Source organism: Trematomus bernacchii, unplaced genomic scaffold (genome assembly GCF_902827165.1).
Source record: "Trematomus bernacchii unplaced genomic scaffold, fTreBer1.1, whole genome shotgun sequence".
NCBI lineage: Eukaryota > Metazoa > Chordata > Actinopteri > Perciformes > Nototheniidae > Trematomus > Trematomus bernacchii.
Genome location: NW_022987615.1, coordinates 676,714 through 743,144, shown reverse-complemented (window position 1 = coordinate 743,144; position 66,431 = coordinate 676,714). Strand labels below are relative to the sequence as shown.

Here is a 66,431-nt window from a genome sequence, read left to right as displayed (position 1 = left end):
AAGGATATTGTTGGTTTACTGTCCTATAGTATACATGTGCCAAGAGCAAGGACTGTCTTAGGTAAGACAGCTTTTATGTGCGCAGCTCCACTTGCTTGGAACAATCTTCAGCAAGAATTGAAACTGAGCAATCTCATTCCTCTGCATGTTTTTAAAGCTAGGCTAAATGAAATGCTCGTTGATACTATGGGTACTTGTAAATGTCTATAACTATGTAAATGTATCCTGTAAATATAATGTATGATGTCCTTTATTGTTTTATGTTTCATGTGGAACCTATATGCTGCAGGTCTCCCTTGAAAAAGAGATCTATGATCTCAATGGGACCAATCTGGTTAAATAAAGGTTTGAAATGAAATGAAATGACATTGGAATGATTTCAAACCTGTTTTTATTTATCTTAATAATTATAAAGGTGTGCCTTGGAAATATTTGTTTACATAAATTGTGATAAAACCGTTTGAGACACACTGAGATAACTTAGACTAAACACTCAGAGTCCTTTACCTCACTGAGCCTCTCAGGGCAAATGGAAAATGTAACCGGGGTGAAAAGGGCGTTATCTTTACTTAATTATGAATGTGAACAGTTGCATCAACAGCTTTTACAATGTGCTGCTGACTGCTGGAAAGTGGTTTTACTTTAATGTATTTGTTTCGTCCATTGTGCTAATGCAGGTGGGGCCGACCAGTTATACAAGAGGTAGATAATAACTGTACTTTTTTTGAGCCACATGCCATGATGCACCAACATAATTGTATTATTTAGACTGACATTAAGAAAGAGAGAGAGAGAGAGAGAGAGAGAGAGAGAGGATATCAGACAAAGTGATATCAGACAAAGTGATATGAGTGATAGTGAAACGTTTTAACTTTCATTTAGCAAATAATAGCGTGAAACTTTACATGCAAGTTCCAAAGTAACTTCCTGAAATGTAATTGTCTGCGGTGATTCTACGGAGTCCCCAAAGGCCCAAAATTGTGCACACAAAACATATTTTCGGCTGCCCGGGCATAAGGAAGTTGCTCTACTTATGAAATCTCTGTTAGTTTAAACTCCCACTTCACTACTTTACATTCAAAACAAATAGCTTATAAAATGTGGCACGCCATTATTGATAAAGCTACATATTAGTCTATAAAATAGTTACATCATACTTATCTTAACCAGCAACACCAATAAAATACTGCTTCACATAAATGCATCGCAAATAATCATCAGTTTGTATTCAATGCATATAGAGGCAACTGAACCACACATCAACATGTCATCCATGCATTTCTTCACTTGTCAGTTGTTGTTCAAGCTCTCAAACAAACAAGCGGGCAGTACATCACATCGGCTCTTTTTGCTGCTACTTTGACAACATGGTTGCAACCGGTTTTGTTTTCGTGCTGTTGATGCCAATTTTCATTTTTTTATATAGTGAGTTGATGATTTCATAAACTAAGAGTGAGGTACATTTTCGCCTCGCAAATTTCCCATCCAAATGAAGCAACATTTCTAAATCATTTTCAGACAAATTTGACTACACATGTTAGTGTTGTTAGATCTTATTGTCTTATATTTTTGTACAGCACTTTGAATTGCTTTGTGTTGAAAGGTGCTATATAAATGCCTAGTGATGACTCACAATCTACTAGGATTAATAAATGTCCAAAGTGTCTATTACATTAGTAGGAAATCCAACCTAGAGCAATTGAGCATTGGAATAGAACATGTTGTTTCATAAGGCCCAATGAGAACAAACACGAGGCAGAATCTAAACAGGAAAGTGTAAAAACATGTTGAATCATTAAACATCTGATAGAACAAGAACATGACACAACTAGTTTTTGTTTTTCTAAAAACAAAACAATGAGGTAGATACTAGCTATCATTTTTTTTAAGGTTTTCCAGCTCCTGCTGGGAGCTAGAGCCTGAAAAGCGCCGGTTTTTCCTGTTCACACCGCAGCGGCGGCGCGTCATAGCTCCGGAACGCGGTTCACTTCCAGCTCCAAAAAATGGTCGGTCCAGAGGCAAGAGCTTCGGAGCTATGACGCGGCGTCGCTTACGTCTCTTACGTCGAGGCGTGCAGGAAACCTTACTTTGACCATCCGTTCGCTGTTATTGATCATTGTGGAGATACATGGGCTGTACAGGTTGTCATGTCCGACTATCACAAGTAGAATCATAATGAAAAATACGCCGGTAAAATGTGCCTGTAGAAAACGGCTTAGCAAGTAGTCAGTTTAGCTTCGGTTGCTATGCTAACATCACCCATGTTATACCAGAGAAACTTTCATAACAGCGTTGTGATGCCAAACAGCGTCAATTCAGACTGACACACATTCACTTAAGGGGAACTGGGGATATGTATCAGCTGCTTGTGTGACAGTCAGACAGTGAATACTTTAGAGCCGTGTGAGCTAACCCGGAGCTAACGGGAGAATAAACTCCCGTGGAAGTGCAGCCAGCACTGCAGCGGTCGGTAAATGCCGCTGAAACACATTAATAAACAATGAACCACGGCACTCTGGAGAAAAGTATAATGTTGGAGAAGTCGTTATTTAATTTAATCTGGCTTCGTATGATTAAAAGCAACACGATCATCGACCCGATGCAGTCCCCGGCCCGTTGTTGTTGTGGGAGAAAATCAGCGACGTAAACTGTGACGTCATGACGCAGCAGCGGCAGCTCTGGGCAGTGTGAACAGAGCGGGAGCTGAAAAGGGAAACCGGAGCTGAACCAGAAAAGCTCTCGCTAGGAGCTAGAAAGGGAAAAGCGCTGGTGTGAAAGCCGCAAAAGTGACCCCCCACGAGAAGTGGGTCTTTAAATATTTGTGCTCATTGTCCATCTGTACAAGGTTTAGAAAAGTCAGACTCACCTCTCTGAGTTTCTTCATCAGTAGTCCTGAGAGAAGAGAGAAAACAATGTCAGCGGTGTGGTGGGACCTGACTAATACCTGACATGCAATAAAGTGGTCTGACTAATAACTTAAATATTGGTGGATGCTGACTAATACCTGGAAACAAACAGGAGCCAATATTTGGAGGGCTGCAACTATAAGATGTGATTGGAATAGAACATGTTGTTTCATAAGGCCCAATGAGAACAAACACGAGGCAGAATCTAAACAGGAAAGTGTAAAAACATGTTGAATCATTAAACATCTGATAGAACAAGAACAAGACACAACTAGTTTTTGTTTTTCTAAAAACAAAACAATGAGGTAGATACTAGCTATAATTTTTTTTAAGGAGGGGCAGCTTGGACGTATTGTTGTACATAGCCGTGGGAACATGTTTCAAATGGGGGGTGCTGTGGGGATGACACCAGGGCCGGTTCATAAGCCTGTGACATAAGATTTTAAACTACATAATTACTCTGTAGCTATGTCAGATTGACAATAAAGAACCTTGAACCTTGAACCTTGAACCTTGAACCCTTGGTTCTGACCAATTTGCTGCCCTAGGCAAGATTTGTGCTGGTTCATTTATATCTTATTTTACCAGTTAACATTTATTTATTTATCCATATTTTTTAATCTCTCCAGTTTTAAAGGATATTGTTGGTTTACTGTCCTATAGTATACATTGGAATGATTTCAAACCTGTTTTTATTTATCCTAATAATTATAAAGGTGTGCCTTGGAAATATTTGTTTACATAAATTGTGATAAAACCGTTTGAGACACAATGAGATAACTTAGACTATGAACTATCTAAACACTACCTCACTGAGCCTCTCAGGGCACATGGAAAATGTAACCGGGGTGAAAAGGGTGTTATCTTTACTTAATTATAAATGTGAACATCAAGGCCGAAAATAAGTTTTTTTTGTATTATATTTGTATTATATTTCCATTTAATCTTGTGGACGTGCAGATTCCCTGTCCTCCATCAGGGGGTGCTGCAGCACCCTCAGCACCCCTACTTACCACGGCCCTGTATGAAAAGGTTCAACTACGCACACACTCATCATCTCGGCTCGCGCAGCACGCTCACAGGCATAGATTGTGCAATAAAGTATTGCGCACCTTGGAGGTGCAGTGCAGGCATATTGTTATTCAAGAGATGCGTTGTTCTTTTGGAAAACATGTTTTTCTTTTCAATAATACTCATTACATTGACACATTGTTGGAGCAGAACACCTATTGTGGTGGCTGATAGCCACCCCCTCTGCTACGCGCCGTTCGTTGGATGAGGCTGAAATCTCTATTAAATAAAGAAAGGAATTGAAAACACCGGAATCAAAAGTTATAACAATTATCTGAGTTTACTGGTAGGAAACCAAACACATATACAAGTTTATACAGAGTACTCCGGACTTCAGGTTTGTGATGCGATGCGGACACAGATGTCGGGACCAGCCACTCACCAAACCAAAAAGCATTTTTACATACAAAACCAACAGTATTCATATCCTTATTTTGGGGCGGAGATGTGTCGACTCTTCCGTCCCCTTTTACTCCCAAGCGAATCAGAGAGTCCGTGAGGAGGAGCTGTGTGAGCTGCTCACATCCCCCAGGTGTCCTTACTGGCTGGATTCACTTCTGGTCGGGTTCAATAGTTCTCACCAGAACGTGAAATTCCAAAGTTCCACAAGGTCAAAAGTCAATCCTTATCTTTGCCCCGATCTTCACTCCATTCCTTTCCCATGGGAGTTTTTCACATAAACTATTCCTTTTCAGACATTTAAACCTTTGTGCGCATATTTAATGATGTCTTTAACGACCTTAAAAACAACATCTATGTGGAGGGGTGAAAAGGAGCGGTGTAATGATGTCTTTAACGACTTTAAAAACAACATCTGTGTTTAGGGGTGAAAAGGAGAGGTGTGTGTGTGACACAGGATCTCTGGGTCAGTGAGTTTGAAAGTAAGAATATCATTTCTATATATGTGATTACCCAAAACCGTTGTGATTACCTAAAACAGTTGTGATTACTTAAAACAGTTCAAACAATACATGTTCACTAAAATACAATTCAACATAATACATGTTTACTTCAATACAGTGTAGAATCATATCTTTTTACTTCAACATGCATTATTTGTGATTAAAATAATGGTTGTTGGTAATGTATTAGCGACCCCCACAGATGTATGATTTCACTGCGTCCGTGGGAGCTCAGACCTCTCCTTATGGGAGCTCAGCTCCCATTGGCTCCCACATAACTCGAACCCTGTATACACCTGAACATCAGCAGGATAGGACTCTTTAAAGTAGAGACACTACTGTACATACTGATATACACCTGAACATCAGCAGGAGAGGACTCTTTAAAGTAGAGACACTACATACTGATATACACCTGAACATCAGCAGGAGAGGACTCTTTAAAGTAGAGACACTACATACTGATATACAGTACACCTGAATATCAGCAGGAGAGGACTCTTTAAAGTAGAGACACTACATACTGATATACACCTGAACATCAGCAGGAGAGGACTGTTTAAAGTAGAGACACTACTGTACATACTAATATACACCTGAACATCAGCAGGAGAGGACTCTTTAAAGTAGAGACACTACATACTGATATACACCTGAACATCAGCAGGAGAGGACTGTTTAAAGTAGAGACACTACTGTACATACTAATATACACCTGAACATCAGCAGGAGAGGATTCTTTAAAGTAGAGACACTACATACTGATATACACCTGAACATCAGCAGAATAGGGCCCCTTTAAATCAATCTGTGTCCATAGAAGCAATATGTGCTATAAAGAAATAACAATAATTTCTCCTTAATGTTAAGATGGTGAAGATAAAAGTTAATCATCTCGCCGTTAAGAACTCGTTTAAATATCACCCGTAGGCTACTCAAGATTGTTGAGCATTAATAAATCGTCCTTTCCAAGAAAAACAAACAACCCATAACCATTCATTCTTGTTCCGGGAAATTCAAAATGTCCTCATACAGTTTTAGAAACCTTTGAATTATTATGGGATGTTGGTAATGTTTTAACCATCTTCCAGTTTCTACAGTTAAATGAACAAAACACGTGTGAGGTGAAGATCAAATCACACCATGATTGATTTATATATTTTACAATGATAATGTGAATTAGGACTCAAAAATGCAAAATTCCAAGCATGAATCATATCGCTTTTGCAACTTAAAGGTGGGGTATGTAATTTACTTCAGATACACTTGTTGTTATATTCCATGGAATGCTCTTAACATCCCGATAGCAATGAATATATGAAGTGCTTTGACAATAAATACATTAAAACATTTCATCTGTGGAAGCCGTAGTACTGTAAAAAGCACGACCAATCATCTGAGCCGGCCCGGCTAAAATAACTGGATGGCCTACCTGCCTGTCAGCCTTCCATCTGTGCACAAACTTATCTCGTGCCCTCATTGGTCATGTGCGCGTTCGTGTGTGTTGGAGGAGGGGCTCTGTAAGGAAGGGGCAGATTTTTTCCGGTTGTGTATTTTCAAATTCTAAGTAAAGAATAATCGCAATTCAGATTTCAATTCAAATTGTGCAGCCTTAAACCAGGAGTTAAGACCATATCTTTTTTTAGAAAGGTGATACAAAACATCCACAAAGAAATTAAATAAGATCAGTGAGGGATGCAAAACTACCAAAAAGACTTAAAATAACAACAACAACAACAAATTCCATGAGTAAAAAAAATATAATACCGTTGGCTGGTTTTGAGGGGTTTTGGACACTTTAGCTGATGGCTAAACCAGCTAAACCAGCTAAACCAGCCATCCTCAGGTAGGCCATCCAGTTATTTTAGCCGGGCCGGCTAAAATGATTGAACTTTTCTGAACTTTCGAAGCGAGCAACGGAGGCAAAGCGACGCGACGGAAGCACAATGCAGTTCGGCAAAGCTTGAAGTCACCCCATTCAAACGGTGTTTCTCAATGTCGAGGAAAGCTGCTCCAGAGCCACTATTTCAAGGATGCTACGTCATCGAGTCCCGCCGAAGGACTGTTCCAATGTCCAGGATACTTGGAATTCTACCGAGCCCGGCGTACTTCGTTGCGGGAAATTTCGAGGCTGCACATGTGTAGCCTCCGCGGTCTTAAAATCCCCACAATGCTTTGCGCACGGACCAATTCCCAAATCTTTGGCGGAAATCGCTCTCCATTTAAGGCGGGGCCTCGCATATGACGCACACCTGTTAGCCTGTTCCACAATTCTTCGTTTTCCGAGGCTAGGAAGGATTCTTGCCTCGCTTCTGAAGCAACTGACTCGGAGGTACATGTCCTACCAAGCAAGCCTCCTCGACATTGAGAAACACCCAGCGTGAATGGGAAGCGTCTCCGTTGAAGCACGCAACGGAACCGCGTGGACGCACCGTTAGCGCCAGTCAAAACCATGTTTTATACCGCTTTGTTTCAACCACTGCCGTCTCGCCGTTCCCCTGTGTCCCGCCCTCTCTGTCTGTCTGTCTGTTTCAGTTTCAAGAGCAAGACTGCTGGTAGACCAGCATAAATACCAGCTTCACCAGCATAGACCAGCTTAACTACCAGCATAGACCAGCATGGATGTCATGTTTAGCTGGCCAGGCTGGTAAACCAACTAAACCAGCCAAACACCAGCTAAACACCAGCTAAAACCAGCAGCCATCTTAAGCTGGTCTATGCTGGTTTTTTCAGCAGGGAAATTACCAGAAAAGAGCCTGAAAACAACTACACAATGTGACCCCCCACGAGAAGTGGGTCTTCATATTTGTGCTCATTGTCCATCTGTACAAGGTTTAGAAAAGTCAGACTCACCTCTCTGAGTTTCTTCATCAGTGTCCTGAGAGAAGAGAGAAAACAATGTCAGCGGTGTGGTGGGACCTGACTAATACCTGACATGCAATAAAGTGGTCTGACTAATAACTTAAATATTGGTGGATGCTGACTAATACCTGGAAACAAACAGGAGCCAATATTTGGAGGGCTGCAACTAAGATGTGAAGGAGAATTAATGGTCTTGGCTAATACTTGGCTGAGACTGGAACGCCTGTTTAAATCTGGCATGCTGTGCAGGGATATGACTTATTACTGGAACATACTGACATGTCTTGGTATTATCACGACAACATTGTGTGAAAGACGCTGACTTAAACCAGACATGCAGTAAAGAGTTCTGACTAATACCTGGATGTAAAAATAAGCTTCTCTGGGAAATGTTCGGAAGGCTACGACTAATATCTGGATGAAACTTGACAGGTTGGGATTTCTAGTAATGTGCCACAGGCAGGGAGTTATTGTCATACAAAATACAAGGGGGGGCTGACAAATACCCGGAATTGAACAGGAGATCATATTTGGGCTATAGGGGCTGCAACTAAAGTGTGAAAGAGACTGATCTTGGCTAATACCTGGCAGAGACTTAAAGTCGATTGGCATTGTGTTGAAGGTGCTGACTAATACCTGGCAGGGACTTGAAGACACTTTGTGCTCCTTCTTGTTTCTCTTCCCAGTTTTCAGCCAAAGTCAAAACTTATAGTCTATCTGTTTAGAGCAGAAGAATATCTGCTTTTTGTATTTGTCTGTACTTCTTCCTATAGCCTACGTTACATTTGTGAAAGATGTGAAAGTTTCTGTCACCTGCTGCTCTTGTTCTTTGAGTTTCTCAGGATGAAAACACAGAAACAGCCGCCCCCTCCCCCTGCTGGTTCGATTAGCACATTACAGCCAATAGGTATTTATTTAAATGACAAGACAATTAAATAAAAAAGAATACACACATTTATTTAAATATTGCTTTCCATTTAATTAATTATTATTATATGTATTTTTTCCACTTCTAATAATTGTATTCATTTAACTTATTTATAAACATTATAATTATCTTGATTATTATGATTTTAATTAATTTTTATTCTCACATATACCTGCACATTCCTCATCTCTCAGGTATTTATTTTTAACAAAAATATATAAATATGTTTGTTTTATTTTTTTTGTCTTTTTCTGTTTCATGTGTTTTCTGTTGAAAAGATAGACACTGAAGTCAATTAATTAATAATTATATATCTTTTATTTGTTTATTTGATTTCATTTGCACAAAACTAAGACTACAAAAACGAAACAAATATAGAAATATTTCAAAGGTCAAGAAGCTGCAGGATTATACATCAGACCTCCACATCACCATAAAATGAAAAATAAATAAAAATAAAAGAGATTTAGCTAATATAATTAAGAATACAACAAAAAACAACAAAAATATAACACAAAACAACAATAACGCAACACAAAACATGTCAACATGAGCAAGACAACTAACCAAGCATTAGACAAAAACACATAAACAACTAAATGGGCAAAAAATGACAATAAATACTTAAAAAATTGTGTTTTCTTGAATTCAAAGAGGAGATAATGAAATGTTTGGAGTGATGAGAGATTCTCCAAGTGCAAAATTCAAATGTTTCTTGCAGATTTGTAATTTTTCACATTATAAATCAGTTTTAAGGCACTTTAGAGGAAACATTCACAGATTAAACTAAAATCAGCCGAGTTCATAAAACCTCAGAGACCTTTAAGACATTTTCACTTTCCACCTTAAAACCTTCGGAAATGAACAGTTTAAACATAAAAACTAAATAAAGCTTAAAGGTCCCATGTCATGGTCATTTCTACTGATCATAATTCCATTGTTGAGGTCTACTAAAGATTTACATTGTTCAATGTTCCAAACTCACATTGGTTTCTCATACAGCATCTCTGTATAGTATGTGTATTCACTCTCTGTCCTACACGGCTTGTTGGAGCTCCTGCCCCCCCTCCCTGTGAGCCCACTGTGCTCTGATTGGTCAGCTCGCCCACTCTGTTCTGATGAGTCCACCACCGTTACAGCGGAACATCAGTGATTATGTGTTACAATGGCGTTTGTTAGCAACCAGGAAATGACACCAGTAATGACAAACAGATGAGAATGCTGCGTGGGGTCTGGGTGCCGTGTTGGCGGGACGTTGCGGGGCTCGCTGCTCCGCCCTGTGAGGCTCGAGGAGCAGACAGTGTGAGCTGGATTACTGGTGTCGTTTCCTGGTTGCTGCGTGGGGTCTGCGAGACACCGAGGAACTCGAGCTGAGATCCACGGAGCTGCGGCTGAGAAAAGATAAGGCTGAGTGTGTGTGTGTGTGTGTGTGTGTGTGTGTGTGTGAGGAGCTCCACTGATTGGTCCATTTTGACCTGGGTATCGTTACGTCACTATACTCAGGAAGAAACAAATGGAAAAAGATAAATCCCCAACGAGGCGTTCTGGGGCAGCATAGACAGGTCTTTTCTGTGTTAGAGTTTTACTCGCTACAGGGTGTACTTTGAGGGTTTGTGACTCTGCAGACCGTTTACATGCAGAAAAACCTTCATAACGGGTAATAACCGGAAAAGCATGACATGGGACCTTTGATGACTTTAAGGCACTCAGGTGGAGGTAAACGTATTTATAACAAGGAGTGTTACACAGTGTTGAAGATACAATAAACATCTGAAAATCCTTTTTAAAACTGTAAACTTTTACAATAAAAGCCACTTTAGCGTTACAGACTTTACAAATAAATACTCACAAAATAGTTTTTTCTTAAAATTAGCTTAAATGAAAAACGTCCAAAGTTTGAAATGTAAACAGGGTTAATCTTATCATTTGTATTTCTGTTCATCAAAATGTGTTGGTTTATGTTTTAATTCAAGCTATAAAGGATCTGAGTACGGCAAGTCTGAAAGGCACACAAATGAAGACAATAGGTCTAAAAATTGACCAAATAGATCAACATTTTTGACATTTTAAAATAATTTTGACAAAAAAAGAAATCCATAATTTTAGTTTTTTTGGTCACAATTATAAGATTCGTTTAGTAAAAAACAAACACTGTCTAAATGTTTCCCGCCAAAACGATCACTAACATTTTGGAATAAGAAATACAATGTTTTACTTTGAAATGATAATATAGGATCATAGTTTTAGGATCAAAAATACTCACGGTAAATCACGATGCTTGCCACAATTTGTGTATAAATACAAATATTCTCATATTTAATTATTATATATTTAAAGGTGTCCCATGTGTTGCTGAGAGCAGCTTCACTTATATTATTAATAATGTTTATTATTATGAATATATTCTGTATAACAGCTAACCTCTGGCCAGCCGAAAACTCACTGCTCTTCTTTTTTAACTGGACAACATTTAAAAAAAATTATATTAACTATATAATAACTATATTTCATCAATTTCTGTAAGAAGCAACGTTATGGTGTTTACATTCTGGGATGTAATAATACTGTGGTGTCAGATTGTTCAGGAGTGAATTAAAAGTAAAGGCTGCTTGTGTTTAAGTACCTGAAACAGAGTACAGTAATACTGCAGTACCATAGTATTAATGCTGTCTGTCTCTCTCCTGTCTGTCTCTCTCCTGTCTGTCTCTTTGCTGTCTGTCTCTCTCCTGTCTGTCTGTCTCTCTCGTCTGTCTCTCTGTCTCTCTCCTGTCTGTCTCTCTGTCTCTCTCTCTGCTGTCTGTCTCTCTGTCTCTCTCCTGTCTGTCTCTCTCCTGTCTGTCTCTCTCCTGTCTGTCTCTCTCCTGTCTGTCTCTCTCCTGTCTGTCTGTCTCTCTGCTGTCTGTCTCTCTCCTGTCTCTCTCTCTGCTGTCTGTCTGTCTCTCTGCTGTCTGTCTCTCTCCTGTCTCTCTCTCTGCTGTCTGTCTGTCTCTCTGCTGTCTGTCTCTCTCCTGTCTGTCTCTTCCCTGTCTGTCTCTCTGTCTCTCTCCTGTCTGTCTCTCTGCTGTCTGTCTGTCTCTCTGCTGTCTGTCTCACTCCTGTCTGTCTCTCTCCTGTCTGTCTCTCTGCTGTCTGTCTCACTCCTGTCTGTCTCTCTGCTGTCTGTCTCTCTCCTGTCTGTCTGTCTCTCTCCTGTCTGTCTGTCTCTCTGCTGTCTGTCTCTCTCCTGTCTGTCTCTCTCCTGTCTGTCTCTCTGTCTCTCTCCTGTCTGTCTCTCTGCTGTCTGTCTCTCTCCTGTCTGTCTCTCTGTCTCTCTCCTGTCTGTCTTTCTGCTGTCTGTCTCTCTCCTGTCTGTCTCTCTCCTGTCTGTCTGTCTCTCTGCTGTCTGTCTCTCTCCTGTCTGTCTCTCTGCTGTCTGTCTGTCTCTCTGCTGTCTGTCTCTCTGCTGTCTGTCTCTCTCCTGTCTGTCTCTCTCCTGTCTGTCTCTCTCTCCTGTCTGTCTCTCTCCTGTCTGTCTCTCTCCTGTCTGTCTCTCTCCTGTCTGTCTCTCTGCTGTCTGTCTCTCTGCTGTCTGTCTCACTGCAGTACCATAATAACAAAACTGCAGTATTAATACGGTCCTGCAGTATAACATTAATGCTGCAGTACCGTCAGCAGCAGGAGGGGGGCGCTGTCTCTCAGGATCCTTTCTGTTTCCCTGAACACCTGCAGGACAGAAGAAGAGAAAAGAAATACATTAAATTAAATATAATTGTCTTGTATCACAAAACGACCACAAACACGGAGTTTATAATACAGTGTGGGAGATTAAAATACAAGATTTTAAACATTAAAAAAACAGTTTGAGTTCAAAAAAAGTTCAGGGGTTAATCAATAGATTCCCATTAATGAACATTATGAAAACAGATTCAGACAAAATACCACATTTTATTACATGGCTTAGTTGAATACTCGATTCTGATTGGTCAATTCAGAACACGTGACACGTTGTTAATCCAGTAGTACAGACCGCTGTCAAGCACTTATTGACCGTTGTTAAGGACGCTCACATCTGCACAAAGAAGTTCGGTCGATTTAGCTGTATACAGTTTGGAACTGACAAGACAAGAGCGACAAGGAAACAGCGGAGAAGTAACGGGGCAGAAACCCTCCTTTTTACGCAGCGGTCCAGACATAGACATCAAACGGCAAAACATATTCAGTGTGCAGTTCCTTTGGCATTAGGGCAGGGATATCTAGATACTTTCCAAGGTTTGACATCATGAATTGTGCTACTTTTAAAGCAAGCAACGATGTTTTCAAATCTGTAATCAAACAGCTCCGCCTTCCTGCCGTTGCTACGTATTTCAAACGGTAACAACGGACTATTTTTCTTAGCGGATGCATGTCAATTTAAATGTCAATTCAAATCAAATGAAACCTTCATGCAGATCAAGATCCCTCCGCTACGCGTCGGGCTCCTGATCTGCCTGTCGGGTGTTCTTTTCCCCATAATGACCGCCTCGCTGCACATTATCTTTTGAAGCCTCGTCAGAAGCGTCAGCCAATCGAATCATATGCCAGTACAAGCTCTAGCCAATCAAACCGCTGCTTGTGTGTCCGGGGCGGGAGATTCATGTGATTGGTTGTTGGTCGAGTTTCAGACACACCCGCCGGCAAGCTTCAACGCACGCCGCTGTGTTGACGGGCCGTTACTTAAAGGTCTCCTATTATGCTATGCTAACCCTGTTCTAAACCACATCAAGGATTATTTCTGAAACAGTATGGAGCTCAAATGCTTTTTCTCTCTCAGGTTTATCACAAGGTGAGTTCCTTTTTTTATTTCCTGCTTCCTGCTTTTTAAACACATGTGCTCTCCAGTACAGGTTAGCTCTGAGTGTTAGCGAGGCTTGCTAATGTAAACAAAGACGAGATTACGTCCAAAACACGTCAGGCATTGTTTCTGATAGCAACTTTCTGTGGGTCCGCCGCCGATTTGACGTCATATCGGCAGCAAATCTGTATCCGCTCGTTGTACCCCCGTTTTTAAAAGATGTGGGTACGGAGGAAAAGAGAGAGGGTTTTATTTTGTGACGCTGCGTGAGTTCCCCGACACACCGGGGACACATATTTATGTATCAAAGACATCAAAAAGTGCATTTTGCATGATAGGTGCCCTTTAACACAAATATAATAAATAAACATTTTATTGCAATTAACACGTTATACCTCCTCTTTTTAATTAATATGTTTCGTATGGTTCAGTTTTGTGTAGTAGTTCTGTTATTTATACATTATCATTAAATATAAAGTATAGCATTATGCCATGGACTATGAAATAAACAATTGTCTGAAGGAAACATTACAATATCTTGAATAAAGAACCATCATTCTGATAAATATGTGTGTGTGTGTGTGTGTGTGTGTCTGTGTGTTTGTGTGTGTATGTCTCTGTGTGTCTCTGTTGAGCCAGTATGTCTCTGTGTGTGTGTGTGTGTGTGTGTGTGTGTGTTTACATTTTACAACAAATCATTAATAATTATTTATATATAATTATTAACAGTATTCTTTTTTAACGTAACAATATTTTTGACGTGGCTTTTACTTAAAGGGACAGTTCTGATTTTTTGTATTGGGTTGTGTGAGGTCTTTTAGTCACCTTAAAAACCTGCAGTATAAAACAAAAATACATTATATTTTATAGTAATAGGGGTTTTCCTTATCCTATACATACGTTTTGTATATTATGAAATTTGTGTAATTCAATTTAACATTTAATTACATTTTTCCACCAACTGCAGGTTAAGAAACTTTTGTTTGAACTAAATAACAAGACAATTATGAAGGTATTAAAGGTCCCCTATTATACTGTTTTTCATCAATATATCACAGGTCTCAGATATATACAGAGCCTGTCTCTGATTGGCTGAAACACCAAACAGATCATTGCAGCATCCCATAATCCCCTCTGTTTCAGCCCTGTTTCAAAAGTGCTGATTATCTGTCTGTTACATGTTGATGTAGAAGAGACATGAAGAAGAGGGGACACATGTTGATGTAGAAGAGACATGAAGAAGAGGGGACACATGTTGATGTAGAAGAGACATGAAGAAGAGGGGACACATGTTGATGAAGAAGAGACATGAAGAAGAGGGGACACATGTTGATGTAGAAGAGACACGAAGAAGAGGGGACACATGTTGATGTAGAAGAGACATGAAGAAGAGGGGACACATGTTGATGTAGAAGAGACATGAAGAAGAGGGGACACATGTTGATGTAGAAGAGACATGAAGAAGAGGGGACACATGTTGATGTAGAAGAGACATGAAGAAGAGGGGACACATGTTGATGAAGAAGAGACATGAAGAAGAGGGGACACATGTTGATGTAGAAGAGACACGAAGAAGAGGGGACACATGTTGATGTAGAAGAGACATGAAGAAGAGGGGACACATGTTGATGTAGAAGAGACATGAAGAAGAGGGGACACATGTTGATGTAGAAGAGACATGAAGAAGAGGGGACACATGTTGATGTAGAAGAGACATGAAGAAGAGGGGACACATGTTGATGTAGAAGAGACATGAAGAAGAGGGGACACATGTTGATGTAGAAGAGACATGGAGAAGAGGGGACACATGTTGATGTAGAAGAGACATGAAGAAGAGGGGACACATGTTGATGTAGAAGAGACATGGAGAAGAGGGGACACATGTTGATGTAGAAGAGACATGAAGAAGAGGGGACACATGTTGATGAAGAAGAGACATGAAGAAGTGGATTTTGAATAATAGGTGACCTTTTAAACTACAAATTAAGACAAACTGCAGAGTCTTTGAGTTCATATCCGTGTTTATATAAAACTTTACCAAAAGAAGTATTTACAGGTTCAGGTACAACGAGTGCAAAAACGATCAAAACTGAGGGAAACCCGTCCGTCCCGTCAGAACGATCCCACACACAGGAGGAGGAAGACAACAATAATAACAAATAATTAATCCTGTGATTTCTGAAGAACTCGTCTGTAGTGATTTTTACTTTGAGTCATGAATTCAAAATTGTAAAAGCAAAATATCTCTCTTTGCAATTTTTTTTATCCTGTTATCCGGAGATTTTTTACACACACACACACACACACACACACACACACACACACACACACACACACACACACACACACACACACACACACACACACACACACACACACACACACACACACACACACACACACACACACACACACACACACACACACACACACACACACACACACACACACACACACACACACACACACACACACACACACACACACACACACACACACACACACACACACACACACACACACACACACACACACACACACACAGATAACAGAATAAAAAAAATTAAATAAAGTAAAAATATTTCTGCTCGACGGCTCTCAGTTAATTTTAATTTCCCAAAATCAAATATAAAAATGAATTAAACCAACAGGATAATAACGTGTAACGGAGCTTCCTGTTTCTCCTCCACCAACAAACACCCAAAACAAACAGCCTTTCATTCCCACATTAAATAAAAACAACCGATATATTAATATATACTTTTTTTCCCAAAACAAAAAACTGAAAATAAAAAAATTAACTCTCTTGTTCTCTTCTTGATTCCGATAAAGACATTAAAAAAACAGAAGATATTTGTTTACTTTGGGAGGAAAACAAACATTATTTTGTTATTGTTTTATGTATTTTATCTCCATGTCGATCTGCAGGAGTAAAACAACAACGAAGCGCCGATAAATCACTGATGAATCACCATTGAATCACCGATGAATCACCGATGAATCACCATTGAATCACCGATGAATCACCGATGAATCACCATTGAATCACCGATGAATCACCGATGAATCACCGATGAATCACCGATGAATCACCATTGAATCACCGATGAATCACCGATGAATCACCGATAAATCACCGATGAATCACCGATGAATCACCGATGAATCACCGATAAATCACCGATAAATCACCATTGAATCACCGATAAATCACCGATGAATCACCGATGAATCACCATTGAATCACCGATAAATCACCGATGAATCACCGATGAATCACCGATGAATCACCGATGAATCACCGATGAATCACCGATGAATCACCGATAAATCACCGATAAATCACCATTGAATCACCGATGAATCACCGATAAATCACCGATGAATCACCATTGAATCACCGATGAATCACCGATGAATCACCGATGAATCACCATTGAATCACCGATGAATCACCGATAAATCACCGATAAATCACCGATAAATCACCGATAAATCACCATTGAATCACCGATGAATCACCGATGAATCACCGATGAATCACCATTGAATCACCGATAAATCACCGATGAATCACCGATGAATCACCATTGAATCACCGATGAATCACCGATAAATCACCGATGAATCACCGATGAATCACCGATGAATCACCGATGAATCACCATTGAATCACCGATAAATCACCGATAAATCACCGATGAATCACCGATGAATCACCGATGAATCACCGATGAATCACCGATGAATCACCGATAAATCACCGATAAATCACCGATAAATCACCATTGAATCACCGATGAATCACCGATGAATCACCGATGAATCACCGATAAATCACCGATAAATCACCATTGAATCACCGATAAATCACCGATGAATCACAGATGAATCACCATTGAATCACCGATAAATCACCGATGAATCACCGATGAATCACCGATGAATCACCGATGAATCACCGATAAATCACCGATGAATCACCGATAAATCACCGATAAATCACCATTGAATCACCGATGAATCACCGATGAATCACCGATGAATCACCGATGAATCACCGATAAATCACCGATGAATCACCATTGAATCACCGATGAATCACCGATGAATCACCATTGAATCACCGATGAATCACCGATAAATCACCGATAAATCACCGATAAATCACCATTGAATCACCGATGAATCACCGATGAATCACCGATGAATCACCGATGAATCACCATTGAATCACCGATAAATCACCGATGAATCACCGATGAATCACCATTGAATCACCGATGAATCACCGATAAATCACCGATAAATCACCGATGAATCACCGATGAATCACCGATGAATCACTGATAAATCACCGATAAATCACCATTGAATCACCGATAAATCACCGATGAATCACAGATGAATCACCATTGAATCACCGATAAATCTGATTCATCGCCGATGAATCACCGATGAATCACCGATGAATCACCGATGAATCACCGATAAATCACCGATAAATCACCGATGAAAATAAGGATGCAAAAATGATCAATACCTCCTATATCCCAAGTCAAAATAATCGTTATAAGTTGCTTCTACCACATCGTGCGGCCCTAAACCGATAAAACAGACTCTTGTGTCTCGTGTCCTGCAGAGATCTGGAAACAAAACACCCAAAACCTGTTCCTCACCAAAGTGAAACGTAAACAACAGGAAGCAGCTCGACGGACACATTCAGGACGCCTCCTTCAACAGGACGCCCAACGTGAGAGTAATCATTATTACGATTCATTCGTTTGTATAAAAAGAGGATCAGCTCCGTCACACAGCGGCTGATCCGAGGAGACACTTCGAGTCCCTTCAAGTAGAAATGAAGAGAAACACGGAGAGTTTTTAGATCCAGCTGTTTGAGAGAGAACTGTACCGCTAACAATCGTATGGCTTTCTGTACAGATGAATACAAAAAGGCACCGAAAACTAACGTCTCAGAGCGACGCCGACAGCAAGAGGAGCTCGACCTCTGACCTGTCTTCACTGAGCAGAGCGACTTTCATTCAAAACATTTTCAGGGTGTTTTTTGGCACGCTTTTCTCTCCGAATAGTAGATTTTTAGGAGATGAAATCAGGTCTGAACTCCAGCATTAATAGAAATGTCTCTGTGAAATCCTTCTTCTTCCAAACAGAGCATCAGAGGAGTGTAACATAGAAATGACGTATCTTTTTGAAGGCAATATAAGGCAGCCAGACTTTCATTTTAAAACATTTTTAGGGTTTTTTTGGCACTCTTTTCTCTCCGAATAGTAGATTTTTAGGAGATGAAATCAGGTCTGAAGCTGTGAAACGAGAACAGGAACTCAGAATTGTCTCGTGAAATCCTTATGGGGTGTTTGTACTCTCCAAACAGAGCATCAGGAGAGTGTAACAGAGAGGAAATAAGGTCTGAAGATGCTTTAATATACAAATCCTGTGAGAAATGTTGACACAAAAAGTCCAAATCTTTTTATTTCCAACGCTAAGTAGGGTAGGAAGTGTGTAAAGATGCTTCCACTCTCTTGTGTCAGATATTTTGAGGGTTTAATTTATGAAAGTGGTGATCTTTGATTGGCTTTTACACCTTATATCTCAGTTTTTGACTTTTTTCACTATTTGCAAAAAATAAATTCGTACGTTTTTGCATATTTTGAGAAACCAACATTTGATGTTGACGAAATAAATACATTTGTACACTCTCTTGTGTCAGAGTTTTATTTATTTATTTATCACTATTGTTTTTTATTTATGAGTTTTGGAAGTGTTTGGAAGAAATGTCAATATTTAATTCTACTTTTATTCGTTGATTATTTCGTGGTTTTACCAAATATCTCTGATTTTGACGAGACTTTTTCCACATATTTTAAGAAACCTTAATACCATGCGTTGTCCTTGTCATGAGACGGTTAAAAAAAAGTAGAAGAAAAAATATATAAATAACTTAAAGAATAAAAATAAAATGGACTAAATCAAATGTTGACCTCGTGTTGGATTGTGGGATATCTTATTTAACACATTTTTTTTGAATACAAAAATACTAATAAATACAATAATAATTTTTATACAAATCTGAGATCAATTAGCAAAAATAAATCCTTAATTGCAAATGAAAAACGATGATAATATTGTATTGTATATTTGCGGCTGCTCAGTGAAGACAGAGGATCAGAGCAGTAATATGTCCGGCGCCCCGTAAGGCTTCTCCTTTCATTCAGTTAGTAAAGTAAAGAGTTTTAAGGCAGAGAGGAAACAGACAGACAGACAGGTGGTCTTCATCCTCCTCCTCATCATCATGCTCCATCTGTTGTGCTTTAGTCTGTGATGGAGACGGCGAGGGGAGGAGACTCGACGCCTCGCTCTTTATTTCTGAGGTTGGAGGGGGAGGAGGGAGGAGAGAGGAGGGAGGAGGGAGGAGGGAGGAGAGAGGAGAGAGACGTTAGTGTTTTTAGGGAGGGAGAGCAGAAGGAGTTTTTAAGGAGTTTCCCTCCTCTTCCTCCTCCTCCTCTTCATCAAGAGTAAGAAGGAGCTTCAGCAGAGGAAGCAGGAAAGCAAAGTCTCTCCTCTGCACCACAAAGCAAGAGGAAAAAGGAGGCGAGGAGGCGAGGAAGCGAGGAGGATGTCTTTGTTTAGAGTCTGTGATGAAAAGCCACAGACAGGAGGATAAGAGGAGGAGGAGTAGGAGGAGGATGAAGAGTTTGTTCTCCACAAATGTCAGTTTTTTTTTAAGAGGCTGAGCTCAGGAGGAGGTGAGGAGGAAGAAAGGAAAGGAGGTCAGGGAAAAGTCATGAAATCTAGGAGAGGTAAAGAGGACGTCAGCATGAGATGAATCCAATATTTCCTCCATATAAAAAGCTTCTAACTGACCTCAGATCATCTCTATGGTAAGAGCTGTTTGGAGCTTCCTATACTTCCCCCTTCTCGTCTCCTTAAGCAAAGGAGATACTGGAGCATCCTTTGCTAAAGGAAAGGAGATAATGCCGTCCCACAATTCCTTGCAGCAGCCACATTTAAAACTGCAAATTAGTTGCACCTTGTTTTATTTATCGTACAACTATATTCAAATTGTTCTTCGGTGCACTCCACACCACAGTTTGTGATATGTGTCCCCTTGACGTGAAGCACCTTGAGGTGTGGATGTATTTTAAAGAGCGTTATACACATTATTATCATACAATAACGTCAGTTTTAGTACACTTTGGAGGTATGGGAAACATAACAGTAAATTAATGTAATTTACTGCATGTGTAATTATTCTCCTTTTTAGTCGTTATATCCACATTAAGGTTAGCTTGCTACGTCGTGCCCGGATGTCCTAAAGTCCAGAGGAGGTCAGGAGGAAGTCAGGAGGAGGTGGGAGGTCAAGAGAAGGTCAAGAGGAGGTCAAGAGGAGGCCAGGAGGAGGTTAGAAACTCAGAGAAAGTTCCAGAGAGTTAGGAGAAGCTGAGCAGGAGATCAGGAGGGAGTTCTCTCATTCGTCGAGTCCTTTTAACTAACTCTCCTTCACATGGAGGAGAGGAGGAAGTCAGGAGGAGGTTAGAGGTCAGGAGGAGGTCAGCAAAAGAGCAGGAGGAGGTGATACAGTTAGAGAGAACTCAGAGAAAGTTCCAGAGAGTTAGGAGGAGATCAGGAGGAAACAGACAGAGTCACTTCACCAGCACTGACTTTGGCAGAAACGCCTCCATCTCGACGCCTCCGTTCAACGCTGAAGACGCCGAGGAGGACGAGGAGGAGGAAGGGGACGAGGACGAGGAGGAGGAGGAAGGAGACGAGGAGCTGGGCGCCGCTTTGGGGAGGCTGTACATGTAGACGGCTCCAATCACAAGCCCCGCCCCCACCGTGAAGAGCAGGTCCACGTGGAAACCGAACAGGTAGATGGACGTCACCGTGGAGACGATGATGGAGAAGGACGTGGCGAATCCCTTCAGGATGTTGTCGGCGTATTTCACCACCACGGCAACCAGCAGCCCTCCGAACGCCTGGTTGAAGATGACGCACCACACCATGCCCGTGTAGCCGAAAAAGAAGCCGCGCTCGGCGATGGCGTCTCCGTCGTTCCACCAAAGTCCCAGCATGCCGAGCGCCATGCCGAACACGCCCAGTTGGATGTTCCTCATCCACACGGAGGCCGAGCTGCCCTTCAGGATCTTCTCAAAGTAGACGCCGGCGAAACCCGACGACAAGCAGCTGATCACCACGGCAACCAGGCCCACGGTGTAGTTCTGGTTGGTGCCGTCCGACACCGACGCCTCCTTCTTCCCCTCCTGCTGCACCTGGGGAGGGATTACACCAAGGGTTGATCTTTAATCAGCACTTATTGTTGGGGAAATATTGTCCTAGGCCAGTGCTTCTCAAAGTGTGGTCCGCGGACCACTGGTGGTCTGTGAGCGCCCCCTAGTGGTCCGTGAGTATATTGGTAAAATTTCACATTTGAAATAAATAAAATAATTTTGGTTTTCCGCACTCTTGCGGGAATATCTCCGCAATGGAGCGAGTTTAAGTTTCACTTTCCATTGCATGATATAGCCCCGCGCAACACCTTCGTCACACATGTTGACACGTGTTTGTACCATTTCCAGGCGATTTGTAATCTGTTCTAGAAAAACAATGTGTTTTTTATTTTATTTCAAGAAACGTATAAAACACACAATGGATGTCTTTTATGAACATTTATCCATGCTGGAAGTCGATGTAGATGTGTTAGGAGTTAGATAGATAGAGATTACTATAATATATTCATCCGATGAAGCATTGCATGAAGTCTGTTGATGATCAGAGGCTGTTGTTGGGGCTGCATAAACGTTCTTTTATTTTAGTTTTGTAGGCAGACCATGCAGGCCAGCCCGATGGTCACCAAGGTTCATGTTTTAATAGCATTTTTACAAAAAAAACCCAGGCGAGCTTAACATGTGAAAAAATGGCTTAGACCTCAGAGAGTTAAACTTGGGCCTGCAACCATCGGTTTACTGTATTTTGTTTTGAAAACCCACAGCGGAGGTTTGTGTCGTACTACATGCGGTGTATTTTGCATTTCTCTGAGTAGCCAACGATCTGTGAGTCTGTTGGCTCGGACATAAACTCTGTAATAAATGTAGTCTACATTTCATAAGAGGTGTAAAACCTGTGAGCATTTAAAATCACATTTGAACTAAATGCTTATATAATCTGTATTTGTATTGTTGATTTAATGTGTGAACGAGGTGATGTAGAGAAGGTTAAGCTGTCATTTGTTATAAACTGTTGGAGTGGTAAGCAGGCCTTTTGTTTTAGGATATTTGGGGAGTTAGGTGGTCCGTGGGTGTTTTTGTATTGGTTAAGTGGCTTCAGCGTAGTTTTGGCAATACAAATCTTCAACTCTCAGGCTCCTTCAACATTGTGCCTCTAATATTTTCTTATAGACAATAGATGGTTATCTGCCCTTACACCTCTAAGTAAAACTGAAGTGGTGAACATTAGAGATGAATCAGGTGTCTACAGGTGAGGGATGTACCTGAACGACGGCGACCCCGGCGAACAGCAGCAGCAGAGAGACCCACTGAACTCTGGAGAGAGACTTCCTGAGCATCATGACGCTGAACAGAGCCGTGGTGAGGATCTTCAGCTGGTACGTCACCTGGAGAGAGAGACTCGTGTTAACACTCAAACCAGTGTAGTGAGCCGGAGTTATGCAGCATGGGAATTGAAAAGAAAAGTTATTTAAAGGCCAAAGACGGGTTCGGGTAACAGTAACACAAGAACATGTGTTGTCTGGGGATTCGGTTTGGTGTCCAAGGAGGGCATGAATGATTAACCCTGATGTACAACAGGTGTTTGTATCCAGAGGTGGGAAGTAGTGGAGTACAAATACTTCGTTACTGTACTTAAGTACATTTTTCTGGTATCAGTACTTTACTCCACTACTTATTTTTCTGACCACTTTTTACTTTCTTTCTTACATTTTGAACACAAATACCTGTACTTTCTACTTCTCACATTTTGAACACAAATACCTGTACTTTCTACTTCTTACATTTTGAACACAAATACCTGTACTTTCTACTTCTCACATTTTGAACCCAAATACCTGTACTTTCTACTTCTTACATGTTGAACACAAATACCTGTACTTTCTACTTCTTACATGTTGAACACAAATACCTGTACTTTCTACTTCTTACATGTTGAACCCAAATACCTGTACTTTCTACTTCTTACATGTTGAACACAAATACCTGTACTTTCTACTTCTTACATGTTGAACACAAAATACCTGTACTTTCTACTTCTTACATGTTGAACACAAATACCTGTACTTTCTACTTCTTACATGTTGAACACAAATACCTGTACTTTCTACTTCTCACATTTTGAACCCAAATACCTGTACTTTCTACTTCTTACATGTTGAACACAAATACCTGTACTTTCTACTTCTTACATGTTGAACACAAATACCTGTACTTTCTACTTCTTACATGTTGAACACAAATACCTGTACTTTCTACTTCTTACATGTTGAACCCAAATACCTGTACTTTCTACTTCTTACATTTTGAACCCAAATACCTGTACTTTCTACTTCTTACATGTTGAACCCAAATACCTGTACTTTCTACTTCTTACATTTTCCAAACCGGCTGGTTCCTTTAGTTTGAATGTGTGTTTGGTGGCGTGATCATTATTATTTAGAGTCATTGCGTGCCTATTGATTTGAACACGATCCGTGTATCCATCATTTCCTGGTCTTCTCTAAAGAAGAGGGACCAATGAAAACGTTGTCATGTTGCCGTTGTTCAGCATGGAAACATTCATTAGCTAACAATGACATTATTGTTCTATTAATATAAAGGGAGGTCAGGTACTCTTTAAAACAGCTGCTAGTTATGGGTACTTTTTACTGAAGTACATTTCAAAGCCTCTTTACTTTTACTTGAGTAAAGAAGTTTAGTCAGTACTTCTACTTTCACCAGAGTATTTTTAAACACGAGTATCTGTACTTCTACTTGAGTACAGGATGTGTGTACTTTTGCCCTCTATGCAGTTATGTAAGCATCTCCATGTATGTTAAGTGATAAGAAGATGATGATAAGGGATCTGAAGTGAGACCTGGAAGGTGGCGGCGGGCAGGTTGGAGATGGCGATGTACTGCAAGTTGTTCTGCAGCGTGTAGATGAGCGAGGGGACGGCCAACTTCAGAGTGTCTTTGTACTGAAACACCAGGGAGTCGACCAGGAAGAGAGCCGTCTGCTTCACATTACCTAGAGAGAGAGAGAGAGAGAGAGAGAGAGAGAGAGAGAGAGAGAGAGAGAGAGAGAGAGAGAGAGAGAGAGAGAGATAGAGAGCTAGAATGGAGAGGAGAGAGAGAGATGAGAGAGAGATAGCAGAGATAGAGCAGAGATGAGTCGAGTGAGATAGACTCGTAGAGATGATGAATTAGAGAGATAGCGATTATAGACCAGATAGAGCAGAGGAGAGAGACAGAGTTGAGCATAGAGAGGTGAGCGACACGGAGAGAGAGAGAGAGAGAGAGAGAGAGAGAGAGAGAGAGAGACTCAGGTGGTTAATGTTTGTTCTAATGTAGTACACCTGAGGGTTCGTGGTGAACTCATAAAAGTGTGGTCCTGTATTTGAGGATGCTAAACCTGCAGAAACAAGTCCAAATTAAACTGTTTAATTGTCAAATCACATGCAAAAGGTGGCATTATTCATAGAAACCGGATAATAATTCAACTTTTCCTCGCAACGCACTGCCCCTAGTCACATAAAAAAAGGCTTTAGCCAATTTTAGATTTAGATCAGTACTAAGTAAATGTTCTTAGTTCAATTTGTAGATGGAAATGAGCTATTATTTGGTTCAGTGAAGTAAGTAAATGTCACCGCTGTCACAGAGTGCGTTTACTTTACGCAATACTTAACAAATACTGGGTATATTAGAAGTAGAGTACTGCATCATATCATATCAGCAAGTCCTTTTTAAAAGTAGCTAGTAACTATGAGTGTAAAGTAAATGTAGAAGTGTAAAAAGTTGAATATTTTGCCCCAAAATGTAGAGTCGAAGTATTAAGGGGCAGAAAATGGAAATACTCAATAAAAGTATGACAAGATAGTACTTGAATAAATGTACTTTTCAAAACTGTCTGAGAGTCACCAAGTGCTTTTACTTTATGTAATACTTATTGAAATACTCGGTATAGTAGTACGAGAGTACTGCATCATATCAGTACATTGTTGTTGTTACTTTAAGTGGAGTAAAAAGTACAGTAAAAAAACCTAAAGTATATAAAAATAGTAGCTTAAAATAGAAATACAAGTATGACAAAACTGTATTTGAGTAATATAGTCAATACTTTTTTCTTTTACTACTGTTGTTACCGGCAGCTATTTCCTTACTTGTATATTTAAGCAATATCTCACGACAGGCTGTGGTATATGCTCATTATATCACAGCTAAGGGGCGTGGTTCGGCCCGACGCTATTGAAGTGAGCTATTGCTTTTATAAAACGGTTACCAAGTGTGGCAATATGAAAGAAAAATACACACTGGAATTTAAATAGTTTTTATTAGTAAATAATGATGTTCAAAATAAAATAGTCCCTCTGTTGCCTTCTGCACGAAACATAGTGCGAGGTGGTTGCTATGCAACAACACTAACAGCTAGCGAACATATTAGACAGAGAGCGTTGATCCATTATTTGGCTATTTATTTACATTAATGTGTATGTTGCCGTTTATTGTGCACCCACTGAAAAACTGTCCAGCATCAGTAGCATGGCTTACGTGGTCACTTGTATCGGCTGAGGTTGTTCTAGGCTGTTGCTTGGCGTGGAGAGAATATTGCTCCACTTTCTCCGGTCCCCGAGATTCGGCTTCCAGTAGCTCTGGAGAGAGCTTTCGCACCTGTGGCCACTAACGGTCATCATTTCTCTGCTTTGTTTCAAGACCCGCATCAGAAAGCTTTTGAATGGTGATACCTTTCCAGTTGGTCTACCTGCTCTTCACGTAGCTCTGCATGTGGTCGTTTAGGGGCTTTCTGGAAATAGGCACTGCTCAATCCACTCCTCCATAGTAAGACCCCCCCGGAGGTCGAAGTTAACCTTACATGTTTCCATCTTAAGCTTTTGTTAGTTAGTTAGTTAGTTTCGTAACGGACGTAATGTAACAGTTGTAGCTGTTTCTCAGACGCGGAGGGATACTGATACATTATATCACGGCTAAGAACCAATCAGATTGCTTGATTTGACTTGTCCGTTTTATAAGTTACTGTTATAATGCAGCTACTTGTAATTTCTACTTTGGATGTGTACTTATTTTGACTTTATGAACACGTGCTTGCTTCTTTATTTATTATGTTAGTATAACTCTTGTTATCTTGTCTTTATCTGCACTCTACCCTTTGCTGTAAACATGTTAATGTCCTCGCTGTGGGGCAAATAAAGGATCTAGGATTAAAGGTAGGGTAGGTAAGTTTGAGAAACACTTTTTGTTATATTACATGGAATGCTCTTAACATCCCGATAGCAATGAATATCTTAAGTGCTTTGACAAAAAATCCATTAAAAAATGTCATCTGTGGAAGCTGTAGTACTGTAAAAAGCACGACCAATCATCTGAGCCGGCCTGGCTAAAATAACTGGATGGCCTACCTGCCTGTCAGCCTTCCATCTGTGCACAAACTTATCTCGTGCCCTCATTGGTCATGTGCGCGTTCGTGTGTGTTGGAGGAGGGGCTCTGTAAGGAAGTGGCAGATTTTCTCCGGTTGTGTATTTTCAAATTCTAGCGATCTCGAGCCGGTTTCTCCAAACTTACCTACCCCACCTTTAAGTAAATGTGCTTAGTTAAATTCCACCATTGACATTGACTGTTGACTTCTTCACAGGTCATGCTCGGGTTATAATCAGGTGTTTTGAATATCCCGTTTGTCCCAATAGAGAGCGCCTCACGTAATCCTCCCGTCCTGACAATGCTAAACAGGACACTTTGAAGACCCGCCCCTTTATAGTTGAATCATCTCAATCTTTATTTATTTATATGGCACATTTAAAACAACCTCAGTGGACCAAAGTGCTGTACAGGGAATACATACAATATGAAATAACACAATGGGAGTACAATAATAAAACAATAATTAAAAACATGATAAAAAAGCACAATAACTAGAAACATATAAAAACACATACACATGTAAAAATGTTATGCTCAACTAATATTAAAAGCCAGTGCAAAGACTTGAGCTTTTAGCTGAGATTAAAAAAGGAATCATGCACTTTTTATCAGTTCATTGTGTTGCACTGTTGGAGGAGCCTGTGACCTACGATTGTCATTGTCATATCTACACTGTAGCTATGCACATGACAATGAAAGCCTTGAAACTTGAAACTCACATCTCTTCTGCAGCAGGATGATAAGCAGACATGTGATCACCTTCAACACCTCGGCCATCACCACCGCCGACGTGGTGAAGAATCGGTCGCCGGGCAGAGTTCGTACGTATCGGATACTGAGGATGAGCGACGCATTCTGGACCACCAACACCGCTAGACTGATGTACTTCAACTTCCTGTTCACTGCAGGAGAAACACAGAGAAAACACAGATTAAAACCACCATCTGACAACATGATCGGTTTTCTTAGTTGAATACTTGGTGCTGATGTTCAGGTGTATATCAGTATGTAGTGTCTCTACTTTAAAGAGTCCTCTCCTGCTGATGTTCAGGTGTATATCAGTATGAAGTGTCTCTACTTTAAAGAGTCCTCTCCTGCTGATGTTCAGGTGTATATCAGTATGTAGTGTCTCTACTTTAAAGAGTCCTCTCCTGCTGATGTTCAGGTGTATATCAGTATGTAGTGTCTCTACTTTAAAGAGTCCTCTCCTGCTGATGTTCAGGTGTATATCAGTATGTAGTGTCTCTACTTTAAAGAGTCCTCTCCTGCTGATGTTCAGGTGTATATCAGTATGTAGTGTCTCTACTTTAAACAGTCCTCTCCTGCTGATGTTCAGGTGTATATCAGTATGTAGTGTCTCTACTTTAAAGAGTCCTCTCCTGCTGATGTTCAGGTGTATATCAGTGTGTAGTGTCTCTACTTTAAAGAGTCCTCTCCTGCTGATGTTCAGGTGTATATCAGTATGTAGTGTCTCTACTTTAAAGAGTCCTCTTCTGCTGATGTTCAGGTGTATATCAGTATGTAGTGTCTCTACTTTAAAGAGTGCTCTCCTGCTGATGTTCAGGTGTATATCAGTATGTAGTGTCTCTACTTTAAAGAGTCCTCTCCTGCTGATGTTCAGGTGTATATCAGTATGTAGTGTCTCTACTTTAAAGAGTCCTCTCCTGCTGATGTTCAGGTGTATATCAGCTGATGACGGAGAAAAAAGAGTTTAAAAAGCTGAATATTTCAAAAAGTATGAAATATTTTGAAAAAGTTGAAAGTTTCCCATCGATTGCTGAACAGGCTGAATAGTTTGATATTTGAATGGTTTCTGTAGCTGAAAGTATACTGAAGTTATGGAGAGCCAAAGTATTGGTGAAATAATAATAATAATAATAATAATAATAATAATAATAAGGGGAAGAATAAAGATTTGAAGAACTATAGTGTAATAAAAACAGACAACGAAGCCGCCTCTTTTCCATCAAGAATATATTAAATGACAGCAAAAACTGACGGCATCTTTAAATCGATATTGTTTTTATTTAGCCGTATATAACTGTTTCTACATTTCTACTTTATAGTGATTGTGTCCTTCCTTCCTTGTTCCATCTTCTAAACACTGAGCGTTTAATCTAACTGCTTTCAAACTGAATATGTACTGGTTGAGTCAAAGAGGACATTTTGTTCCAGCTTGTCATTAATATATAAAAGGTGTTTTTTCCTCATCATTTTCAGGGAAGAGTTTGTAATCTAACACCAGATTGTCCTGTTTATTCATGCAACTAGTATTAACTTAGTTCATTTATTCAAAGTAAACTTCTTAGAAATGTATGTTTACGTATTCGTGCCTGCAGATATTATTTAAATCTGACATGCTTTGCTGACTACTTGACTAAAGTACACATTTACTTTACTAATTCCATTTTATATATTTCTACCCAATACATGTCAGAGGTCCTTTTTTAACTATGACGATTCTCCTCCTTTTTACTCCACGTAAAGTCTTTAAAAGGCCTCTTGGATCAGCTGGAAAATCATTGTCAAAGAGCCGAAAACAGGGCTGTATTTCTGAGAAACTCCTCAAAAATCAGGCAGTTCAAAATATTAAAACACAAGTGTCTCTACTCCCTGAGGATTGGTCATTATTGGAATAAAAGGTGAAATATAAACAAGACAACCCAGACCCAGTTATGGCCGTGTGTTGAGTTCAAGTAGTTACTGTAAAGCTGTCAAACAACCAATCTAATATTTCAATCTCGGCACAAAGACTGATAACTGGAAAAACACAAGTCACTTAATCAGGGTGCATACACTTTTTCACCAATGATTTTCAATGACTTTTCCATGACTTCTCCATGACCTTTACCTAATTTTCCATGACCAAAAACATTACTCTTTCTCAGCGGTACCACTGAAAATGGTTTATTTTAACATGGAACAGGAAAATAAGGTCTGCATATGAAACATGTTGTGCCTATCTAAAACAAATCTAATAGGCTTTCTAGCTTCTACACGCTAAAGCAACTAAAATCTCTCACCAGCAAAACACCTCGACAGTTAAATGCCATTTTACGTTTCATTACTATACGATACAGTATTTATTATCATTATAGTATTACTATTTCGGCGATAAGATAAAATATAAATTATATTTGCTGCAACTTTAGTTACATTTCCATGACTTTTCCAAAACTTTGGGAAAAATATTGTTTTCCATAACTTTTCCAGGGCCTGGCATTTGCATTTTGAATTTCCATGACTTTTCCAGGTTTTGAATGACCGTAGGAACCCTGCTTAACTCTGCTGAATGAAGTGATTAGTTAAGGTCAAAGAGAATACTTTAAAATTTGATATGGCAAGCTTTTATAGACTTTTCAATTAAACCCATGATTAAAACGTGATATCTGTGATCTCCCTTGTTTTAATAAATGTATATAATATACGTTAAAAGGTTATGTTATTATAAGATATATTTAATTTAAAGCTGACCAGGAATATTGTACTGCACAATGACTACTTTTACTTGCAACATTTCTACTTAAGTAAAAGTTTTGAGTGCCAAAGATATGTGTACTGCTGTATATAATTCTGAGTCTTCTCTATTTAGCAACAAAGCTTCTTAACAACACAAAAGAATGAATGTCAACAAACCTGAAGACACATTCAGAACAACTGCCCGAACAAAAAAGAGGGCGTCTGTGCGTGTTGAAATAATGGGTGTATGTTACCCGCAGGAGTGTGTGTGTGAGTGTGAGTGTGTGTGTGTGTGAGTGTGTGTGTGTGTGTGTAAATAATGGTTGTAGGTTACCTGGATGAGTGTGTGTGTGCTACTTTGTACTTCTACTTCACTACAATTCTGAGGTACTTCTACTCAACTACATGTATTACTAGTCACTTTACAGATCTGGATGTACGATGTGAAATGTAATCAACACTTTAATCATCAATCATTATAAAACATATCATATATTATTCTGAAATGGACCAATCTGCACGACTACTTTTACTTTAACTATATTTTGATGCTGATACTTTTCTACTTTTACTCGAGTAACATTTTGAATGCAGGACTTTTTCTTTCCTACACTCTGGTACTTTTACTCAAGTGCAAGATATGAGTACTTGGCCCACCTCTGTTGACAATAAAGCCTTTGAATATTTAACCCAACCTCCACGTCACCATCTGCTAGTCCTTTCACACTTACTGACACAGAATGAACAACATTTAGTTAACATATGGAAACACTATATCTGACTATATAAAGCTAGAAGTGGCATCACTCACCAGACCAAAGAGTTAATGTTGCACACTGCCTGCTTGTTAATTCACCTTTAATAGGTCTATTATCAGTGTGTTAGCATTAGCATCAGCAACAAAACTTTACTTTATGCCTCAGTTAGCTTCACACAAACTATTAAAAACACCAGTAAACAGTGGAGTTAGCCTAGCCTCCAGCTCAGGTAGCATGCCAATTCACATAGATTAAAACTAAGACATTATTGTTGACAATCAAACTATGATTATGTTTCCACGTCATAAGATGGTATATCACTTTTTACTTTAATTAATAAAAACCTTCATTAAAAGCATCTAATTGGGTTTGTTCAGCTAGCTACTAATGAGCTTAGAGCTACAGAGAAACACAACTGTTTGTTATTTAAAACACATTGTTTTAATTAAATAATAACTACTTTAACACACCAGTCCAGCTATCATTCAGCCACCCAATAACCCCAGTTTGACAGCCTTACAGGCCGTATACATATAGCCCACCGTCCGGTTCTCATTTCCCCAGGACTCACCGTCACTCTGACCCCGGCTCACTCCTTTCTCCTCCCCGGTCTGAGAGACGCTTCCTGCGGCCATAATGTGCTCCTCTGCCCGCTGGTCCGGAGCTTTCTCCGTGATGCTAACGCTCTGCTAGCCCCGCAGCTAACTCCTCTTTCCCGGTCAACGGTTCTTATCTCCCGGGTCCGGAGCACCGACCTCCGGGTTGTGGTTTCGGGGGTTAAAGCGGGAGGGATCCGGGGTGTCAGAGGGGTTTTTAAGCCGGAGATGAGGTTAGAGAAGTCCGCAGAGGAAGGGATGAAAACACTCTCCGTGGAGGAGCTGAGGTGTTCAGGAAGTGAAGGAACTACAGAGGAACTGAATGAACTACAGCTACAGAGGTGAGAACTGAAAACAGGATATGTCACTCTGAGGGAATACAACGAGTCGCTTCCTGGTTACAGTAGTGAATCAAAAGCTGGTTAACAGTAGGTTTTCACTATCATTTTTTCATTTTATATATACAATACGTTTATTTTGGTGTATAATGGTGAATACGTAAACACAACACAGTAAGGGAAATTAAAATTAATAATAGAAGCAGCCATTGAAAAAAATGATAATAAAATAAAAGCAATGCATAAAAACAAAACCCATATAACATCATATAATAGTAAAAATGTATATTATAACATTCAATTATATGATATACCATGCTATGATATAATATAATCGTAATATCTTGCTTATCACTTAAATAATACATCTAACTAATTCAAAAAATACATTAATCCAACAAAAAATGTATATTTTCGTACCAGGAGAAAAGAGGTGTTTTATTTATTTTATTTCTGTAAATAAAATGTTTTCAAAAACTCTTAAAGAAAAGTATTTATGAAAATAGGTTTTGATCTGAGCTCCGATTAAACAGTCAGAGTGAGACCTCTCTGATCCTGCTGAAAACAATCACATCCTTGTTCTCCTGCAGGTTGAACACAGAGTAATCCTATTGGCTGCTGGGGAAACACCTCACCTGTCAGATGTTGGTCATCTTCAGCGCCACCTGCTGGTCATTTTCAAGATTGCATGAAAAATATTCAGATTACATTACATTACATTGCATTTCAAGTGCTACTCAACTGGCTTTAGATAAGCCAGTCCTTTATTAGTATATAAGTGCTTTGTTAGAAATTCTTTGTTAGTAATTCTATCGCTCGCTTCAGTCTTCGTTTCCCCCCCTTACTTTGGTGTTCGCCGTCAAATTTGACCGGTCCTGTTTTAACTGCTATTACATTAACACAAAAATCATTAATCACCACCAAATTTCATTTAACACCCTTTCAAACAAACTGTATCAGACTACTGGTATACATGAAGAACTGCAGTAAATATACAAAGAACAGACACTGAACAAGTATTGCGTGTGCCAGGTGTGATCCATGTGGGGGGATGGGCACATAAGAGCGGGAAATGTGTCAAATTGTTCTGTGTGTGTGTGTGTGTGAGAGAGTGCCAGGTGTGATTCACATGGGGGGATTGGGCACATAAGGGGAGGGGAACAGTTTGTGTGTGTGTGTGTGTGTGTCAGGTGTTTGCCAGGTGTGATTCACATGGGGGGATGGGCACACAAGGGGAGGGGAACACATCTAGAGTGTGTGAGTTTGGCCCAATCCCAAACCGCCCCCTACACCCTACCCCTACACACTACCCCTCCGTTTGCGCGTTCGCGCGGAGGGTCCGCCACATTAAGTGCTGTTCCAAACCAACGAGTGTGGAGAGGTGTGGAGGGGGAGTGGTATGGAGCTAATTTCCTGCCATAACTCCACAAACAAACTAAACAGGTTTTACAAATGCCTTATGATTCACTAACAAACACAATGTGGTTTGCAAATACAAAACACCATCTACAAACTAATGAATTTAGTTTTGCAAAGAAAAAACGTATCTCTCAAACAAACACATTTTTATTCCTGCTATATTCAATGAGTGATACAAATATTTTTTACCACAAGTTCTTAATAAAACTGACACTGTTGGACTTGGTACTAGTTGACTGCAACCAGAAATAAAAGGAAGTACTTTACTGTGTACTTTGTGAGTAATCCTCTGTCAGAGTCCCCTCCATAGTACATAATGCATGTTTTTTGCTATCTTTGATGAATGATAAAAATAAAATGTTACCATTAGTTCTTAATGAAATTGATACGGTTTGACTTTGTATTAGTAAGCCTACTACTAACAATACATTGAAGTACTTTTACTGTGTATTTTTTGAGAAATACTCTGTCAAAGTCCCCTCCTGTGAACAAAATCAAGCCACTTCTGCTAAGTTTGATGAGGGAATTCTTTTTTGTTGCCATTAGTTCTTCGTGAGATTGATCCTGTTGGACTCAGTACTACTGAAACTACCCCCACAAGTACTATGAAGTACTTATTGTGTACTTTTCCAGTAATCCTCTGTCAATGTCCCCTCCTGAGTACAAGAATGCATGTTTTTCTTTTAATAAGCGTTAAAAAACATTTCTTCCTGAGACTGATATTGTTGGACAGAGTATTTTAAGAGGATGGTAGACATGATATCAGCAATACTTCCAGTCAGTACTCCGGCAGCAGCATTTTCACACCTTGGAAAGTCTTTAGAGTCTGGCCTGGAATGGATAGCTGGTCACAAATATCCTTCAGCAAAGTAACACACTCTGTCACATGGTTGCCCTCTTATGATGCTGCTGTCTTTTAATATATAATTATTCCTCTGCCGCTAGTTCGTTCCTCGCAGATTCTTCAGTCTCATCAGCCTCATCCTTCCATCAGTCCCAGTTAACGCCTCCAGCCCACTTCCAGTATCTGACTCCATATGATATTGTCCTGATGCTGTAAGGGTGATGCCCCATGATCACAAAATGACCCCTCTAGAGTGCCAAGGACCTCATATTATGTCTGTCATTAATGTTACATCATCCATTAAATCACCCAAAAAATATTTTTTTCCCTCATCAAACTTAGAAGAAGTGGCTTGATTTTGTTCTCAGGAGGGGACTTTGACAGAGTATTTCTCAAAAAAAGACACAGTAAAAGTACTTCAATAGCCGCGTTCACACCGGAGTACTTTCACCGTACTTTTCGCGTTTTAGTTCCGTGAGTACCCCTTATGTCGCGTTCACACCAAAAATCGTACTTAATCTCGGGTACTTTTACCCCCATTTTTAGAGCCAGCTCAGAGAGCGTACTTTTCTGTGGGTGAAAAGAGCTCCAAAAGTGCCCCAGTGCTGATTGGCTGGGCGAATTGCAAACCACGCCCGTACAACTCTGAAAATGTTGTGTGAAGACGCCATTGTTTTTCCTCGCTACAAAAACACAACGCTCCGTGCGTTGTGTTTGTTTTTGAAAGCAGTTATGGCAAGCATCAAGAAATGATGAGGAGGTGTCGGCGCTTCTGGAGATCTACGCAGAGGACGCGACCCAGGGAATGCACTGAAGCCAGTTCAGTAGCTTTCACTCGACCTGGGAATGTGCACAGCCCCACGGCACACACCGGCTAAAAATAAAGAAACTCGGGCAGGACTACAAACGGCGGATTCAGTGGCCAACGATGACGACCACGACGAAGGTAAAATCAACTACATGCACTGGGGTTTTAATCTGCACAATAATGGTCTCAGATGTACTTTTATTTGCTCAGTAGATCAAGCTAGCCATGCTAGCCATAATAGGCTAACACCGGCCCCGAGCACACAGTACACACACACTGTAACTTTGTCTTGAAAGAACGTTGCGCATCGAACTGATGTTCACAATCATGTTTATTTCATAATATTCATCATATTTTATGTTTAACTTGCCTCAACAACATTAAACAAAGTTCAAGCATACATGAAGCACTCTTCAAAAAGGAACAATCCTCCGTGTTTGAACCTCTTAAATCGCTGCATAGCCGATTTATTTGGACTGGATTATCCCAGAGGGTCTAAACATTCTTTATAACACAGTTTCAGATTTGTGAAACCTTAATTCTATTTGTGAAAATACAAAAAACACATTCCTAGTATGTTGTAAAACTACATGGCGACTAAACTTGTATATTGTATATTGCTTATTTTCCCCTCTTAGGAAAGCGGACACGGGATGCGAATTTCTTTGACACCGCCCAGGCGTTGGAGGACCGGCGTGCCGTGGTGAATGAGTCGCTGCGTGGAGATCAGATGGTGCTGTTCACCAAGGCCCAGGAAACGGAGGACAAGATGCTCACCTCGATGGAGCGCCAGGCAGAAGTGTTCAAGCAGCAGATGGAGCGCCAGCAGCACCAGGATGAAGTGTGGGCGCTGCGCCATGAGGAAGCGTCGGCGCAGCGGCAGGATGAGCGACAAACTGCATTTAATAACAGTTTATTTGGTATAGTTTTTGTAAATACTGACACACGACACACAACGTTGCACTAAGGTGTGTATGCTGCTGAGAATATCCCTACACCTGGGACAGTTTATTTTATATTGTTATTACTGTTATGACTTTATTTTATATATAATGTTTACTGACATGTACAACTGACACTTTATTTACATTTAAAATTGTTCTATTTAATGTTATGTCTTGAGAGTGCAATAAAGAAAACCGACATGGCGATTAAGCTTATTTCTCCTGACACTTTATCTTTAGTGACCTGTGTAGCATCCTATACATCACATGTAAGTGATTATTCTGATACCATCATGTTTCATCGGTTATAAACTGGCAAAGCTTTATTTGTCATTTATTTATCATCAATGTTGCAACCTTGTGGGGGAATGGCAGGGGCACATACACAAATATGATAATTTATATCATTTTAAATATTATTTGACCTAAACTTTTAATTCCCCCCCATTTCACACAACACAACATGGAGTCCACTATGGGCCAAAACTAACATGTATGTTTGCATAGTGTTTATGGCAGACGGATGCAGTGGGTCTCAGGAAGATATATAATAAAGGTGGGTTTGCTGCTGAGACTCCCTACAGCTGGGAGTTTATTTTATATTGTTATTACTGTTATTATATAGTACAACTGACACTTTATTTTATATTGACAATGTTTACTGACATGTACAACTGACACTTTAGTTACATTTAAAATATTTCTATTTAATGTTATGTCTTGAGAGTGCAATAAAGAAAACCGACATGGCGATTAAACAGATCCTGTATCAGTTTTTCTTCTTCTCTTGTTTTGTAGCGGGTTGCAAACAACTTTAAGGTGCTTACCGCCACCTACTGTACTTGTAATCTTCCCTCAGGGAAAAGTACTCCGGTGTGAACGCGATCTGTACTAAGTACCCTGGGGTTAAAAGCGCCAGGGCTCTTAGTGCCGGAACTAAGTACAGGAAAGTACTTGGTGTGAACGCGGCTAATGTATTGTTAGTAGTAGGCTTACTAATACAAAGTCAAACCGTATCAATTTCATTAAGAACTAATGGTAACATTTTATTTTTGGGTCATTCCAGAATTGGAGGACATTTCATGTCCCCCATATAAAAAATCTAATAATCCATGCCCAAAAAGCTAAGACATGCACTTGTGTTAAATATACTTGTCTTGAGACAAGATGCATATAAAGTTGTAGAAAAAGTGGTTTCAAAATATTATTTAAAATATCAAATAGCTCTCGAACACCCCCTAAAATTGCCCTTTTCTCTTGTCCCAGCTTCTTGGTGACCAACTTGCATGTCAACTATAACATTTAAAATAGGGTTTTTATTTACTTTTTTGGTATTATTCTATTGATATATGTGTCTTGTAATGGTAAAATCAATTTGTTAAATCATAAACACATTTTAAATAACAGTAATTTTGCACAGAAGGTGTGTCCCTCAACATGCGCGCAACACTGTTACCGAAACCTTTTTAGCTTGGCAGAGGAAGTGAAAAAACTGTTTGTCGCATGACACAGTGGAAAGGACATCAGCAAGCCATGTGCTACTACCATGGGTAGACCACAACTAAGTCCTCTCTTTTATTTGTAATATATTTCCAATCTTGTCACTCTTGAAGGAGTGTGGCACTCATACAAACGCAACCCTGTTACTCAAATTATGAGACAAAAACAAATTAATTTCAAATGTATCTTTCTTTTGTTAAATATATATAAATATAAATATAAAGTGTGTCCATTCCTTGACAATAGCATTACATTGTGCAGCTAGCATTAATTCCTGAGGTAAAAGCTAAAATTAGCATTGATTTTCAACCCTGTTACTTGCAACCCTGTTACTATAATTAGAGTAACAGGGTTAATTCTTCATTGGAAAATATACATTTGATGCCTTAGCTGGGCAAATCACTTTTTTTTATGGTTTATTATCTGTTTTTCCTAAATACATAACAAAAAATAATCAAATGAAAGGTTAATTTTTCAAAAATGTTGGTGTCTAAATTGTCCTCCAATTCTGGAATGACCCTTTTATCATTCATCAAAGATAGCAAAAAACATGCATTATGTACTATGGAGGGGACTCTGACAGAGGATTACTCACAAAGTACACAGTAAAGTACTTCCTTTTATTTCTGGTAGCAGTCAACTAGTACCGAGTCCAACAGTATCAGTTTTATTCAGAACGTATGGTAAAAAATATTTGTATCACTCATTGAATATAGCAGGAAAGAAAATGAAGAGCAGCTGATTGACCGAGTGCAGAATCGCTGTATAGTTTAAATCTCCTTAGTTACAATGTTGTCTATTTTAGACAAAGGCTTATTATATTTACAGCCCTAAGAACATTCATTTTCTGGGCTCAATATGTGTCTTGGCTGTTTTCGTTGTGATCGCTAAATTCAGATGCTGGATCGCTAGAAACACCGCTGTCATGATCAGGCTGGCAAGGGCTGTTCCATGCTCTGCTCAACCTCCCGCCTTCCCAATGGACTCAGTAGTGCCCCCTGCTGCCGTGGAGCATGTGTGAGTGACCATGTGTGAGTGTGTATGAGCACAACCACGACGGAATATTACTGCCAAAAGTCACGTGACTCAGTCACGTGACTTTTGGCAGTAATATTCCAGTCACGTGACTTTTGGCAGTAATATTCCGCCGTGAGAAGAAAAAGTTTTGTACTTGTAAAAAAAAGTTTTGTAGTTGTAAAACAAAGTGTTGTAGTTGTAAAACAAATTTGTGCACTTGTAAAAAAAAGTTGTGTACTTGTAAAACCTAAGCTGAATTTGTCTCTGAAACATGATTTATTAGAAAAATGTTATGTGTTTGTTTGATAGATACGTTTTTTCTTTGCAAAACTAAATTCATTAGTTTGTAGATGGTGTTTTGTATTTGCAAACCACATTGTGTTTGTTAGTGAATCATAAGGCATTTGTAAAACCTGTTTAGTTTGTTTGTGGAGTTATGGCAGGAAATTAGCTCCATAGAGTGGGCTATCAAGCCCTCAAACAGCGAGTCTGCATCGGTGCTGACTTGAGACTGGTCTCTACCTGACCGGAGTCACGCTGTGTGTGTCCGTCAGGAAACACGCTGTTTACAAGTAGTTCCAGCAAACATCCACTGATAAATTGCGATGTTAACAACCTCATGATAACCTCATATTTTTTTAACTTAGGATCATACCTGTGTTTAGTCTAGAAAAAGGTAAATGTGTGCATTTTATTATAAAGTTGTGTATATTTACAGACTGTTGCAAAAACTAAGAAGCTTATAAACATCAGGTTTACAAAAAAGTAACACAATGAAAGATGTTTGGAGTTTTATTTGAGTTCTTAATTTACATTTTTTGTCAAAGAGATGCGGATTTGAAACCGTTGTTACATACAGTTACGGCATTTCCTGTTTCTGCCGGAGAGAGGGGAGTTTGTCCCAAAGCTTGCCGCTGTATTTACTCCCTCCATCTGACAGGAGGGAGCCTCGTTGAGCTGCGAGTGTGGCTACAGACGGAGTTCACTCCGCCACGGAGGGGTAGGGTCGAGGGAGTGGTTTGGGATTGGGCCTTTGTGTGTGTGTGTTTTATATCTGATCCGGATGGTTACGAATTCCTTTTCTTTATGGCGGTCATGTTTGACCTGGAACACCATGGGTGTTACAAAATTGACTAAATCATCCAAAATTCAATGAAAGTGGTGATCAGCAATTTTACATGTTCAAATGTCTACTGTGAAGGATATCGTAAAGCCTTAATGCAATCGAATGTAAAACTAAAAGGTTTTGATTGATGAAAGTAGTAAATCGGTCAGATTTGACCCGAAGACAACAGGAGGGTTAATCACTATGAATTGTGGGTAATGCAGTTCTACAGAAAGGCAAACAACAGGACACAAAGTGCTTTAGTGAGAACTAAACTGTTTTATTCGAAACATTGTATTTGTTCTCTTCTTTTGATCCGTAAACTCTTATTTAATGTAAATAAACAGGAACAAGTGACCAACGAGCCACTTTGACGATAAATCCAGGCAAAAATACACAAGTATTTACAGTGGCACTGGTCTGGAAACAACAAAGAAATCTTATTTCCAACAGTAAATCAAGATGCTGAAAAACATCTGATATCCAGGCAAGGCAAACAAAATATGCAAAAGTTCTTAATAACTAAGATTTGTTTACATTTTTTAAAGTCTGAGTACTTTAAACTCCCAAAGAATCCAAGCAAATTTGACCAATATGAGAAAACTTAAATAAAAATACTCCACCTAGTATTATAAGCTGCCTCAGGACAAAAGAATGGGATGATATGTTGGTGGAAACATTGATTTAAATAACAGTATATTAGTCTAAGAATGGATCACTTGTTGGCCTCTTGCATCAAATAAGCCAACTTCTCAACTAAGGGCGAGAAGCATTTCCTGACATTGAATGGACTGAAAACAATGATCTGCTAGCTGTAGGTGGACCCGTCCTGTTCGACTGGTTTGAAAAGTAGCGTTAGAACATTTTTGGGAGTTTTTTAGTGCTCAGACTTTTCCTGTTTCACCTGAAGTGACAAAGAGAGAAATCTGCCTGAGATGAACTAAAGGTCACAAACACTAAACTAGTATTTAGTCACTGAATACTTCCCTTTTCTTATACTTGTACACCAACTGTCATGGACGCGGGAAGGGGGGGGTACTGAGGGGGCTGCAGCACCCCCATCTGCTGGCGGAGAGTTGTAACTGCAACGCCAAACGCAGTCTCCACTAGCACCTCCAAACGCGGCGCACCTACAGCGCACCAGTTTCTCCGCAGCGAGGCTCCAAAATCCCAATAAGAATGGCAGTAAAGGTGCAAAAAAAAAAAATCAAGGGTAAATCAGTGGGCGTTTGTTTCCTGATGCAGCCGTGACAAAACCAAAAAAAATAGGTCCGTATTTTCCAAAATGAAATAAATACTTAATTCAATAAATAACTCAACAGGAAGTCATTCTGCCCAAATCAAATAATTATAAAAAATATAAAAAATAAACAGTAGTACAGCCGAGTGCAGCATGAAGGGCAACAATATATGAAAATAAATATCTGTAGACGGATCATCGCGATCATGTTTTAACCCTTTGATGAGTTTATTGTCTGAGTCCTTCCTCAGCTCCATCAGAGTTTCTACGTGAAAGGGTTAAAACATGAACATGTGCCCCTTTAAATCCAGTGTGAGGTTTCTGTGTGTCGGGTTTAGTTCATTGGAGCTCCGTCACAGGGACTGTTTGGGCAGAGAGCTGTGATCCTCCTGCAGATCTCCACCTTCCTCCTCCTCCTCCCCCTCGCCTCCCACCATCCAGGGGTGAGACAGGATCTCCTCCAGAGTGGGACGATCCTCCGGGCGGTACGACAGGCACCAGCGAATCAGAGACTGGCATTCTGGGAAAGAACAGAGGAACATTATTACCATTGGGAAATTGGAAATCGCCCTACAGTCCACTTATTTACATTTCTATATTGTTAAACAAACACTATTTCATTTTACATTCCGTCTTTATTATGTTGTACTTGTATTGTTTTGTTGATATACAAGGTAGACATTAAAACAGGTGTGTGTGATCAGAGTGTGTTCAGAGTGTGTTCAGTGTGTTCAGCAGTGTGTGTTCAGTGTGTGTGTGTTCAGTGTGTGTGTGTTCAGTGTGTGTGTTCAGTGTGTGTGTTCAGTGTGTGTGTTCAGTGTGTGTGTTCAGTGTGGTGTGTTCAGTGTGTGTGTTCAGTGTGTTGTGTTCAGTGTGTGGTTCAGTGTGTGTTCAGTGTGTGTGTTCGTGTGTGTGTTCAGTGTGTGTGTTCAGTGTGTGTGTTCAGTGTGTGTGTTCAGTGTGTGTGTTCAGTGTGTGTGTTCAGTGTGTGTGTTCAGTGTGTGTGTTCAGCAGTGTGTGTGTTCAGCAGTGTGTGTGTTCAGTAGTGTGTGTGTTCAGTGTGTGTGTGTTCAGTGTGTGTGTTCAGTGTGTGTGTTCAGTGTGTGTGTTCAGTGTGTGTGTTCAGTGTGTGTGTTCAGTGTGTGTGTGTTCAGTGTGTGTGTGTTCAGTGTGTGTGTTCAGTGTGTGTGTTCAGTGTGTGTGTTCAGTGTGTGTGTTCAGTGTGTGTGTTCAGTGTGTGTGTTCAGTGTGTGTGTTCAGTGTGTGATCAGTGTGTGATCAGTGTGTGATCAGTGTGTGTTGGTGCTCACCTTTAGAGACTCGGCGGGTGAAGACGGGCGTTGCCCTGACGATCTCCTGGTCTCGCTCGAAGGGGATGTCGCCGCAGACGGAGTCGAAGAGCAGGACGCCGAGAGACCAGACGGTGAGAGAGACCGCCTCGTAGGACTGAGATAGGATCCACTCGGGGGGGCTGTACACACGAGTACCTGAAGAGGGGGGGGGGGGGGGGTGAGTTAGAAACACAGTCAAATCTATGCAGTACATGAATGTGATTCTGAACACTTAGAAAAGGGCTGTATAGAGTAAACGTGTTATTATTATTATTATTATTATGTGAAGCGATACATGAATCCTTCTCTCTAGGACATGTCAGAAAGATGCTTGTTCATATCGTTTGACCCGATGTGAGTTTCTTGTTCTCTGCTTTACTGTGTGCCGTGTTGTTGAAGCACTTTGTTCAACTTGTAAATAGCACACAGAAGAATGTAGAGTGTGTTCTGATGTGTGTTTGTCCTTAAATTGATTTGAAAAGCTTTATTAGTCCGTACCTTCGAACTCGCTGTACGGCGTCTCTTTGAGCAGCGCCCCCGATCCGAAGTCGATGAGCTTGACTTCCAGCGTCCTCGTGTCCACCACGATGTTCTCGTCTTTGATGTCTCGGTGCACAACGCCGTGAGCGTGAAGGAACCGCAGCGCCTCCACCACCTGACGGAAGAACCTGACGGAGAACACAGCATAGAGAGAACGTTAACACAGAGAGAACGTTAACACACAGAGAGAACGTTAACACACAGAGAGAACGTTAACACACACAGAGAACGTTAACACACACAGAGAACGTTAACACAGAGAGAACGTTAACACACACAGAGAACGTTATCACACACAGAGAACGTTAACACACACAGAGAACGTTATCACACACAGAGAACGTTAACACACACAGAGAACGTTATCACACACAGAGAACGTTATCACACACAGAGAACGTTAACACACACAGAACGTTAACACACAGAGAACGTTAACACAGAGAGAACGTTAACACACACAGAGAACGTTATCACACACAGAGAACGTTATCACACACAGAGAACGTTAACACACACAGAGAACGTTATCACACACAGAGAACGTTAACACACACAGAACGTTAACACACACAGAACGTTAACACACGCAGAACGTTAACACACAGAGAGAACGTTGACACACCAGAACAGCAGGGGGTTCATTAAGGAAGCACATTGCCGCCGGAGACAAGAAAAAGTCATTTTAACATTTCTCATCATATTTGAGAAAGTCACTTTTTACAAGAAACGGGAAACACAACTGATACTAATTTATTTATAAAGTTGTTTTAAGTGAATGGGTGCACGTAGAGAGTGTGTGTGTGTGGGAAACCGTCATCTTGTTTCCCCTAAACACTAGCGACTGAAGTCAAACAATGACTTTCATAATGTTGAGATTGTTAGTCATCATTATGAGATAGTCACTCATACTAATGAGATAAGTAATTTTTGTGAGATAAATAAGTCATAACAATCTGATAGTTAGTCAAAGCAATGTGATACAGTAAGTCATATTAATGAGGTAAATAAGTCCAAATAATGTGATAGTAATTCCTAATGTTGAGATTGTTAGTCATTATTATGAGATAGTAAGCCATCATTTTGACTTAGAGGGTATATTTGGATTTTCTTGGGTGGGAATGGGCTTCTGTGTTTATGACAATAAAACCATTGATATGTTAAAGATTACACACCTGAGTGCGAGGCGTTCAGGGAGCGCTCCTCTCTCCGTGATGAAGTCGAACAGATCCTGGCAGTGGGGGGGGCGCTCCAGCACCAGCAGGAAGCCCCGCCCCTCCACACAGAACCAGTCCAGCATGCGGACCACCGCCCCGTGACCTCCGACCTCCGACAGCTGCTGCAGCAGAGCGATCTCCATGGGAACAGGAGCCGCCTCTCCGGGCTGAGGTGGGGGGGGGGGAATTATAAACATGAGACACCGTCCTCACTGGATAACAATGTTTATTTATTGTGAAAATAAAACACCTTTTACTTCAATTATAACAATTAGGATGTGTGGATTAATAAATAGACAGCATATTTTTAACAATTGAGTCATAAAAAAGTACATACACGTTATAATAAAAGCAGTTTCTCTGAGTTATGACTCATGTAGGTTATTCTCTTTTATATATTCTCACAGAAACTTCACTTTGGTTTCTTCATGTTTTTTTCTCATGTTTTTTTTGCCCTGAATCATCGTCTGCAGGTGTAACAGATGTTTTGTGTTGTGGTGGGGGGTGTCCCGAGTTCTAAAGAATATGAAATTAGCAGTCACTGAGGGAAAATCCGACAGCATTATTTACTGAACCATGACATCACAGGGGGGGCTGCCCCACCTACAGGTGCAGTTCACCTGTCAATCCAGCAGAGGGCAGAGCTGACCCAATGTCTGTTTACACCTTTAGGTATACAGTCCATTGTTTACAAATGGCTTAATCCACTTTAATACCAAAAAAATCACACGTTTTTAAATTGTGATTTTACTGTAACTTAATTACCGAGTCAAATTAAGTTTTAGAAAAAGAAAAAAGAACGTTTTTAACTCAGTAAACTGAATATATCTGAGTTTTGGGTTCTAGGTCAGATAACACAAGACAAGTATAGACAGATCCTGGATCTGTTTGATGTTTTCTGACATTCTGCAGAAAAGAATAGGTTAATCACTCACCAGTCTGGCCCACTGCTGAACCCTGTCACTGGAAATCTGTTTAATGGCAACCTGAAGGGACAAAAAGGGAGAACATGAGTTTAGATTTGCAGTGGTAGTAAATGAAGTAGTAACGTTAGAACAATAACAACATTTTGATATCACAGGATTGACATAAGAAACCAAAGCAAAAGTGAAAGATACATAAATAAAGAATAGAGACATCTGCAGAGATAAAAGTGTGTCTGAAGGTGTGCAGTCTGACCTGCAGTCCATCAGAAAGCCTCTGGCCCGAAAACACAGAACCGAACCCCCCGCTGCCGAGCAGAGGACCGCAGCGGTACTGACTACAGAACGGTTCCTTCACTGAAGACAGAGAACACAGAACGTTAGTCACATAATCATACTACACAAACACAGGTAAGCCTTTAAAACATCAGGCGACGACACAGAGACATCCTGACCATTGTGTTTGGATGTATTTCATCTAAATTTGTACTCTTTTATCTATTTCTAAAGGACAAATAATGACAATAAAGTAAGTGAGATGTTTGGTTAAAAGCTCAGGAAGGTCAGTGGATCAACTAGATAGTTAGGTATGGTTTGCAACCTGAAATAAAGAGTAAAAAGAGACTGAACAAACACTAAAAGTACAAGGAAATATTGAAGAAGGAAATATTTTTTAGTGCCAGGAAAAGCTTTTCATACGCCACAGCTTATCTCATGTGAGGAATGTCAGTATGTAATGAGCATAGTCAGAGTGCTTGAAGACAAAACAAAACACCTGACAAACTGGAAAAAGTATTCAGATAATTTTCTTAAGTAGAAGTACAAAAACAACATTGAAAAGACAAGTGAAAGTCCTGCATTAAAGTATATTTGTGCAGTAAAATGTGAGGAATGTCCTGTTATTCTTGGGTTTCTGTCAAAGTCAACTGAATATTTTGAGCTAATAGGACAAAAAGGGACATTTGTAATACCTTTGACTATATAATCATCCTGTGAATGTCATTATTTATTTATTAACACTATTTGTATAGTTAACCACACCTCATAACACCTTGGTCATGTCTTGTATTTACTTTATTTAACCCAGATGCTCTGTCCTTGCTCACAGCTGTTTATTTATGTGTGCAATGCTAACATAGTCAAAGGCCTTGTATGTGTCAAATATTTGGCCATAGTATTAGATATTTGTCACTGAGGTGGATTATAGTTGTTTGTTGTGTGGTAACCATAGACTGTATATATATATATAAAGGTGGTAACTGATGTTTGAGTGTTTATTAATATATAAAAAATATCATTGAAATAACTACATTTTACATGTAAAGCCTTAATGTCAGTTTCAGTTCACACAGAGTCATATTTGGTTACAAAAAATACTTTTAAAGTTAACATTTTCAAATTACACAAACAAATTAGACGTATAAGTATAACCGTTAATTTAAAACTCAGTAACCATGGAAACGGTTATTGAAACGACTGTTATGTCAACATTATTATCGTTATTATTCTTAATTTTATCTCATTTTGACCCATTTTAAAGTCTATAAAACATCGGGAAAAGCTAATTAAAGTATAATTAAAATGAGTTAATAGACAAGATAGTATGTAGAGTTCATGTGAGGTCAAACTCAACTCTTAAAAAGTGACATGGTTCACTTTGAACCTACCTTTTTTGCAGGAAAGTAACCAAGTACATATTTGAGGTACTTTACTTCTGTATTTAAATGGTATACTACTTTATACTTTTACTCTACTACATTTTGGAAGCCAAGTATGTACTTTTTCCTCTTATTTATTTACTAGAAAAAAATTAATTCAAATTCGGATACATAATCTATGGAAAAACTTTGAAAATAACATTAATTTCTATAGATTAAACCATCCAACATTAGATTTAAGTAGCTAAAACCATGAGTGAGTAAACAGGAAATTAATTTGCAGCAATTTTGAAGTTTTGGTCATAGTTCAAGCTTCTTAAATGAGAAAATGTGCTGCTTTTGCTTTAAAATATTATTTTGAGTGACTTATTGTACTCCTTATACTTTAAGTAAATGTTCCCAATCCAACTTAAATACTTTAACTTAAGTACCATTGTCGATGCAGTACTTGTATTCTTAATTGAGTATTTCTACAGTGTGCTATTAGTACTTTTAGTCAACTAAACGACTGTTTAAATTACCCACAAAACATGTTTCTTTTGTTTTATTTTCTTACCGTTTTTCCCTCCGACGTCGTCCTCTAAAATCAGCTCCGTAGCTCTTTTCTCCAACATTTTCTGGAAGTTTTCGGTTAGTAAAAGCTGATAGAATCCATTATGTTGTTGGTTGAATTCCTCTTGAAGTCTGTATTTCCCGCGTTACGCTTTTTATCCAATTTCAGCAAAGAAAAAAATACTATTCAAGTTATTTTCTGCTCTAAATACAGATAAATAACCTCTTGAAAGATTCGCACACTAACCGCCTTGTTGCCATACGTTAATGTTGTGTTCCGTATTTATACCTCTGTGTTCACGCCCACTTCCCCACTTCCCGTCCAATCAGCGCCGAGACGTGTGCCCAATGTTTTGAACCGTTCCGCCAATCAGATTCAAGTTGCGGTTTCTGACTCAACATAATGAATATTAAAATCCCGCCTTAGGAATTCGTAGAATTCAAGAGCGGCGCGCGCTGGTGCTGAGGGGAAACAAGACGACGGTTTCTCCTAAACACACACACACACACACTTAAAACAACTTTATAAATAAATTAGTATCAGATGTGTTTCCTGTTCCTCGTAAAAAGAAGTGTGTCACAAAACACCTGACTGAAGGTCGTTTTCTTTAGAAGATGTTGGCCGACTAAAACCACAGTAAAGAATACAAGTATAAGTCCTGCATTCAAAACATAACTTACAGTAAAAAGTGTGCAAGACTTAAAGTGAAACTTGATTGTGCTGCTGTTAAAAGTTCCCTATCAATGTTTCACTATGACATGACCTTTCCGAATTAGTATTACTGCTGCAGTATGTTGCATGTTACTGCTGCAGCTGTGTTCAACTGCTTCATATACTGTTTATTCTCAAATGTAATGTATTCATATTCTATCAAATCATGAGTCTCTCATATCTCTAAAAAGTCAGCTTTACATGAGTTTCTCAGAAAAACAGCCCTGTTTTCAGCTTTGTGACTATGCATTAATCCAATAAAGACACAAACATTCAAAACTGTCAGATGAATGCAGTGTGGTAAAAAGTCAAATATTTACCTCTGAGAATAAGGCGCACTTTCATTTAAACAGTGTTGACATGATCTGTCATCAAAGTGTTTGAACACGAAAATGTTATATATACTATATATAATATACTGTAGGCCTAGGTATATAAAGTAACTATGGAAATCAATACTCCTTGTGCCTTAAATCCTGTGTTACAGCAGCACAAACTCTGATAAACTACCATTTTTTAACCTCATATCTTTATGTCGAGGACACATTTTTACTCATAGGTTTTCCTCAGAATAAAAGCCACATATTTATGCTGAAAAAAAATTATTTCTATGTTGCTTACGATACAAACAGAAACGCTGTGAAGACATTTGCTATTTTTATTTATTGAGTATGTGTGACCTCGAGAGTTTAGGAATCAATGTAAACACAACACATTGAAATGAAGCTCAGCGCAAGTTCAACCAGGAAGACCGTCTTTACTCATTAATTTACTATGTCCATGTTACTACTCTCTCTCCTCTCAATAAGTGATCGGGGGCGTCACTCCCCAGCTTAACCAATCACTCTATTCTCACAAGCCTATCATAGCGCTCTGCTAACCCTTTTAAATCTGCTCTCCTCTCTGTCAGCTGTAATTTCAGGTGACTCGACGCAACCCTCCTCCACCCCTTTTCACCTCCTGTCCCTTTGAATCCAGGGTCAAGCTAAGCCACTCCCCTTCAGACCGAACCCAACTATCCATGCACCACCACCAGGATCAAGCTAAGCCACTCCCCTTCAGACCGAACCCAACTATCCATGCACCACCACCAGGACCAAGCTAAGCCACTCCCCTTCAGACCGAACCCAACTATCCATGCACCACCACCAGGGTCAAGCTAAGCCACTCCCTTTCAGACCGACCCCAACCATCCATTCACCACCACCAGGATCAAGCTAAGCCACTCCCTTTCAGACCGAACCCAACTATCTATTCACCACCACCAGAGTCAAGCTAAGCCACTCCCTTTCAGACCGAACCCAACCATCCATTCACCACCACCAGAGTCAAGCTAAGCCACTCCCTTTCAGACCGACCCCAACCATCCATTCACCACCACCAGGGTCAAGCTAAGCCACTCCCTTTCAGACCGAACCCAACCATCCATTCACCACCACCAGGGTCAAGCTAAGCCACTCCCTTTCAGACCGACCCCAACTATCCATTCACCACCACCAGGATCAAGCTAAGCCACTCCCTTTCAGACCGACCCCAACTATCCATTCACCACCACCAGGGTCATCGGATCGGTTCTCCCCTCCCGAATGATACTCCTGCACAACGGGCCTAATCGCCAAAACTCCATTACATTCATTTGTGTATTCCTGGCAATAAATATGTATCCTTACATCCAAACCGTCTCTCCTGATTGAAATACTTTAGTCTGCTCTTTCTGCACTTTGAATGCTTTATTATACATATTGATTTATTTTCTGTATACTAAACGCTAAGGGGATTTCCTTAACAGTAAGGACAACTTCAATTGAAAGAAACCTCAGTGTTTGACTGCAGTCAATAAAACCTCCCAGACATTTTTTTCAGAAACATTTTCCTCTTTTTATTCCAAGAAAAAAAGGTATTTTCATCCCAAACGATAAAATAAAAATAAAACAAACTTATATTATTAATAATAACAACAATAATAATCAATCATTAAGAGGATAAGTATGACAATTCTCACATTTTTTTATCTCCTTTTTTTAAATTTATTTGTAGCTTTTTTCTCTATGATGATATTGGTCGTGGTCGATTAAACATGCAGCTAAATAAGTCCGATGATGATGATGATGAAGATGGTGTTGAGGAGGAAGAGGAGGAATATAACCAGGAGAGAGAGAGAGAGAGAGGAGACGCTACAGACCGTGAAGTCCTGAACGCTACGCTAACAGCAAGACGGTTTGTTAGCAGAGACTAGCTTTAGACCAGAGTAAGACATCGGGTGATAGCTCGCACGCTAACGTAGCTCCTTTTCTGAAGAGCATTCTTCATTGAAACCAATGGCAATGGTAGCCGCTGAGCTAACAGCCAAACAACCGTTGACACCAAAAACTAAAATATTAAAATTTCAACCAATGATGTCTGTGAATCTCAAATGATCCCAGTATAGCATTAAGACCGAGCTCCATCTGAGGGGGGGGGGGGGGGGGGGGGGGCAGAGACAGGTAGGAAAGGAGGGAAGGAAAGAGGAGACGAGTGATGAACGGATGAGTTGAAAAGTCTGCAGAAAATAACAAAGTGTGCATTTCTTCGATTGATGTTTTATTTTTTTTCCCTGGTCGATCTCCTTCTGTGGGACAGAGGTGAGGTGGAGGGGGGAGGGGGGGTAAGGTGGGGAGGTCAAAGGTCATCGTTGTGTGTGTGTGTGTGTGTGGGGGGGGGGTTGTGTGTCGGCCGGCTATCAGCTGCTGTCCGGTGACGGCTCTCGCTCTCGGTGCATGGCGGAGGTGCTCTGGTGTTTCATGCTGTCCATGTACTCCTGCTGAGAGACGGCCAGCACCGACGCCAGGATCTCATCGTCCTCCCAGTCCGTCAGACCTGACACACACACACACACACACACAAAAGAAATGGTTACACACACACACGCGCACACACACACACACAGGAAGAGGCATACGCTACTCGGTTTAAATGTGGGATTAATGCTGTGTCCCTGTGATAAATATTGTTTTATTGCTCGATTTTAATTGGACTTTTATCTTATTGTTTACCTCTGTTAGTCGTCTTTGAGCATCTGATAAAGCACTTGATTCATAAAATGTATTATTATTGCTAAATTGTAAATTCACTGCTTTCATTTATCACTTTTAAAGTCTTAACGGCCACTTAAAACACGTCTACTGCAAATACAACACAAGCTAATATACACACATAGGCTCATAAGAGGCCACACACACACACACACACACACACACACACACACACACACACACACACACACACACACACACACACACACACACACACACACACACACACACACACACACACACACACACACACACACACACACACACACACACACACACACACACACACACACACACACACACACACACACACACACACACACACACACACACACACACACACACACACACACACACACACACACACACACACACACACACACACACACACACACACACACTTTGCAGAATACAATAAGAGGAACATCGTACACAGCAAATTGAATAATACAAATACAATTCAAGTAGTGCCAGTGGTCAACCCACCATACAATGTTGTTTTTTTATAAAACTTAAATGTCAAAAACCATTACACATATGCCAGATTATCATTATTATTATATTATTAACCTTAAACAGCTCTTTAGGTTTTATTTCTTACTTGTCTGTTTTATTATCATAATTGTTTTTGAGCCAATATCATTTCTGTTGATCTTATCTGAAAGGTTGAATCCTGTTTTAACCATGTAAAGCACTTTATTTGAAAAGCGCTGCATGAATACAGTTCATTATTCTGATGTTATTTGGACTCCTGCTGAGAGAAAAGTCCTGAGTAAAGCAGAGTGGTCACTGATAACACATCCTGAACACAAATCAAAGATGAAACGGACAGAGACATCAAAAACTGTTCTGTCCTCTGATAAAAAAATACTTCAGTGTTCAAAACTGTGCTGAAAAACATCTGATAAAAGACAGATACTGAAACTATCACACTGCTTCACCTCTGATAACTTCACACACACACACAGTCACACCCACACACACACACACCCACACTGCTGCTTCCTGTTGATGAGATTGTAAACAACACAGAGACAGTGACAGCAGCTTTGTTGATAGTAGAAACAGCAGCACACTGCGGGAACTTAGCAGCAGCATTGTTGTTCACTATTTGATGTCGTTTCCAGTTTTAACAGCAGGTATATTTCGTTTTCAGGTCAAGTTTCTTTAAAGCAAACACCTCTAACTTTCTCTATACACACATTGGTAAGTAAACGGCATCCAGAGAATAGCCATAAATCTAAGCATCGATTTCTTACTCTGGATTTAAATGTACTCTCTTAACCCTCAACTCAAATATTCACGGATATACTTCATATATACACCTTCATAAAAATGTGTAAAAAAGGGGTTAAATATTTGGAACAAATGCATTAAAGTTGAACTACATTTAAAAATCCTGTAAACACTTCAATTCAGAAGCCAAATTCACTTAAATAAAGATTTAAGAACTCCTCACAAAAGTACATATAAGTAGTGAAAATATATGAATTACTTTACTAAATAATTAAAGCTATGAGGCCTTATCAATATGAGTGTCAGTCGCATCTAAAAAGCAGCGCCAACTAATGAAGTCTTTGCACTTTACAAAAAGTATAATATAATATAAGTGAGGGATAATGTGCAGCGAGGCGGTCATTAATGAAAAAATAACCCCCTTAATCCTCTGTAGCAACGGTCATTATTTTTGCTTAGCAGTAGTGTGTTATTGAGTATTAATAACCTCTGATATGTCCAAATTGACCAATAAGAATCAGGCATTCAACTAAGCTGTGTAATAAAATATAACATCAGCCGCTTTCACACCAAGTACTTTGCCGTACTTAGTCCCAGCACTTAGTTCCCCCATGGAACTAAAGAGCAGATCGCGTTCACACTGGAATAAGTTCCCTGAGGGAAGATTAGGCAAATGAAGCCGCTGACATCACTTCTTCTTCTTCTGCTTTGGGTTTACTGGCAGGCAGCAAACCACTTCACGGCGTATACTGCCACCCGGAGTCCCCGACCGGAAGTCCCCTGAGTTGGGGACTGGCTTCAGTAGAAGCTGCTGGGACTCCCAGCAGCTTCTACTGAAGCCTTCCGAGTAAATCGCCAGAACGCCGACACCTCCTCATCTCCACCGCTCCAATGTTTTTTTTTGTGTTGCCATAAGTTATTCTCTCTCCGTTGGTGCGCGGGGCTAATGCTAATGCTAATAATGCTAATGCCAGCAAATACAATGGCGGCTTCACAAAACTTTTCAGAGTTTTACGGGGCGTGGTTTGCAATTCGCCCAGCCAATCAGAAATTGGTACTTTTTTCTCCCCAGGATAGTACCACCTCTCTAGCAGGGACTGAAAAGGGGGTAAAAGTTCTCATGAACTAAGTTCTCTTTTTGGTGTGAACGCAAAATCCCAGGAACTATCGGAACTAAAAGGGAAAAGTACGGGGAAAAGTACTCCGGTGTGAAAGCGCCTATATTATTAGCCGTGGAGCATCAACCACAATTTAAAGTATAAGATGGTAGATATAAATCTTACCAAACGCTGTAGGTGACATCTCCTGCATGATGGCTCTGTACTCCAATTGATGACGACTCTGATTACTGGGACCTTCACACACACACACGCACACGCACGCACACACACACTTAAGTACTTTAGCTAAAGCTCCACATGCAGCAATACTTTCATAATAGCCAATGCTCATGCTAGTGCTAATGGGGATCCTAATAAAGAACAAGAACTTTCAGGGTCATGTTCTGTTAATGGCGGTCCTCACAAAGGTATAAATAAAACCGTGTGTGTGTGTGTTACCTGGCGCGCAGGGGGACGGGGGTTTGCTCAGGATGAGGGCGGCCCCGGCGGGGGAAGGGGGTTTGTTGTTGGTCGACGTAGGGGGGGTCGGGAGTTCGACGTGAGAGTGGGAGTGGGAGGGGTCGGAGTCGCGTTGCCGCGGCGACCGGGCGCTCCAGTCGTCCGGTCCGCTGGAGGCGGCCGCCGTCGCCGAGCTGCAGGTCGCCGTGGCTTTACGGGGCTGAAAACCAGGAAAACATCAACGGTAATGTAATACAAAAACGTATAGAAAGGGGCAGGAATGAGTCCTAACATTCTGGAATGAGTCAGCATGTCCTGTTCCCTCGTCTCAGTGTCAATGGTTTTCTGAATGCTGTCTTCTGGGTGGGCTTAGTTCTTCAGCTAGTTTTTGGCTCGTAATAATTGTATTTTAAAGGAGACCCCGGATCCTAATTCCAAGTTGACCTATAAAAGTATGTCATCATCTTGTTTTTGGTTATTCTACTTGTTTATAAAGCTTTTCTAACCGCTCTCCTCTCTACACAGACGCATTAGTTACAGCCTTGCAGATGGGGGGCAGGAATGAGTCCTACAATTCTGAAATGAGTCAGCATTTCCTGTTCCCTCGTCTCGTTGTCAATAGTTTTCTGAATGTGTTGAATGCTAACTGCAGGGTGGGACTACAATAACACCTCATCACTGCACCACTTTACAAATGTATTTATCTGCAGCTCGTCTTTGGCTCTTGCAATCCTAATCTAAAGTTGACCTGTAAAAGTACGTCATCATCGTTGTTAGCGGTGCACTCTGGTGAATGTTTCCTTGTCTTTAAGTTATCATACTTGTTTATAAAGCTTTTCATAACCTCTCTCCTCCCCACACAGAAGCATTAGTTACAGCCCTGTAGATAAAGTTCAGTTTACTGCTCAGATGACGCTCTACACATCGGGAGAAACCAGTTTTGTACCTGTCTCGCCTGCTTCTCCTGGTCCTGTAGCCACTGCAGGTAGGACTCGCGGGCCACCTGCTCCTCGATGGCCTCGTTGGTCGCCTCCCAGTCCGTCGCTCGCTTCTTGTCCTCCAACATCTGCTGCTCGATCCACGACTCCTCCGACGTCTTGATGGCCGACTTCATCAGCGTCTGCTCGGCGTACTGAGGAGAGGGAGGGCGGAGGGAGGGAGGCAGAGGGAGGGGGGGGGGATTCCTCTGTCAGTTAATACACGAACACACACACCTGTCCTGGCTAACAAGTGGTCAATATGTCAACAGTTTGAATGACTGCAACCCCAGGCACTGTACTAAATTCAAATTCAATTCTTCTGACTAACTTGATCAACTACAGTTCCCATGATGCTTTGGGGATGGGAACTGGAGAAATAACTTACACAGAAACCCCCTTAATTTTTTATATAAATGTACATTTGTTACTTAAATTCCATGTTCAGTGTTGTGTCAAATTTGTCCCTGTGGTAAAATGGTATCAAATATTCATATTTTCACAGGCATTGTGTCAAAGTAAAGAATTCAAGTCTTATGAAAACACTATTCTATACAAATCAGTCTTCCTCCAATCAGCAGGCAAACTACAACAACTAACTTCCTGTTGTTATAACACCTGCATGCACCTGAATGTCTCTATACTATGTCGTATAACCCCCACCCCTCACACAGTTTTATGGTTTTTAAATATGTCAGGTGTTGGTACCCCGGGTTTGAAGGCGGGCAGGCCCAGCCCAACCCCGATGGTGGCCTTGTTGGGGTTCACCACCGAGTTGTAGTGGATGTTGCGATGGTAGCTGACTCTGATTGGCTCGTCGTTGTTCTGGTGGATACCGTGGAACGTGTTGATTGGCTCTGTAGCAGAAAGAGGGGAGGGTTTAGGTTGGTGAGATGTGATTGGCGGTTGGCGACAGATCTGGAGTTTTTTTTTTTTTTATTACTACAGGCAAGATATATACGTAATAGAGAGGCGAAGTCCCTCCCTTTCCGGTGGACCTCCATGGGACCTTATTTCGGAAAAATTATGTATTGAAGTCAATGGAGAGAGAAAGATTATCTTTCGATCCCGTTTGAATTGTGCCACGAATTACACATATGATGTTTGTCAATTTAAAAGATAATTTTGCAAGTCAAAAAAAAAAAAATGTGTCGTAAAACTGTGAAGTAACACATTTGTTTGTGTGAAACGCTCAATGAACTACATCTGATCTCTGGTCAACAACACACGTCACCAAGATGGCCGTCACTACTGTCTTGTCAATAAAACGATTGACGACCCTCACTATCACCACAATGAAACACGTCCTGAAGAATGTCATGCAAAGCTGCCTGCCTTCCTTCCTTTGATTCTCTCTGAACTGCCTGGTCGTTTTAATGTTTAATGTCAACCATTTGTGCAGATAGCATGAAGTAGAAAAGATCGCTAGCGTTAGCATTAGCATTTCTCCCCCGGGCTTACATTGTGTATTATAGAATGATCACACCGGTGACAGTACTCTTCAAAGGGTTCACGAAATATGACTACTACTCTTACTGTTTAACATTGTGGGTTACTTAATGTTACTTCATGTTAAGGCTAATAAAAATGACACGGCTGTAATGCTAACTAACGTGCTAGCTACTAGCTAGCTTGATCCACACTCCTGGTCCTTTCATCAGACGGGAAGCGAAAGAACGAGCAAGACCCATTGCTGGTATAATAACAACCTGGTACTAAGCACACAGGCATCTTGTTAAAGTTATCTTATCTTAGCCAGCGCCATATAGATAGATTATATCTATATGGCGCTGATCTTAGATCTTAGTGGAGGAAAACAATTGTGACATCACTTACGCGACTCTGGGATTTGTAGTCTTTCTAGTTGCGTATTCTTCATAGTCTTATATTTCAACAGTTTTACGACAAACTGTGACTTTTTTGACATGGAAATGATTTTTTAAGATTGACAAACATCATATGTGTAATTCATGGCACAATTCAAACGGGATCGAAAGATAAGTTTTCTCTCCCCATTGACTTCAATGCATAATTTTTCCGAAATAAGGTCCCATTACCCGGAAGTAAGTGGGCGTGACTTCGCCACTCTATAGGCAAAACGGTATGATAAGAAGACAGGCTCAGAAAAAGTAACAATTGGACGAGATAAAAAAAAGGCAGTAGAAAACAAGAGTATGTGCTGTCGTTCCTTTATAGCCCAACATTAGCCTCCTTTAGCTTAGCGGTGGAGACGTGAAGTCATGTGACCGTGCTGTAGTTCCTTTATAGCCCAACATTAGCCACCTTTAGCTTAGCGGTGGAGACGTGAAGTCATGTGACCGTGCTGTAGTTCCTTTATAGCCCAACATTAGCCACCTTTAGCTTAGCGGTGGAGACGTGAAGTCATGTGACCGTGCTGTAGTTCCTTTATAGCCCAACATTAGCCGCCTTTAGATTAGCGGTGGTGACGTGAAGTCATGTGACCGTGCTGTAGTTACTTTATAGCTCAACATTAGCCGCCTTTAGCTTAGCGGTGGTGACGTGAAGTCATGTGACCGTGCTGTAGTTCCTTTATAGCCCAACATTAGCCGCCTTTAGCTTAGCGGTGGTGATGTGAAGTCATGTGACCGTGCTGTAGTTCCTTTATAGCCCAACATTAGCCGCCCTTAGCTTAGCGGTGGTGATGTGAAGTCATGTGACCGTGCTGTAGTTCCTTTATAGCCTAACGTTACCTTTTTACTTCAAAAATCATAAAGTGGTGTTAATATGTCGAGAACATCCTGCTGAACAAAACATGTAAGTATCATAAACGTTTGTTTGCAGCAGAGATTATTTCCTGCAATATTCAGAAGTCTAATGGAAAAATCCACTGTAACTTCCTGGACGGCCTACAAAAAAACATCACTGCACCACTTTATCAAACAATTGATCAGCAGCCTTTGGAGGAACTCACCTGTGCCGTCCTGGTAAACCTCCACCGGTCTGTTGTACATCTCCGCCATCGCCTGCATCTCGATGTGGTTGCCGTGGCAGTTGTTTTTCCTCTTCCTGTTGATGTATGTGGTGAAGTCCTCCGTCACGTAGTTGGAGAAATAGTCTGCGTTCTTCATCTGGAAGGAAAAGCAGCTTTATCAAACACAGACGGGAGGAGAAAGATGTTTTAATAGTCAGAGTTTAGAGAGAGACTCACCAGGTAGTCCATACAGTGTTTCCTGACCACTTCATGCATGTCCTGATCTCCATACACCTGATCAGCTGGAACACAGAAAGGGACATGATACTCGTAAATCTTTTTATAAATTTAACAAACAATGTTTTCAGCGGTAAAAACATATCCTGGATAGTAGCGGTATAGTGTGCATGTGTCCTGTATATCTGTGTACTTAAAATGGTGTTACTTATAGATAGATTAGATTGGATATATTGTATGGATTGAGATAAATTCAATTCCTAAAGTGCATTTTTTGAGTTTGCAACAGGAGGAATGATAACTATCAAATACACGGTAAACTCAGGAAAGATTATATAATCTGCATTTTTAACATTTCAAATCTGGACATCAGGAAGAACATTTGACACAATAATAAGAAATAAGGTCATATATGTAGATAAATATAGTTTAATTGACACTTATATGTGTACTATCTGTCTGTATTCTACACTCACTGGCCACTTTATTAGGTACACCTGTTCTATATCTAATCAGCCAATCACATGGCAGCAACTCAATGCATTTAGGCATGTAGACATGGTGAAGACGACCTGGTGAAGTTCAGACAGAGCATCAGAACGGGGAAGAAAGGGGATTTAAGAGACTTTGAACGTGGCATGGTTGTTGGTGCTGGAGTATTTCAGAAACCACTGATCTACTGGCATTTTCACGCACAACCATCTCCGGGGTTTACAGAGAGTGGTCTGAAGAAGGGAGAATATCCAGTGAGCAGTTCTAGAAAAAATGCCTTGTTGATGCCAGAGGTCAGAGGAGAAAGGCCAGACTGGTCCAAGATGATACAGTAACTCAAATAACCACTCGTTAGAACCAAGGTATGCAGAAGACCATCTCTGAACCACAAAACGTGGATCCCTGAAGCAGGAGACCATGGATGTTCAGCAGACTAATCTGCAGCAACTGTGTGATGCTATCGTGTCAATATGGACCAACATCCCTGAGGAATGTTTCCAGCACCTTGTAAAGTTTATGCCACGAAGAATGAAGGCACTTCTGAAGGCAAAAGGGGGTCCAATCCGGTACATCAAGCAAGGCGTACCGAATAAAGTGGCCGGTGAGGGTATAATGTCAATAATGCTGACTATGTGTTCATCTTTGTCCTAAAGGAGAAGTCAGAAGACGTTTAAGGTCGCACAGACACCTTCCTCAAGACCAGTCAATTTGGAGAAGGATGTCACACACACACATGCACACACACACACACACACACACACACACACACACATGCACACACACACACACACACATGCACACACACACTTTGGGGTATGCAAATGAGCATGGCTCTGGTTTGATTTCCAGCAAGTCACATGGTCTGTTACCACAGAGATTCTCAGAACCTCCCTGACAGCTTCCTCTTTCTCATCAGCAGTGTGTGCGTGTGTGTGTGTGTGTGTGTGTGTGTGTGTGTGTGTGTGTGTGTGTGTGTGTGTGTGTGTGTGTGTGCGTGTGAGATTCAGTGTGATGTTGTGAAAGCTGCTGAACGATGGACGACACACACAGACGCTCAAACACACACTTATATAACAAAACTAACACACGGTTGAGCAGCAGCAGGTGTCAGAAACAGAAGGAATCTCCGATAGCAGTCAGTGTGTGTGTGTGTGTGTGTGTGTGTGTGTGTGTGTGTGTGTGTGTGTGTGTGTGTGTGTGTGTGTGTGTGTGTGTGTGTGTGTGTGGTGTGTGTGTGTGTGTGTGTGATTATTCTGGAAATATTGAAGACTGCAGGTGTTTTTCAGAAATAAACTGAGTGTGTGAGTCATCAAGTTCATTAGTTTACATTTCCACTGATACAGAGAGAGGAGATGTGAAGAGGTGACGAGGAGAGGAGACAACAAAGGAAACAAGTAAGGGGAAAGGGGACATGCAAAGGACACATGCAAAGGTGACCAGGAGAAGAGACAAGGAAGAGAGACGAAACAAAATAGCAAATGAGAGGAAACATATAGAGGAGACAAGGAGGATATACAAAAAAGAGAGAGGAGACAAGGAGAGGAAACAATGGAGGAAAACTAAGCGGAAACAAGTAGAGGAGAAAAGGAACTGAGAAAAAAGTAGGAGACACGAAAAAGTAAACAAGAAGAGAAGATAAAAGAGGAAACAAGTAGAATAAAAAAGGATGTAAAAAGAGAGGAATCAAGAAAAGAAGACTAAAAGGAAAATAAATGAGGCGACAAGGAGAGAGGGAAAGGAGATGAGTAAAGAGAGGAGACAAGGAGAGAAGACACAAGAGGAGAACGAAGAGGAGACAAGAGAAGATAAAGAGATGAAACAAGGTGACACACAAAGAAGACAAAGTGAGGAGACAGGAAGAAAAGGAGAGGAGACTAAATAGGAAATGTGTGGAATTAAGGAGGGAAGAAGAGGAGACGAGAAAAGAGAGGAAACAAGGAGAGGAAAAGACAATGAGACGAGAAAGAAAGAAGGTGAGGAAACAAGGGAGGGATTAAGAGAGGAAACAAGGGAATGAGACGAGAAAGGAAACGATAGAAGGAAAGACAGGAGAGGACACATGAGAAGAAACAAAATAGGAAATGTGTGGAATTAAGGAGGGAAGAAGAGGAGATGAGTTAAGAGAGGAAACAAGGAGAGAGGAAAAGACAATGAGATGAGAAAGAAAGAAGGTGAGGAAACAAGGGAGGGATTAAGAGAGGAAACAAGGGAATGAGACGAGAAAGGAAACAATAGGAGACAGGACAGGAGAGGACACATGAGAAGAAACAAGGAGAGGAAATTAGTTGGCAGAAAAGGAGATGAGAAAAAACGTCTTTCAAGAAAAAAAGAAAGGGGTTAAATGAGGGGAAAAAGGAAAGGAAACAAGGAAGCAGGACAATGAGGGGATATTAGAGAGGACACAGGAGGAGAGTAACCAATATAAGAGAAAAAGGAACGGAGAAAAGAGATAAAACTAAAAAAGGGTAGACTATAAAGTCCATGTGTTGAAGAAAACCACAGATAGACTTCTGCAGAATTAATAATAAACCACACACACAGGATACCACAGCGAGCGCTCTGATTGGTCGGCCTGGACAGTATTCTAAGAAAGGGGCGGTACCTTAAAAGAGAGAATTGCGACCATCCTGTTTCTTATAACTGATGTCGATAACGTTTTTATCAGAAGCCCACAGGCGCCAACACCACCCTGACCACCTGCAACCTGCAATGCATTCTGGGTACTGTAATGCTGAGAACTGGAGGGAATGAAGACCTCAAGAAATAGAGATGTTTCGATTGTACCTTGGCAATTAAAATAATTTTAAAAAGCACTTTAATCTCGGCCCTGTTAACAGCACTTCCAATGGTTTGACTCGCTTCAGGTGGAAATATGTGCACTTTCTCTGTTGTTCCGAGTTGAACCTTTACATTAGTGTCATGTGACATTTGTGACATCACGTTTCCTCTTTCTTCAGAAGTTTATCTTCTAATCACTGACGCAACCAGAGCCACCGCAACAACATACACAGCTCTCAGTGTGTGTGTGTGTGTGTGTGTGTGTGTGTGTGTGTGTGTGTGTGTGTCGGTCACCCGGTTCATACAGTTGACAGTTTTTTTGTTTATGTGTGTATGTATGTATGTATGTATGTGTGTGTGTGTATGTATGTGTGTCAATCGGTTCATACAGTTTTTTTTGTTCATAGGCTAAAATGAGAACCTTCTTTGTATGTGAGTGTGTGTGTGTATGTATGCATGTGTGTATGTGTATGTGTGCGTGTGTGTGTGTGTGTGTCGGTCACCCGGTTCATACAGTTGACACTTTTTTAGTTTGTTATGTGTGTATGTATGTATGTATGCGTGTGTGTGTGTGTATGTGTGTGTGTCAATCGGTTCATACAGTTTTCTTTGTTCATAGGCTAAAATGAGAACCTTCTTCGTATGTGAGTGTGTGTGTGTATGTATGCATATGTGTGTGTGTGTGTCGGTCACCCGGTTCATACAGTTGACACTTTTTTAGTTTGTTATGTGTGTATGTATGTGTATGTATGTGTGTGTGCGTGTATGTATGTCAATCGGTTCATACAGTTTTTTTTGTTCATAGGCTAAAATGAGAACCTTCTTCGTATGTGTCTGTGTCTATGTCTGTGTCTATGTCTGTATGTGTGTATGTGTGTATGTGTGTATGTGTGTATGTGTGTATGTGTGTATGTGTGTGTGTGTGTGTGTGTGTGTGTGTGTGTGTGTGTGTGTGTGTGTGTGTGTGTGTGTGTGTATTCTGGGTGAGCTCTCAGTGACCGGCTCTCAGCGACCCTACAGTTTGACCTGTGACAAGTTAAAAGTCAACACTCATGACTTGTAGGTCAGCTGTGATCACAACATGTTATATTTACCGGGGCAAAAGAGTTTGAAACGAAAACCAAAGTTTATCTGAGGGCAAAATGCTCAAGAAGTTGCTCCTGTGACGGACATTTTTCTGATATTTAATTATCTAAATAATCCATTTATGTAGAAAATATTAAATGTTACAACAGCGGCCCACTATCAGGGTGCGGGGATTTAAGGTGAATTATGTGTTCACAGAGGTGTAAAGTAACCAAGTAGTTTTATTCAAGTACTGTACTCAAGTACAATTTTGAGATACTTATGCTTTGCTTGAGTATTTCAATGTTATGCTACTTTGTACTTCTACTCCACTACATGTATTTAATACCTTTAGTTCCTTCACAGATGTGGATGAATGATGTGAAATATAATCAAGTGTTAAATCAGACTTTAGTTCCACCTGGAGTAAATCCACAAGCTACCCTGCAGTATACAAAGTCATTCAAACTAGCTGCACCTTTACCAGCTTTGAGAACACTTTCATGATCAATCATTATAAAACATATCATACATATTATTCTGAAATGGACCAATCTGCACAACGACTACTTTTACTGTCGCTACTTTCACTATATTTTGATGAGAATACTTTTCTACTTTTACTTGAGGAACATTTTGAATGCAGGACTTTTACTGTAACAGAGTATTCCTACACTCTGGTACTTCTACTTTTACTCAAGTACAAGATCTGAGTACTTCTACTTTTACTCAAGTACAAGATCTGAGTACTTCTACTTTTACTCAAGTATAAGATCTGAGTACTTCTACTTTTACTCAAGTATAAGATCTGAGTACTTCTACTTTTACTCAAGTATAAGATCTGAGTTCTTCTACTTTTACTCAAGTATAAGATCTGAGTACTTCTACTTTAACTCAAGTACAAGATGTGAGTACTTCTACTTTTACTCAAGTCCAAGACCTGAGTACTTCTACTTTAACTCAAGTACAAGATGTGAGTACTTCTACTTTTACTCAAGTCCAAGACCTGAGTACTTCTACTTTTACTCAAGTATAAGATCTGAGTACTTCTACTTTTACTCAAGTCCAAGACCTGAGTACTTATACTTTTACTCAAGAACAAGATCTGAGTACTTATACTTTTACTGAAGAACAAGATCTGAGTACTTATACTTTTACTGAAGTACAAGATCTGAGTACTTCTACTTTTACTCAAGTCCAAGACCTGAGTACTTCTACTTTAACTCAAGTACAAGATGTGAGTTCTTCTACTTTTACTCAAGTATAAGATCTGAGTACTTCTACTTTAACTCAAGTACAAGATGTGAGTACTTCTACTTTTACTCAAGTCCAAGACCTGAGTACTTCTACTTTAACTCAAGTACAAGATGTGAGTACTTCTACTTTTACTCAAGTCCAAGACCTGAGTACTTCTACTTTAACTCAAGTACAAGATCTGAGTACTTCTACTTTTACTCAAGTCCAAGACCTGAGTACTTATACTTTTACTCAAGAACAAGATCTGAGTACTTATACTTTTACTGAAGAACAAGATCTGAGTACTTCTACTTTTACTCAAGTACAAGATCTGAGTACTTCTACTCTTACTCAAGTACAAGATCTGAGTATTTCTACTTTTACTCAAGAACAACATCTGAGTACTTCTACTTTTACTCAAGTACAAGATCTGAGTACTTCTACTTTTACTCAGGTACAAGATCAGAGTACTTCTACTTTTACTCAGGTACAAGATCAGAGTACTTCTACTTTTACTCAGGTACAAGATCAGAGTACTTCTACTTTTACTCAGGTACAAGATCAGAGTACTTCTACTTTTACTCAGGTACAAGATCAGAGTACTTCTACTTTTACTCAGGTACAAGATCAGAGTACTTCTACTTTTACTCAGGTACAAGATCAGAGTACTTCTACTTTTACTCAGGTACAAGATCTGAGTACTTCTCCTATCTCTGTGTGTTCATTTAACTGATCCACGTTTTACCTCGTTGTGGTGATATCTTGTTTTAACAGATACTTATATAATTGTATTATCCTTGTTGAACTCTTATCTGCCGCTGCTAAAAACCTGCATTTCCTTACGGGCATCAATATAGGTCCATCTTATCTTAAAGTGGATGTTAGGCATGATGAAACCATTTCTTCTTCTTGGCGCCAAATGTTTGTTTTCACTGGACAAAGTGAACAGAGGCCTGTACTACGAAGCTGGTTCAACCTAACCTGGATATGTTTGAGTTAGCCGGTTGGCCCAATCCAAAACATACGCGCTCTCGCTAAACTGTACTACGACGCTGGATATCAAGTGGATCGCTCAAGCCAGCCGTGTCCTATCTAGTTAGGTGCGCGTTCACATGAAAGGGGTGGTATTTGGAGCATTCGACCAATCACAAACATGGAGAAGCGTACTGACAGCGCAGCGTCATACTTCTTGAATGAAAAGTGAACTTTAATATTAGTCAAATATGAAGAAGTTAAACTTTAAACATCCATGACTTAAACACTTTATCCAGGATCAAAGCCACATAGCTGCACCTGCAAGGTGAATACAGCTGGTAAAAGAAAAAGTGTTTGAATGCGTACATTAACAGGTTTATGAAATCACTGCCCCGTCCAAGACACGATCTGACTTTAATTACATTTCACTCGAGTGTTTCATCAACTTAATGTGTTGCTTAAAATAATACTTCTGCATACAGTATGTGACACTGTGAGTGTTGCACGGCCAGATACGGCTCAAGAAGCTGACTCAGATAAGGAAATATATGATACATTATGATGTGATATGATATGAATGATAATGGGACACATCGACGTCTGCACTCACAGTGCCGCGGACTGTACTTAATGTTACTCTGATCCGGTTACTTATGTCGTGGCAGATATTTAAGTAAGCTTTCTTAACGCTAATGTTATAATAGTCAGATTGCTCTGAAGATGGGAGGGGATATTCTATTCATTTTCACGTTCACACAGTCAGTTGATTTTTGCCGGCCGTCTTTCCTGCAACGGCAGTTTTTCTGTATTTCCTCTATCCTGTAATATGACTTGATCGCTTTAAACTCCGCACACGGAGCTCTGATTGGTCAGCAGGCGGTGCTTTCACTGAGTTGATCTCTTAGCCTGCCACCTAACCTGCTCCGGAACAGGTTTGCCGCTCAGCATAAGTTACCATGGAAATCTAGCCCGCTAAAAAGAGAACCAGCGTCGTAGGACCGGAAAGCCCGAGATTTCCCTGAAGTTAGCCGGCTAAGAGAAAATCCAGCTTCGTAGTACAGGCCTCTGGTCCGTCATTTTAGCAGAAAGTGACGTCGCTCTGATCTCATGTATAGACACTGTGCGTTACCTTTGTGCAGCGAGGAGGAGCTCATTATTGCAAAAGGAACACTGAACAAAGGGGGCTTCAATTACGTCTGACTCGCTGTCGGGAACACTGTCACTGAGAGGGATGATTGACAGGTCAGACTGGTTTCCTCTCACAGAAGAAATGTGACCAGACAACAATAAACACACCCAGCTGTGATGGCATGGCGTGTCACAGGGACTCAGGTTAGTTACTGAAGGAAAGTGTTTTTCTTATTTACAAGCCTAGGAATCATGTCACGAGTCATTGTTGGGGTTCCCTAGGAGAGGAAACAAGAAAGAGGACACGGGAAAGGAGACAAAGAGATGAGACAAGATGGGAGAGGTAACAAGGAGAGGAGGAAAAAAAGAGTAAACAAGGAGAGAAAACAAGAGACAAGAAAGGAAATGAGGAGAGGAGACAAAGAGAAGAAACAAGATAGGTGATGAGAGCTTACAAGGAGAGGAGAAAAGGAAACAAGGAGAGGAATAAAGGAGACTCAGGTGTGAAACCATTGGTAGAAAAGCACCACACACACACACACACATATATAGATGGACTTTTTCAGTTTGACGTGTCCAAACCGTTTTAACACCAAGCTGTCCACTTTCTGTTTCAGGTGGGCAGGTGTCTGTGTGTGTGTGTGTGT

The 66,431-nt window shown here is 40.3% G+C and overlaps 3 protein-coding genes across 9 annotated transcripts in view; all 3 read right to left on the bottom strand.

The window, feature by feature from the left end:
- Positions 1-12,195: 12,195 nt before the first annotated feature.
- slc35a2 (solute carrier family 35 member 2) lies at positions 12,196-32,248 on the bottom strand. Of its 2 annotated transcripts, none has more exons than XM_034132182.1 (6): positions 31,926-32,248; positions 27,857-28,039; positions 24,580-24,731; positions 22,985-23,107; positions 21,160-21,767; positions 12,196-12,371 (listed from the first exon to the last, which is right to left on the bottom strand). In XM_034132182.1, exons 1-6 carry the CDS (start codon positions 31,987-31,989, stop codon positions 12,344-12,346), a joined length of 1,158 nt encoding a protein of 385 aa, XP_033988073.1. In that variant the 5' UTR covers positions 31,990-32,248; the 3' UTR covers positions 12,196-12,343. The 2 variants fall into 2 exon arrangements, with proteins under 2 accessions (XP_033988073.1, XP_033988072.1); XM_034132181.1 differs by lacking the exon at positions 12,196-12,371 and adding an exon at positions 19,618-19,863.
- A 7,933-nt stretch (positions 32,249-40,181) lies between these two features.
- On the bottom strand, positions 40,182-47,657 carry pim2 (Pim-2 proto-oncogene, serine/threonine kinase). Its single transcript, XM_034132162.1, has 7 exons — positions 47,391-47,657; positions 45,433-45,533; positions 45,189-45,239; positions 44,212-44,420; positions 42,995-43,164; positions 42,476-42,652; positions 40,182-41,685 (listed from the first exon to the last, which is right to left on the bottom strand). The coding sequence occupies exons 1-7, from the start codon at positions 47,446-47,448 to the stop codon at positions 41,519-41,521; spliced, it is 933 nt and encodes a 310-aa protein (XP_033988053.1). The 5' UTR covers positions 47,449-47,657; the 3' UTR covers positions 40,182-41,518.
- Positions 47,658-50,780: 3,123 nt separating this feature from the next.
- Positions 50,781-66,431, bottom strand: part of otud5a (OTU deubiquitinase 5a) — a 27,883-nt gene continuing 12,232 nt past the window's right edge. For 2 of the 6 annotated variants that reach the window (XM_034132155.1, XM_034132156.1), the window contains exons 3-10: positions 58,111-58,175; positions 57,874-58,030; positions 55,650-55,798; positions 54,911-55,096; positions 53,965-54,184; positions 53,689-53,760; positions 52,160-52,174; positions 50,781-50,954 (exon numbers count right to left, since the gene is read on the bottom strand). In XM_034132155.1, the coding sequence (XP_033988046.1) occupies positions 50,818-50,954; positions 52,160-52,174; positions 53,689-53,760; positions 53,965-54,184; positions 54,911-55,096; positions 55,650-55,798; positions 57,874-58,030; positions 58,111-58,175 (1,001 nt within the window). In that variant the 3' untranslated portion in view covers positions 50,781-50,817. The remainder of the gene's footprint in view (positions 50,955-52,159; positions 52,175-53,688; positions 53,761-53,964; positions 54,185-54,910; positions 55,097-55,649; positions 55,799-57,873; positions 58,031-58,110; positions 58,176-66,431) is intronic. The other 4 variants (XM_034132157.1, XM_034132158.1, XM_034132159.1 and 1 more) reach the window with 4 other exon arrangements.

What these genes read in the sequence shown, in the direction of transcription:
- pim2 (XM_034132162.1), bottom strand. Translation starts at nt 47,448, where the DNA reads ATGTTGGAGAAAAGAGCTACGGAGCTGATTTTAGAGGACGACGTCGGA. An exon ending in TTCAGCAGTGGGCCAGACTG is followed by an intron (nt 44,421 to 45,188) that starts GTGAGTGATTAA and finishes CCCCCACCTCAG; the next exon opens with CCCGGAGAGGCGGCTCCTGT. An exon ending in GCCGTACAGCGAGTTCGAAG is followed by an intron (nt 42,653 to 42,994) that starts GTACGGACTAAT and finishes CCCCCTCTTCAG; the next exon opens with GTACTCGTGTGTACAGCCCC.
- slc35a2 (XM_034132181.1), bottom strand. Translation starts at nt 31,989, where the DNA reads ATGGCCGCAGGAAGCGTCTCTCAGACCGGGGAGGAGAAAGGAGTGAGC. An exon ending in TGCCCGCCGCCACCTTCCAG is followed by an intron (nt 23,108 to 24,579) that starts GTCTCACTTCAG and finishes CTCTCTCTCCAG; the next exon opens with GTGACGTACCAGCTGAAGAT. An exon ending in CCGGGGTCGCCGTCGTTCAG is followed by an intron (nt 21,768 to 22,984) that starts GTACATCCCTCA and finishes ATCCCTCCCCAG; the next exon opens with GTGCAGCAGGAGGGGAAGAA.